This window comes from Culex pipiens, chromosome 1, assembly GCF_016801865.2.
Source record: "Culex pipiens pallens isolate TS chromosome 1, TS_CPP_V2, whole genome shotgun sequence".
Lineage (NCBI taxonomy): Eukaryota > Metazoa > Arthropoda > Insecta > Diptera > Culicidae > Culex > Culex pipiens.
This window is the reverse complement of record NC_068937.1, coordinates 48,462,157-48,529,254: the sequence shown is the minus strand read 5'-3', so window position 1 is coordinate 48,529,254 and position 67,098 is coordinate 48,462,157. Positions and strand designations below refer to the sequence as shown.

Sequence of the window (67,098 nt, the reverse complement as noted above, 5' to 3'; positions counted from 1 at the left end):
TACTGTGTTAACTGCATACGATGTATGGGGAACCTACAGCTACATCGGTGAAGATCCAACTGTTTTCATAGCGGCGAAATAGCCGAGTGGGTTGGGGCTCGGACTTGGTAATCTGAAAATGACTCTCGCCGGATTGGTGTTATTTTTGGGGTGAGCAGACCTGATTTTTTTTCTTCGGTACATGCTTTTTGTGCACACGTTTTCTCATACAATATTACATGCTTTTTCTCACTAAGGTGATGTGCATGCTGTTGCATGCGATTTTACCATCGGATATTTTGCTGTGTATTTGTGACTTCCTGGGCCGACGGTGGCCAACCCACCCGCAGTGGTGCACACGCCTCCTGGGCCTGATTCTTTGGTATGAATTTCAACTATTAATTTCATAATTTTCATTTTTTTTTAATTATTTTTTTTTTCCTACTTTATCCTCTTCTGTGTCCTCCACCAGGATTTGAGTGGAAGGGGACCAATCCGCCGCCCACGCCGGCTGGTCCTTCCACGCAGCCGACAGGTCCCGCAGCAGAGCCATTAGATGATCAACCTGTGCCGATAATGTAACTTTTTAAGATGATTTCGAACATAAATGTAAATCATTTTTTTTAATAATTTATTTATGTCTGAAACATCGATATTTCAAATAATTTAGTTTTTTTTAAAGTGTGGCTAAGCTGCTAACAAAAGTTGATGACAAAGTCTTCTTTGTCTTAATCTTTGTCTTCAGGACTTTAATTCTGATGAGGTCCAGAAAGAACTAAAAACGAAAGGTGTTGCACGTTACGCCCAAGTAACAATTTTTTCCAGGAGTTCTACAAGAGCTCTTCAAGATAGCTACAGCATAGCAGTTTGGACCGCGGTAGGATAAAACTCTCTTCAAGTACTCTTCCAAACTCCTGAAGAAGTTTTGAAGAGAATTTTATCCTACCGCGGTCCAAACTGCTATGCTGTAGCTATCTTGAAGAGCTCTTGTAGAACTCTTGGAAAAAATGTTACTTGGGCGTGACGATTCCCATTTAGTTTGAAGTTCCTGTCCGTGTTAGGGAAGGCAGCTGCAACGCAACAAGTAAGTGTTGCGTGGAAGTATAGGGACGTGGCGTTACATCGTGCTGCCACCTGATTTTTTTAAGCGCAAGAGTGTAAAAGTGCTGAGTCATCGTCTAAAAATAGACGGCGTCCTATCTCGCCCAGCAAAATGAAGTCGATAAAGTAGTCGGTTTCGATGAGAAAAAGGTGCAGTGGTAATCCTACAGGCATAACCATCATGACGAAGAACTTCGGACACAAAAGTAAATGAATTTTTTATAGTTATTAATATTTGCGTTTCTTGGCCACAAAATCAATCACGAAAGAGTTATTTCTTAAGATCTATTTATTTCTGCTCAAAGATGGTCTCATGTTAATTTGACGTTGGATAACGGGGGAAGGTACACTCCTGCTCCCGGAGTCTCCGGCCACTCCAGGTGGCGGCCACTACTGCCGAAATGTCAAATTTCATGTCCAGTATCAAAATCCCTAAAGTTTGATACCCATATTGCCCCAACTCTTATGGTTCCGCAAATGTCCCCTTATCGGAACATCCCCGGGGCCTGCGGCCACTCCATGTGGCGGCCACTACTGCCAAAATGTCAAATTTCATGTCCAGGATCAAAATCCCTAAAGTTTGATACCCATATTGCCTCAACTCTTATGGTTCCGCAAATGTCCCACTATCGGAACATCCCCGAGGCCTGCGGCCACTCCAGGTGGTGGCCACTACTGCCAAAATGTCAAATTTCATGTCCAGTATCAAAATCCCTAAAGTTTGATACCCATATTGCCCCAACTCTTATGGTTCCGCAAATGTCCCCCTATCGGAACATCCCCGGGGCCTGCGGCCACTCCAGGTGGCGGCCACTACTGCCAAAATGTCAAATTTCATGTCCAGTATCAAAATCCCTAAAGTTTGATACCCATATTGCCCCAACTCTTATGGTTCCGCAAATGTCCCCTTATCGGAACATCCCCGGGGCCTGCGGCCACTCCATGTGGCGGCCACTACTGCCAAAATGTCAAATTTCATGTCCAGTATCAAAATCCCTAAAGTTTGATACCCATATTGCCCCAACTCTTATGGTTCCACAAATGTCCCCCTATCGGAACATCCCCGGGGCCTGCGGCCACTCCAGGTGGCGGCCACTACTGCCAAAATGTCAAATTTCATGTCCAGTATCAAAATCCCTAAAGTTTGATACCCATATTGCCCCAACTCTTATGGTTCCGCAAATGTCCCCTTATCGGAACATCCCCGGGACCTGCGGCCACTCCATGTGGCGGCCACTACTGCCAAAATGTCAAATTTCATGTCCAGGATCAAAATCCCTAAAGTTTGATACCCATATTGCCTCAACTCTTATGGTTCCGCAAATGTCCCACTATCGGAACATCCCCGAGGCCTGCGGCCACTCCAGGTGGTGGCCACTACTGCCAAAATGTCAAATTTCATGTCCAGTATCAAAATCCCTAAAGTTTGATACCCATATTGCCCCAACTCTTATGGTTCCGCAAATGTCCCCCTATCGGAACATCCCCGGGGCCTGCGGCCACTCCAGGTGGCGGCCACTACTGCCAAAATGTCAAATTTCATGTCCAGTATCAAAATCCCTAAAGTTTGATACCCATATTGCCCCAACTCTTATGGTTCCGCAAATGTCCCCTTATCGGAACATCCCCGGGGCCTGCGGCCACTCCAGGTGGCGGCCACTACTGCCAAAATGTCAAATTTCATGTCCAGTATCAAAATCCCTTAAGTTTGATACCCATATTGCCCCAACTCTTATGGTTCCGCAAATGTCCCCCTATCGGAACATCCCCGGGGCCTGCGGCCACTCCAGGTGGCGGCCACTACTGCCAAAATGTCAAATTTCATGTCCAGTATCAAAATCCCTAAAGTTTGATACCCATATTGCCCCAACTCTTATGGTTCCGCAAATGTCCCCCTATCGGAACATCCCCGGGGCCTGCGGCCACTCCAGGTGGTGGCCACTACTGCCAAAATGTCAAATTTCATGTCCAGTATCAAAATCCCTAATGTTTGATACCCATATTGCCCCAACTCTTATGGTTCCGCAAATGTCCCCTTATCGGAACATCCCCGGGGCCTGCGGCCACTACTGCCAAAATGTCAAATTTCATGTCCAGTATCAAAATCCCTAAAGTTTGATACCCATATTGCCCCAACTCTTATGGTTCCGCAAATGTCCCCTTATCGGAACATCCCCGGGGCCTGCGGCCACTCCATGTGGCGGCCACTACTGCCAAAATGTCAAATTTCATGTCCAGTATCAAAATCCCTAAAGTTTGATACCCATATTGCCCCAACTCTTATGGTTCCGCAAATGTCCCCCTATCGGAACATCCCCGGGGCCTGCGGCCACTCCAGGTGGCGGCCACTACTGCCAAAATGTCAAATTTCATGTCCAGTATCAAAATCCCTAAAGTTTGATACCCATATTGCCCCAACTCTTATGGTTCCGCAAATGTCCCCTTATCGGAACATCCCCGGGACCTGCGGCCACTCCATGTGGCGGCCACTACTGCCAAAATGTCAAATTTCATGTCCAGGATCAAAATCCCTAAAGTTTGATACCCATATTGCCTCAACTCTTATGGTTCCGCAAATGTCCCACTATCGGAACATCCCCGAGGCCTGCGGCCACTCCAGGTGGTGGCCACTACTGCCAAAATGTCAAATTTCATGTCCAGTATCAAAATCCCTAAAGTTTGATACCCATATTGCCCCAACTCTTATGGTTCCGCAAATGTCCCCCTATCGGAACATCCCCGGGGCCTGCGGCCACTCCAGGTGGCGGCCACTACTGCCAAAATGTCAAATTTCATGTCCAGTATCAAAATCCCTAAAGTTTGATACCCATATTGCCCCAACTCTTATGGTTCCGCAAATGTCCCCTTATCGGAACATCCCCGGGGCCTGCGGCCACTCCAGGTGGCGGCCACTACTGCCAAAATGTCAAATTTCATGTCCAGTATCAAAATCCCTAAAGTTTGATACCCATATTGCCCCAACTCTTATGGTTCCGCAAATGTCCCCCTATCGGAACATCCCCGGGGCCTGCGGCCACTCCAGGTGGCGGCCACTACTGCCAAAATGTCAAATTTCATGTCCAGTATCAAAATCCCTAAAGTTTGATACCCATATTGCCCCAACTCTTATGGTTCCGCAAATGTCCCCTTATCGGAACATCCCCGGGGCCTGCGGCCACTCCATGTGGCGGCCACTACTGCCAAAATGTCAAATTTCATGTCCAGTATCAAAATCCCTAAAGTTTGATACCCATATTGCCCCAACTCTTATGGTTCCGCAAATGTCCCCCTATCGGAACATCCCCGGGGCCTGCGGCCACTCCAGGTGGCGGCCACTACTGCCAAAATGTCAAATTTCATGTCCAGTATCAAAATCCCTAAAGTTTGATACCCATATTGCCCCAACTCTTATGGTTCCGCAAATGTCCCCTTATCGGAACATCCCCGGGACCTGCGGCCACTCCATGTGGCGGCCACTACTGCCAAAATGTCAAATTTCATGTCCAGGATCAAAATCCCTAAAGTTTGATACCCATATTGCCTCAACTCTTATGGTTCCGCAAATGTCCCACTATCGGAACATCCCCGAGGCCTGCGGCCACTCCAGGTGGTGGCCACTACTGCCAAAATGTCAAATTTCATGTCCAGTATCAAAATCCCTAAAGTTTGATACCCATATTGCCCCAACTCTTATGGTTCCGCAAATGTCCCCCTATCGGAACATCCCCGGGGCCTGCGGCCACTCCAGGTGGCGGCCACTACTGCCAAAATGTCAAATTTCATGTCCAGTATCAAAATCCCTAAAGTTTGATACCCATATTGCCCCAACTCTTATGGTTCCGCAAATGTCCCCTTATCGGAACATCCCCGGGGCCTGCGGCCACTCCAGGTGGCGGCCACTACTGCCAAAATGTCAAATTTCATGTCCAGTATCAAAATCCCTTAAGTTTGATACCCATATTGCCCCAACTCTTATGGTTCCGCAAATGTCCCCCTATCGGAACATCCCCGGGGCCTGCGGCCACTCCAGGTGGCGGCCACTACTGCCAAAATGTCAAATTTCATGTCCAGTATCAAAATCCCTAAAGTTTGATACCCATATTGCCCCAACTCTTATGGTTCCGCAAATGTCCCCCTATCGGAACATCCCCGGGGCCTGCGGCCACTCCAGGTGGTGGCCACTACTGCCAAAATGTCAAATTTCATGTCCAGTATCAAAATCCCTAATGTTTGATACCCATATTGCCCCAACTCTTATGGTTCCGCAAATGTCCCCTTATCGGAACATCCCCGGGGCCTGCGGCCACTACTGCCAAAATGTCAAATTTCATGTCCAGTATCAAAATCCCTAAAGTTTGATACCCATATTGCCCCAACTCTTATGGTTCCGCAAATGTCCCCCTATCGGAACATCCCCGGGGCCTGCGGCCACTCCAGGTGGCGGCCACTACTGCCAAAATGTCAAATTTCATGTCCAGTATCAAAATCCCTAAAGTTTGATACCCATATTGCCCCAACTCTTATGGTTCCGCAAATGTCCCCTTATCGGAACATCCCCGGGGCCTGCGGCCACTCCAGGTGGCGGCCACTACTGCCAAAATGTCAAATTTCATGTCCAGGATCAAAATCCCTAAAGTTTGATACCCATATTGCCTCAACTCTTATGGTTCCGCAAATGTCCCACTATCGGAACATCCCCGGGGCCTGCGGCCACTCCAGGTGGCGGCCACTACTGCCAAAATGTCAAATTTCATGTCCAGTATCAAAATCCCTAAAGTTTGATACCCATATTGCCCCAACTCTTATGGTTCCGCAAATGTCCCCTTATCGGAACATCCCCGGGACCTGCGGCCACTCCATGTGGCGGCCACTACTGCCAAAATGTCAAATTTCATGTCCAGGATCAAAATCCCTAAAGTTTGATACCCATATTGCCTCAACTCTTATGGTTCCGCAAATGTCCCACTATCGGAACATCCCCGAGGCCTGCGGCCACTCCAGGTGGTGGCCACTACTGCCAAAATGTCAAATTTCATGTCCAGTATCAAAATCCCTAAAGTTTGATACCCATATTGCCCCAACTCTTATGGTTCCGCAAATGTCCCCCTATCGGAACATCCCCGGGGCCTGCGGCCACTCCAGGTGGCGGCCACTACTGCCAAAATGTCAAATTTCATGTCCAGTATCAAAATCCCTAAAGTTTGATACCCATATTGCCCCAACTCTTATGGTTCCGCAAATGTCCCCTTATCGGAACATCCCCGGGGCCTGCGGCCACTCCAGGTGGCGGCCACTACTGCCAAAATGTCAAATTTCATGTCCAGTATCAAAATCCCTTAAGTTTGATACCCATATTGCCCCAACTCTTATGGTTCCGCAAATGTCCCCCTATCGGAACATCCCCGGGGCCTGCGGCCACTCCAGGTGGCGGCCACTACTGCCAAAATGTCAAATTTCATGTCCAGTATCAAAATCCCTAAAGTTTGATACCCATATTGCCCCAACTCTTATGGTTCCGCAAATGTCCCCCTATCGGAACATCCCCGGGGCCTGCGGCCACTCCAGGTGGTGGCCACTACTGCCAAAATGTCAAATTTCATGTCCAGTATCAAAATCCCTAATGTTTGATACCCATATTGCCCCAACTCTTATGGTTCCGCAAATGTCCCCTTATCGGAACATCCCCGGGGCCTGCGGCCACTACTGCCAAAATGTCAAATTTCATGTCCAGTATCAAAATCCCTAAAGTTTGATACCCATATTGCCCCAACTCTTATGGTTCCGCAAATGTCCCCTTATCGGAACATCCCCGGGGCCTGCGGCCACTCCATGTGGCGGCCACTACTGCCAAAATGTCAAATTTCATGTCCAGTATCAAAATCCCTAAAGTTTGATACCCATATTGCCCCAACTCTTATGGTTCCGCAAATGTCCCCCTATCGGAACATCCCCGGGGCCTGCGGCCACTCCAGGTGGCGGCCACTACTGCCAAAATGTCAAATTTCATGTCCAGTATCAAAATCCCTAAAGTTTGATACCCATATTGCCCCAACTCTTATGGTTCCGCAAATGTCCCCTTATCGGAACATCCCCGGGACCTGCGGCCACTCCATGTGGCGGCCACTACTGCCAAAATGTCAAATTTCATGTCCAGGATCAAAATCCCTAAAGTTTGATACCCATATTGCCTCAACTCTTATGGTTCCGCAAATGTCCCACTATCGGAACATCCCCGAGGCCTGCGGCCACTCCAGGTGGTGGCCACTACTGCCAAAATGTCAAATTTCATGTCCAGTATCAAAATCCCTAAAGTTTGATACCCATATTGCCCCAACTCTTATGGTTCCGCAAATGTCCCCCTATCGGAACATCCCCGGGGCCTGCGGCCACTCCAGGTGGCGGCCACTACTGCCAAAATGTCAAATTTCATGTCCAGTATCAAAATCCCTAAAGTTTGATACCCATATTGCCCCAACTCTTATGGTTCCGCAAATGTCCCCTTATCGGAACATCCCCGGGGCCTGCGGCCACTCCAGGTGGCGGCCACTACTGCCAAAATGTCAAATTTCATGTCCAGTATCAAAATCCCTAAAGTTTGATACCCATATTGCCCCAACTCTTATGGTTCCGCAAATGTCCCCCTATCGGAACATCCCCGGAACCTGCGGCCACTCCAGGTGGCGGCCACTACTGCCAAAATGTCAAATTTCATGTCCAGTATCAAAATCCCTAAAGTTTGATACCCATATTGCCCCAACTCTTATGGTTCCGCAAATGTCCCCTTATCGGAACATCCCCGGGGCCTGCGGCCACTCCATGTGGCGGCCACTACTGCCAAAATGTCAAATTTCATGTCCAGTATCAAAATCCCTAAAGTTTGATACCCATATTGCCCCAACTCTTATGGTTCCGCAAATGTCCCCCTATCGGAACATCCCCGGGGCCTGCGGCCACTCCAGGTGGCGGCCACTACTGCCAAAATGTCAAATTTCATGTCCAGTATCAAAATCCCTAAAGTTTGATACCCATATTGCCCCAACTCTTATGGTTCCGCAAATGTCCCCTTATCGGAACATCCCCGGGACCTGCGGCCACTCCATGTGGCGGCCACTACTGCCAAAATGTCAAATTTCATGTCCAGGATCAAAATCCCTAAAGTTTGATACCCATATTGCCTCAACTCTTATGGTTCCGCAAATGTCCCACTATCGGAACATCCCCGAGGCCTGCGGCCACTCCAGGTGGTGGCCACTACTGCCAAAATGTCAAATTTCATGTCCAGTATCAAAATCCCTAAAGTTTGATACCCATATTGCCCCAACTCTTATGGTTCCGCAAATGTCCCCCTATCGGAACATCCCCGGGGCCTGCGGCCACTCCAGGTGGCGGCCACTACTGCCAAAATGTCAAATTTCATGTCCAGTATCAAAATCCCTAAAGTTTGATACCCATATTGCCCCAACTCTTATGGTTCCGCAAATGTCCCCTTATCGGAACATCCCCGGGGCCTGCGGCCACTCCAGGTGGCGGCCACTACTGCCAAAATGTCAAATTTCATGTCCAGTATCAAAATCCCTTAAGTTTGATACCCATATTGCCCCAACTCTTATGGTTCCGCAAATGTCCCCCTATCGGAACATCCCCGGGGCCTGCGGCCACTCCAGGTGGCGGCCACTACTGCCAAAATGTCAAATTTCATGTCCAGTATCAAAATCCCTAAAGTTTGATACCCATATTGCCCCAACTCTTATGGTTCCGCAAATGTCCCCCTATCGGAACATCCCCGGGGCCTGCGGCCACTCCAGGTGGTGGCCACTACTGCCAAAATGTCAAATTTCATGTCCAGTATCAAAATCCCTAATGTTTGATACCCATATTGCCCCAACTCTTATGGTTCCGCAAATGTCCCCTTATCGGAACATCCCCGGGGCCTGCGGCCACTACTGCCAAAATGTCAAATTTCATGTCCAGTATCAAAATCCCTAAAGTTTGATACCCATATTGCCCCAACTCTTATGGTTCCGCAAATGTCCCCCTATCGGAACATCCCCGGGGCCTGCGGCCACTCCAGGTGGCGGCCACTACTGCCAAAATGTCAAATTTCATGTCCAGTATCAAAATCCCTAAAGTTTGATACCCATATTGCCCCAACTCTTATGGTTCCGCAAATGTCCCCTTATCGGAACATCCCCGGGGCCTGCGGCCACTCCAGGTGGCGGCCACTACTGCCAAAATGTCAAATTTCATGTCCAGTATCAAAATCCCTAAAGTTTGATACCCATATTGCCCCAACTCTTATGGTTCCGCAAATGTCCCCTTATCGGAACATCCCCGGGGCCTGCGGCCACTCCAGGTGGCGGCCACTACTGCCAAAATGTCAAATTTCATGTCCAGTATCAAAATCCCTAAAGTTTGATACCCATATTGCCCCAACTCTTATGGTTTCGCAAATGTCCCCCTATCGGAACACCCCCGGGGCCTCCGGCCAATCCAGGTGGTGGCCATTACTACCGAAATGTCAAATTTGTCAAAGAGAGAGCGAAGGGGTGAGAGCAGCTTTCTGCGTAGCTGTGGATCCCGTCACCCCTCGCGTCCTTCCTTGGTTCCGTCCCGCAAAATCTCCATGGCAACACGATGGACGGAATCTGGCCGCTTCCTCAACCGGGCGCCGGGTGAGAGCAGCTTCCTCGAGCTGTGAAATCCATCACCGGTTTGGGGGAGCGGGGTGAAGGCAGCTCGCCGAGCTGTGAAATCCCTCACCCCTCGCGTCCTTCCTTGGTCCCGTCCCGCAAAATCTCCACGGCAACGTCGTCCGATCGTGGATTTCCTCGTGGCTGGTTTCCTCCTCGGTACCGCATCAGCAACAGCAGGAGCTCCTTCCAGGTCGGCGTCCAAAATTGATTTGCCTTGATTTTGGATCGGCACCTCCTTTTATATCAAATCGTTTTGGCGTTTGGCGAAGCAGCAGCACAAAAGGAATAAATCGCCAAATTGTGTCAAGGCCAAACGCAGGCAAGGCTTTGGGGGCGGAGTCAAGAGATAGAGTGTGCGCGTGTGTGTGTTGTGTGCGTGCTTGCTTGCTGTGTGGAAGCAGTTTTATAATTTTAAACTCAGTTTTTAAGTGCTTTAACTAAATTTCATGGCCATTAATTAGGTATAGTAAGAATGCGTGAAATCTCCCCTTTCGTTTGGTGGGTACCACTTTTACGTGTGTTGAACAGGAGCTGAGATATTAATGTTACAAATCTTGCAGTCGCGTTTAATTTTTCGTTACATTTCGCTCCGCGAAATTTTGGATTGCTACCCTGTATAGAGCCCTAAGACGAAGTTCTTCGTCAAAAGTGGAAAATGTGGTCTGAAAATAGCGACGCCATCCCCCTATTAACACTACGTGCAACAAAAAGTGATTGGAAATAGATTTGGGACCAACTGTGCAAAGTCTTCATTCTAGGCCTATGAAATCTTTAGCAAGAATATTTGTTAAATCTACAAATTAGAACAGGTTGATCTCAACTATGCCCTATTATTTGTCAAGAAATTACGTGAAATTTCTCAGTGGTAGACTACTTTATTTCATAGGTTGAGTTGTTCTCCAAGAACTCTTTGTCAGCGGATTTTGGTTCTGTCTGAAGTTAAGACATGTAAATCTACCATTTGTTTGTTACGGCGACAAACCTGCAGGTCTTGATTACAGGGATTTCTTTGATGTTTAGGACATCCTAACCATCAACAAAGCCTTGCAATATAATACGGATGTGATCAGCGGTCAAAATACAGGAAAGGTGTTTTTTTTTGGCAACCATTAATAAAAATGTATGCAGAAATTTTGTTTCGTAAGTGCGCTCACAACGACAATTTAGTATTTTTGCAAAGCACATATTCCCGTTCCTTGGCTCCAATTGGTGCCCTTCAAGAGACCTTCACACTTTGCCTTATTTTTCCCATCGGTTGACACGATTCCACAAAGTAGTGCCACCTTACACTCGCCACTAAGTTCTGACACCGATCGTGGACCCTTTTTAACGGCGTAACGCCAATATTGCTGCATCACAGATTCGTTTTTGGTCATCCGCTGGACGAGTTCATCCAAACTTTTGAGTGAAAGATCCATCAGTCTGAATTCTTCGGTCATGTTCGATGATAGTTCCCAGTCCGGGACTTTCGAAGAGTCCTTGTTGGCTTTGCCCAGATCGATCGTGTACGTCTCCAGGGTAGATACCGACTGCAAATTCAATGGTTAGATTTAGATCTTAGCATTTAAATCTCAAGACATACAAACTTCCCGGACTCCAGCATCGCCACGTGGTAGTTCGGGTTGTGAAAACTGTGCGGAGTCAGCGATCCTCCGTTCCAGGCCACCCCAATAGGTTCGGTTGGCTTTTGCGAGTCGTAGAACATCGCAAACTCCGTAAGGTGCGAGTGACCGTTGAACTGGGCTGTGATCGTGTTTCGGTAGCGTTCAACGATGCGTTGAAACTGCTGGGACCACGATGGGAGTAGCGAGTAGTGATTGGGCGCGATGTGCGACAGGATGTGAACTTTCTGGTGTTGCTGCTCGGCGCGAGCAAGGGTATCTTGGAGCCATTGGAGTTGGGCATGGTACAAGTTTGGATCCGCTAGGAGCCACCAGTTGTACATGTACGCAACGTTGCTGTTCAGGACAATCAGTCGGAGGCGTTCCTTCGTTGGAATCGAGTAGTAACCTTCGCCGTTTTGGGGCCATTCGATTTCGCGAGGTTTCCGGGTTATTTGACCATTCTTCCACAACTTCTCGATCCAACTTTGATAGTATTTGTAAACCTTTGACTGTCCAGCGTTACTAGAGTCACTACCTGAAGAAAACATTCCAAAGACATCCGTGTCATGATTCCCAATCGCAAACACAATTGGGATGTCCTTGAATATCTCAATAAACAGTCCCAGCACATAGTCCGTGTCCGCCTTCAACGTTTCAAAATCAAGCTCCGTTATGTGATGTCTCACCAGATCTCCGGTCAGGTACACCATTTTGGCATCCGAGTGCTGTTCCGCAATCTTCTTCAAACTTGCCTCCAGCAAAGTCTTCGGAGTGTCGCAATGGTTATAGTTTCCCCAGTAGGTCTCATCCGGTTTACCGGTGTTGCCAACTCGACAGCACCCAAACATCTTCTTGCACTGCTTCACAACCTCTTCGGACTCAACCCCCCCGACGTACTTTGGGTCGTAGTGAATGTCGGTGATGTGGAGTATCTTCGTTGGCCAGGTTTTGTTGTACGCTACCGAAACGGTTGATTTGAAGTTGAAATCGTCGAGTTTTATCGGGTCCACGGAAGCTCCGGTAGGTTCCTGAACACAACCAATTGGACCTAAGGGCAGTGCGCAAATGTCGTGCGACGTGATGTGATCGTTGGTTTTCAAAATTTCGAGTATGGAATCCTGCAGATAAATGGTTTTAGCTAAAACTAGTGAACTCTGCTGAAAATCACTCACAATAAAAATGTTGATAAGGTCAGCACAATACTCCTTTGGGTATTCAGCAAGTCGGCAAAGACCTTGAGTTACTTGTAGTATTCCAGGTTTTAATTGTTGAGGTACTTGTTTCAGTTGTTTAAATGTGCTGATCAGGGTGTGCATCGCCACTCGACAGAGAAGACAGTAGCGAGGCTTAAAAAACGAAATTTATCTGAACAACACACGATTTTCATTCACTCGAAAGTATACCTTCACACATTTCGGAATTTCTGCTAACGTCAGAGCTTCATCTTTATTTTTCAGGCAGTACATGAGTTGCTTCGAATCAGAAGACATTTTTTTCTCATCGAAACTTGCAGCAAAGGCATCGTGGAAATAAGTTTCAGCTTTAGCTGAAAGAAAGAAAAACGGTAAGGTTTTCAAATTGGAATGATTTTACAGATTACCTATGTCTGATATTTCACACGGAGCGGAACCCTTCGCGAACATTATCAGGTTTGTAATGCTCCACCAAATAATGAATACTGCACATCGACAATTGATTTTCATGTTTTTAAGAAATAACTTAGAAAGCTTGCTCTGAACTGCATGATTGTCGGTGGAATCTTGGATTTATATAAAAAATCTCTTTTCTATTTGTGCACTTGGGCAAATATTTGAGTGTACTACCTAGATTTATCATTGATTGAATGCTATGCAACAAATCAAGTTTGATATCATTCAAGTATTCTTTAAAAATATATTTAAAGGTGATTTTCGGTTAATGTCAATCATTAGTTTTGTATGCGCTGAAACTGATGTCAATAAGCTATATTCATGTTTGATAACCTTTAAATTCTTGATCTTTTTTAGCAAAGTCGTGATTTATTAATTTATTTGCTTTTATGTTTAGGACCGGATTTGTTGTTTGTTTGTTTCAAATCATCTGACCCGGTGGTCTCAATGTAGTTTGGTTACTTAAAACTAGTTACAAACATAAATATAGCCAAGTTATCAAAACATACATTTAAACAAAAAATGATTTAACGGCTAGATCTTCTTGTTCTTGATGCACGTTGTTGCGGGTTTTCAGCAGGACGAGATGAACGAGAACGATCTCGGAGTTCAGTTCGAAGGCTTTTCAAAACCGGCTCACAGGTTCGTGGAAGTCGAACAGATGGTAGAACTGTTCTCTGCCATTCTGAAATGTTATCGGAAGGAGCGTGAGGCATTATAACTGGGACTGGAATGAGCTGTATCAGCATGCATGATCCAAGTCTGATGCAAATTATATTTTCCTATAATTTCGCTGCCAGCCATCGAGTAGTGAATTGAAGGAACTCATACACTGTCAAAAGTGATACTATAATTTTGCTATTGAAGCAAAGCACTGCTTTGAAAAGTCAAATTTGTTGTCACAGCATAACAACCCGGTCGGAAATGGCGGACGCATTTCTGGCGTTCGTCTGGGGGCCAGCCATCTGGCAGAATTTCCCCCAGATTTGCCCCAGATTTCTGCCATGATTTCTGGCGAATATGACACAAACCGGTCGTGCACGGTTCAACCGATTGAACCGGTTGATTTTGTTGCCAGACAGCTGGCAGAAATTTTGCCCGATTTTCGCCAGATACGTCTGGCGTTACGCAAAACTTGACTAGAATAAGTGTGCCAACCCTAGTAACATTTTGGGTTTTAAGTAGGCCATAAAAGCCTATTTAGGCCGTATGAGGGTTTTCAGAACCATGATAAAACCTGTAAGTTTAAAAATGTTACTACCCAAGTAACATTTTAAGCTTAATCAAAGCTGTCACAACCGCTATAAAACCTATCAGCCAAAACCAACATTAAAACCACCAAGTCGTAACAGCCTCCCCACAACCCCGATAAACCTCACTTAAAACCCAAAAGGACCTCCGCAAAAGGTTGTTACGGCCTATTTATAAAACCCACATAGGAGTTCAAGGCTTTACAACGAAATCCTAACAACCTCCTTAAAGCCTTGATAAAGCCTTTGTTAAAACCTTGTTAGGAGTTAGGGAAAATGACATTTCATACGTCTTCATGCGTCTTATGACAAACAGATTTTACTCTGGCAAAAAAATGAGTCTTCGTCTTGCCAAATGAAATTATGGAGATGGTTGTCAAAAATGGTGATGATGATATGATAGATATTGGAGGTAATTGAAATAATTTCAAACCTTATTTCTCGAAATTGGTGGCTCAAATTCAGCTGCGGTTAAAATTTTATTGATGATTGCATGGGAGATAGAGCCAAAAAAATCAACTCGCTTCATCAAAAATCATTATTTTGTAATCATAGTTTTTAATGTTAAAAAATATTGTGTTGCAAATCTTTGCAAAAAATGTTCAAATTATGTTTGAATTTCTGTGGCTATGCTAACGATGTCACAAATTCATCATAATTGTGTGTTTTCATCAAATTTATGATTTTTAATTTTTTTCTGCCAAGATGGCGGTCAATCATATTCAATCAGAGCACGCGTTTAGCGCCATATTTATGCACTGCTTTTTGGCCGCGATAAATGCTCTATTAGGAGCTTATGGTTTTAAGTGAGCTTTTTGCATGCCTAATGGCACCTGACAGTTACAACACCCTTGGTTTTAACAAAGCATGCGATAAAACCGTTTGGCATGGCATTGCCATCTGGTTTTTAAGCCTCTATTAAAACTTTCATAAAACCTTATTGAAAGCCAGTCGGCTTTTATTTTCTCCCGGTTTTATGTCCGAGGCATAAAACCTTGTTATAACCTATTAATTAGCTCTTGCTTGTTGGTTGCGGTAAATGCCCAAATAAAACTATTAAGCAATCAAGATGCTACAATAAAACCTTAATAAAACTTGGTGGTGGCTAGTTGGTTTAAAAATGTTACTTGGGTAGGGAAGTGTGTCTGAACTGCACGACAAACGTCCGCCTGCGCCAGACACTAAAATTTACCAGATTATTTTCCGAGTGGGAAGTTCATATCAGTTTAATTTATATGAAGGTACCAGACATTGATAATTAGTCTGGTTGAATAATTTGTACATTTTCCTGTTATTCTGTTCTGTTATTTTTTTACATTTCGTCGCTGTCGTGCTAACTTGTCGCACGTGCATTTTGAGCCAAATTGAACTAAGAATGCCATTTTGTGTAGATCATAATGCCTCACCTTTAGACCTTCACAGAACCCCAAAATTCGATTTCAATCCTGAGATATTCAACAAAAACCGAAAAAAAATCCATGCCTTGAGAGTAACAATCAAAATCCAATGTAATTAAACGGGAATTGTCTCTACAGCAGCATCCGATTGCTTGCCTTGAGAATAAAACTATAGCCCTTAAACACACTATGCCAATGGTCGCAACGCTTGCTTAGAGCGTATCCTAGACCTTTTACCTTCCCAAAAACCGTCCAACTCCAAGCGAAACTTACTTGAGGATACCGTGGAGATTTTCCCTTAATACTCTGAAAAAAGTGGAGCATCAACACTTCCCGTCTTCCAAATCCCCTTCCTTGTCCCTGGTGCGCGGTGGAGATGGGAGCGGCCGGCAATGGACGGCTGTCATGGTGTTGAGAATCTGGTTCAGGTGGAGTTGGTTCTTTTCCCAGTTATCAATTCCTAGGCAACTTGGGCTTAGACAATCATCACTTAACATGGCGAAATCCAGTCTGCAATCCGCTAAAATCACCGTCTCCTAGCGATGCGAAGCGAAGCGAAAAAGCGAAAAAAACTCCATGCATTTTTGTCACTTTTCATATGGGTCATTCCACCTGAAGTGTGCAAGAAAAAATGCAAATTTGAAAATTACCATCTCCGATTCTGCTAAAATTTGGCAGAGCTGTTGAGACTATCAAAACATGCAAAAATCCCGAATTTCATCCAAATCGGACCACCCCCTCCATTTTTGTACCCTCCCAAAAAATCGACTTTTTGGCGATACTACTGGATTCATACACCAGGTAGTAATTATTGATCAACGCGTCCAAGTGCTTCGAGCAGATGCGGCGAGTGTAGCTAATTTAGCTAATCTCAAATACTCAAAACTTTAAAATTCGATATCTCTGGAACAAAACATATTCCTTTCTGTCGATAAGTGATTCCTATGTAAAATTGGCCGGGGAATACGATAGTGAGGTCAAATTTAAAAAATAGATAGGGCTGTTTTGAGATACGGCCATTTAAAGTTTTCAATTGCGCAATACAGGTAGACAAAACATCTTAATCGAAAATTTGATCACGGAAATGGATTCTACGTCCAATTTCCTTCAAAATTGAAGCTAAAACCGACCTTCTAAGATTTGTGGTTCCTGAGCTATCGCCGTTTGAAACTAGGAGGTTCGCTCCAAAATCGCCAAAAAGTCGATTTTTTGGGGAGGTACAAAAATGGAGGGGGTGATCCGATTTGGATGAAATCCGGGATTTTTGCATGTTTTGATAGTCTCAACAGCTCTGCCAAATTTGAGCAGAATCGGATATTGCAATTTTCAAGTGCTGTTCCGCTTCAGATGGAATGACCCATATAAAAATCGGTTTAATATGATCAATCTTCAAACCGTAAGGCAGATTTTGGGGTTTTTGCTGAATGGCACTATTTCGCTACCGCACATGGCAAAAGTTCTAGAACCCATGAGAATTGATTATCTCAAAATCGTATAAAATTATAAAAATAATTCATCTTACAGAGTACCAGGTAGTAATTATTGATCAGCACGACTGAGTGCTTCTAGCATATGCGGCGAATGTAGCTAATTTAGGTAATCTCAAATACTCAAAACTTTAAAATTCGATACCTCTGGAACGAAACATATTCCTTTCTGTCGATAAGAGATTCTTATGTTAAATTGGACGGGGAACACGATGGTGAGGTCAAATTTGAAAAATAAATAGGGCTGTATTGAGATACGGCCATTTCAAGTTTTCAATTGCGCAATACAGGTAGAAAACATATTTTAATCTAAATTTTGATCACGGAAATGGATTCTACGTCCAGTTTACTTCAAAATTAAGTCTAATACCGACCCTCTAAGATTTGTGGTTCAAGAGTTATCGTCGTTTGAAGATAGGGGTTTCGCTCAAAAATCGCCAAAAAGTCGATTTTTTGGGAGGGTACAAAAATGGAGGGGGTGGTCCGATTAGAATGAAATTCGGGATTTTTGCATGTTTTGATAGTCTCAACAGCTCTGCCAAATTTTAGCAGAATCGGAGATGGTAATTTTCAAATGCTGTTCCGCTTCAAATGGAATGACCCATATGAAAGAAGTTTCTATCTTGTCGTGCTATCTTGACACAGCCTGAAAATTAATGTAAGTGCGACAATTGGCCAAAGGGATATCAGGTCAAAACGCGTTTGACACAGGAACGAGCTCGACTACCGTAAACATTTTCAATTATATTTCGGGATTTCGGTAACCAAATTCAACCAAACTTCGGGGCAATGCACAGAATGGTCAACCAAACAAAACGTGTTTGTTATTGTTTACATTACCTGCTATATTGTTTGTTTATTCAAGGTTAAACATTAAAACGTGTTTTATCGGAACGTCAACAAGCGACGTGCCGCAAGTTAGCACGACAGCGTCGATTTTTTTTTGATCTTAGAATAAGAGAAATTACATTTGAGAAATTTCTCATTAATTATTATGCTTGGCAAGATATTTTAACATTCTGCGGTTCTAGAGAGCGTCAGTCTGGCTACGAATTGCATAAAAATCTATCCATTGATCAGCTGATCAATGATGTGAACAATAATCTCATTTTGAATTTTACTCGTCATTTCATCTTATTTTTTTTACACGCGTTCCTCACGCACCAGACCAGTTAGTTTATCAATCGAAATCAAGCAACATGCCATGTGCGCGCCACCGTTCACCATGAGACCATATCGTCTGGCAGGCTCAAAACGTGTTAGTCAATCAAAAACCGTCCGTTATCACTTCACGCGAGAAAGTTTGACAGTAAACACAGCAACTTATTAGCGCAGACCCCTGCGACGGTGGTCAATGTCTAGGTCGAAGAGACATGGGCCTCAACATTTGCCAAATTTAGCCGACAAGAGTTTGTGGCGCGAGTTCAATGACTAAACAAAAACAAAAAGTGATAAATTATTTTCGAAAACGATGTTAGCACCTTTGCCTTAGCCCGCGCGTTCACGCGTCGGCGTCTTCCGATACCCATTTGATAAAGCTGAAAGTGAGACGGAGAGAGTTCCCCCAAAAAAACTGGTTCAGAATGGCCTATATAAGCGCGGGGGTTTACAGCGTTCACTCGAAACTGGACACGGCATTTCTCCAAATGCCAACAGGCCAGGCAGCTGCTGCGTGAATTATTGGATTTAGTCTGTTGACAACTGCGTGCCGAGATGGTCGCGATCGGGAAGATACTCTTTCTGGGAGTGGTGCTGCTGATTGGGGTGACCCATGGGTACCAGGTTAAGCCGAGGAACTACGACAAGATCGTACAGCAACAGATGAAGTTCAACGGTAAGTTAGGCGGAGTTACGTTGGAGTTGTGGTATTGATCACTTGATTTTGCAGAGGAGTTCGAGAAGGAGTTCCTTGTGGAGCATCTGCTGTACACCGAGACGGGCAACATGTCTGTGCGACTTCAGGAGATGTTCGAGTACTTGAAGCACAAGCCGGATATGTTCCGTCAGGAGCTGGACAACCATCCGTTGGAGTACCAAACGACGGAATGTACCGCGTGTCGATCGCTTGTCACCACATACCTGACCTATCGACGCGTGCTGAACTGGGATCGCGATCGTATTGCTGCCCAGGCTGCATCGACCTGCGACTCGCTGGCAATTCTGCTGCCGGAGAACTGCGTCAAGGTTATCGACAAGAACATCGACATTTTCCTGTACATCATCGACAACAGACCGAGCTTGACTGCGCAAACCATTTGCGGAGTGATCTTCCAGTCGGGTGCTTGCGTACTGCAAGATCCCGAATTCCTGAACTGGTCGATCAACGTTGCACCGGGAGGTACTCCGATCACGTCGTCAAAAACCGGTCCCAACCGAGGTCCTAACGACATCAAGATCATCCACCTGACGGATCTGCACTACGATCCGCACTACCGTACGGGGTACAACGCCGTCTGCGGAGAACCATGCTGCTGCCGTGAAGAACAGGGCATTCCAGAAAATCCGGCAGAAGGTGCTGGAGAGTGGGGAGACTACCGAGACTGTGACTCACCGTGGAAGGCAGTTGAGGATGCCGTTCAGGAAGCTGGTCGTCGTCATCCAGATGCGGCGTACGTGTACCATACCGGAGATATTATTGATCATGGAGTCTGGATGACAACGATCCCTGGAAACGTTCGGTCCATCACAAGAACTATGGAGCTGTTGAAGCAGGTGTTCCCCAACAAGCCGGTATACAACGTGCTGGGTAACCACGAGATCACCCCGACAAACGTGTTCGCTCCAAGTCACATCACTCGACCGGACTTTTCCGCAAGCTGGGTTTACGATCTGGTAGCCGATCAGTGGTCCACGTGGCTACCAGCTGCGACCAGACCAACGATTCAACACGGAGGTTACTACACCGCTCTGGTTCGGCCAGGCTTCCGCGTGATTGGCTTGAATAACAACGATGCGTACACCTTCAACTGGTGGATTCTGTACGATCCTGCTTACCTGCGAAGTCAACTCCAGTGGCTGCACGATACCCTGCTGCAAGCTGAACAAGCCGGCGAAAAGGTCCACATCCTGGCCCATATCCCAATCGGCGCAGGCACCAGTTTCGCTCCCTGGTCTCGCCAGTACCGTCGTATCCTGGACCGCTTCTGGAACACCGTGCAGGCCCACTTCCATGGTCACACCCACGCCGACGAGTTCAACGTGTTCTACTCACAGGCCAACCCGCAGCACGCGATCAACGTAGCGTTCAACGGCGGCGGTACCGTTCCATTCAGCAATTTCAACCCCAACTACATCGTGTACTACGTGAACCCGCAGACATTTGTAAGTCGCGATCGTGCGCTTCAACTCGATCACCCCCATTCAAACCTTCTTTCCCCTTTCCAGGAAGTGACCGACTTTGAGTCCTACTTCTTCAGCCTGTCCGAGGCGAACCGCAACCCGCTCCGGAACCCGCTGTGGCAGCCGCTGTATTCGTTCAACCGTGACTTCAACATCCCCAACAGCTCGCCAGCGTCGCTGGACGCTCTGGCCCGCCGCTTCGGATCGAACCCCGCCGAGCTGCACCGCTACTGGCAGCACAAGGTCAAGTTCGGCGATCCCTTCATCGAGGAGGGTTGCGACGGTGCGTGCCTGATGAACCACCTGTGCGAAATCGTGACCAACACCGCCAACGACGACACCAAGTGCAACGAAATTATCGCTCTGTTCCGCGAGATCGACGATGATAAGTGGAATTTCGAGCAATAAAAACGAATGCAGTTTTATTTTTAAATTCTGTTATTAGTTGTTACATTCGCGGGGGGGTACACTTGTGAAGAAGACATCCGAACATGACCCAACCCACCACACAGTTTGTCTCGCGATTTTCGTTGATTGATGGTATGTAGTGATAAGCGTTACACATTAGCTGATAACGGCGGGAACATCTTCAATTGGCTCGTATAAAAGTTGCCAATCGGCATTGAATGCCGGTAGTCTGTGGTATTGCTGCCACTAGCGCGCAGGTTTGTCCGAGATGAAACTAGTGTTGACCGTCGTGGTACTGGTGGGGGCATTGGCCTCCACCTGCAGTGGGTACCAGGTAAAGCCCAAGAATTACAGCGCAACAGTTGAACAACTTCAGCACGAATACGGTTAGTACGTCCTCAAAACACTCTTCAGAGCTTCAAGTACCGGGTCGTAAATTGTTTTCATTCCTTTGTCAGCACGTGCCGAGAAGGAGTTCGAGCGGGAGTTCCGCATCTGGAAGCACACGGGAGTGAAGACACCTCGCTTCCGGGAGATGCTCGATTCCTGGAAGATTCCGCGCGAGGAACGTGGCATGGAGCTGGAGGATCTGCCGATCCAGCGGGAGGGTCAGATTTGTCTGCTGTGCCGGTCGGTCGTGGGACAGCTGATGCAGCAACGGCAAAATGGGGCCACCCGGGATGATCTGTTTGGAACGGCGTACGAGCTGTGTACGACGCTGCAGATTCAGGAACCGGACGTTTGCTACGGCGTGATTGAGATCAATATTGACTTCTTTATCTATATCTTCGATAACCGACCATCGCTGGGTTCGGACTCGGTTTGCGCTGTGATCTTCCAGTCGTCGGCGTGCATCTTGTCGGATCCGGAGTTTTTGGATTGGTCCGTGAATGTGGACGCTAGTGGTCGACCCGTTACGGTAAGTTGGAGAAGCTTTAAGATCGATAGGATAAAGTGAATATCAAATCATCCACAGGAATCCAAACATTTTCCGAGCGCGCGCGGTCCCAACGATATCAAGATCGTTCAGATTTCCGATCTGCACTACGATCCCAAGTATCAAATGGGTTACAACGCCGTATGCAACCGGCCGGCATGCTGCCGTAACGATCAAGGTATTCCGGAAGACCCATCGGAGCAGGCAGGTCGCTGGGGAGATTACCGGGACTGTGACTCCCCCTGGGATGCCATCGAGGATGTGATCGATCACGTCGCGGAATTTCACCCGGACGCGGCATACATCTATCACACTGGGGACATGATTGATCACGGCGTTTGGGAGACATCGATTGGGCATAACATTGGAGCTATGAATCGTATCTACAGCAAGTTGATCCGCACCTTCCCGGATACGCCAGTTTTGAACATTCTCGGCAACCATGAGGCACATCCGACGAACGTTTTCGCTCCAACCATCAACGTCCGGCCGGACTTTTCGATGGACTGGCTGTACCGCTTCTCGGCGGATCTCTGGGGTCACTGGTTGCCTCAATCTACGCGGCACACCATCCAGCAGGGTGGTTTCTATACCTATCTGATCCGCCCGGGTCTTCGGGTAGTCGCATTGAACAACCAGGACTGTTACACCTTCAACTGGTGGATCCTCTGGAGGCCGGACTATCTCGCGAACCAGATGCAGTGGCTGCACGACGTTCTGCTCGTGGCGGAACGTAACAACGAGAAGGTTCACATCCTAGCTCACATCCCGTACGCATCGTCCGGATCGACGTTCCGCATTTGTCAGCGCGAGTTCCGTCGGATTTTGGAACGCTTCCACGACACTATTAGTGCTCAGTTCCATGGACACACGCATCGTGATGAGTTCAACGTGTTTTACTCTCGCGAGTCGCCAGAACATGCGATTAACGTGGCCTGGAACGGAGGCAGCACGACCGCGTTCAGCGATATCAACCCGAACTACATCGTGTACTACGTGGATCCGGAGACTTATGTGAGTAGTTAACTTCTTCAGGTTGATTTCAGTATTCAATATCATGCAATTCCAGCAAGTAACCGACTTCGAGTCGTACATCTTCAACCTGACGGACGCTAACCTGACGCCGGATCGACGTCCGGATTGGTTCAAGCTGTACTCGTTTGCCGAGGAGTTTGACATGCACAACCTGAGTCCGGCGGAAGCGGATCGAATGGTCAAGCGGCTGGGAACGCCCGCTGGGCGCGATGAACTCTACCGGTACTGGCAGTTCAAGGTCAAGCTGGGCGATCCCTCGCTGGAAGCGGGTTGCGACGAGAACTGCCTGCTGAACCACCTGTGCCAGGTTGTGGTCAGCGAAATGGGTGACGATGTGAAGTGTGACGAGCTTCGGGAAACGTTCTTCGATTGATAGTGTCAATAAAGCGATGAGATTTATGTTTGCGAGTGTTTTGCAATGTAGAGAACGTCAACAGGGTAGCAGTTGAACAAACAGAGTTTATCTAGGTGAAAGGGTTATAAAAATCCAGGGAGGATCTGTAAGTGAAGTGGTGCACTTCAGAATGAGGCTCGTGAAAGTGATAGGTCTTGTAGTGGTAGGTTTAAGCTTGTTGGTTGGTGCAAGCCAACAGATAAGCGTGAATGTGGGCACCGAAGAAGTTGACTTTTTCAACAACTTTTTGTCGCTGTTGATGCGAGGTACAGTGGGACAAAACTACGCAAAAGTAATCGATAAGCTGCTGCAAAATGAGACGTTGGTCCTTGCGGATATCGTGGAGACTTCTAATGTCGGTAGTTTGAGTTACACATAAAGTCTGGTGACGTAAAACAGTCTCTTCCAGGCGAAGCTGTGTCTCTCGTGTCGACTAGTGTTCTACACCTTGATCAAAATGACTCGAAGAAGAGACATTCCTAAAGCTACCGTTGAGGTCGTTGGAAGAACGCTGTGTCGGCTGTCGGGTCGCCCGATACATGTCTGCAATGGTATCGCTAGGATTAACATTGTAGGTACCTGGAGACTCTGAGGTAAACTATACTAAGTATCGTGCATTGTAGGACTCCCTCACTCACATCATCCAAGCTCGGCAAGATCTTACCGCCGACGACTTTTGCCGTCAAACGTTGGAGGACGTTGGATGTAGCGATCGGAAGGGATCTGATACTATCAGACAGCAGGTCGCGATAAGCCCAAAATCAAAAGAATACAAGATTTCAGGTAAGATCGGCAAACCCATGAAGATCCTTCACCTTGGAGACATTCACATGGATCAGGAGTACGTTATTGGTGCGGAAAGTGATTGTGATTCCGGAGCTTGCTGTCGGTACATCGACCCGTTCAGGGTGCGCAACAACAAGTGGGGTGACTTGGGACATTGCGACCAACCGGCGTTCGCCTTTCAGCACGCTCTCGAGCAGATGGCTGCGAAGCACAAGGACATTGATGTGATCTATATGACCGGGAACATTATTCATCATCACGCGTGGGAATTGACGAAGAGTTACGTCACGAGAGATATTAGGAAGGCCGCTGCGGTGGTTCGGGCCAAGTTGGCTTTCAAAGAGGTTCCTGTGATCTTGGCGTTGGGACTGCACGACACTCATACCTGGGGAAAGTTTTCTCCAGCGGAAGCTGGAGATGTTGGCCATGAGTACCTTTACAAAGATTTCGAGGATGTCCTTAAGACCAAGTTCTACGTACGCCCAGGACTTGAATTCCCGACAAACCATGAGGGATATTACAGCGTAAAATTACGAGAAGGTCTCAGGGTGATCGTTCTGAACAACAACATTGCCAACATCTACAACTGGTGGCTCCTGCACCCGACAAACACATTCTACTTCCGCCAACTGCAATATCTGTACGACACACTCGAAAAAGCCGAACTCAACGGTGAGCGTGTGCACATTATGGCTCACCTCCCTCCGCGAAGTGAGCTCCTGCTGGCCGATTGGACCGCTCAGTATAGGAAAATTGTGAACCGCTTCGCGCACGTAATCGTAGCGGAGTTCAACGGGAACACCCACTTGGACGAGTTTAGGCTGTCGTACAGGGGTAAGGAAGCGATTGGGGTAGCGTGGAACGCAGGGTCGCTGGCAGCTTACAGCGGAGTTAATCCGAGCTATCGAGTTTATGAAGTGGACCCAAAGTCATATGTAAGTTTAGGGAGAGTATCTAATGGAGTGGATAACGATCGATTTCCAATTTTCAGGCTGTGGAAAATCACCAAACATATTTCTTCGACCTTGAAGAGACCAATAGGAAGAACCAGAAACCATCCTGGAAGCTAGAGTATGATATGAAAGCTGCATATAATCTGCAAGATCTAACGCCTTCTTCGTTACATGATTTATTTACAAAACTAAGCAAGGATGATGATCTATTTAAGAAATATCACTCATATCAGTTTCGAGGAGTTGGCCAAAATTGTAGTGAAGAGTGTCGCAGGGAAACCCTTTGCAATATTGTTGGAAATGAACATTGTAAAACATTGATTTCCAAATAAATGCCATTGATTCGAATGCAAAATCGAATCTGTTAATAATCGTAAGATTAGTCACGTGATGTGACTAGACGTAATACTAGGATGCTAAACATTGCTAGCTTTATCAGCAAGCGTTTATTGACTCAAGTGATCAAATGGTGTTCGTTTGTTTTCCTTAGTAAAATTGATAATTACACCACTCTACAAATGCATTTGATTGATTAGAATACATTTGGGAAATATTTTTTTCAAATGCTTGTAACACCTCCGTGTACGCACGAGAGCAAGCAGCAGTCAAGTGCCCTGTGCTCTACCGTTTTTTCGAAATTTTTCGCCGTAGTTGATAGTAATTACCCGCGAGTTTGCTTCTCCAGCATGCCAAAGGCCGGCCGCGGCCGTGGCAGTTCGAGTGCGGCCTCGAAAAACCCGCGAAGTTCGTCTACCGGCCGTGTGCAAAAAGGTAAACAAACAAACGCCGTGTCGGCCGCCATCGCGCAGGGGAGCGTGGGCGCAGATGGAATCGACAAAAAGTATCTACATCCCGGATACGTTCCGAGATCACCAGTGCGAACCCGTTCCGGTACTTCCGGTGCCACGACCAGTGGCACATCAACATCCGCCAACATCCCCATCAGGAACGAGTTCCAGATGCTGAGTGACGACGAAGAAAACAACAACACCGACGGTAGCAGCACTACCGACAACGACGACGATGACGGGCGTGCACGGAAGAAAGTGCCGACGCCAAAAAAGAACAATTCTCCAAAGGAACGTAGACCACCTCCAATTTTTGTTTTGGACACGTTGGCGGACGATGTTGACGAGTTGCTGGAAGGCCTCGGATATTGTCTGAAAATCGGTAAGTCGTCAGTGCAAGTTTACACATTTGACGAAAAGAACTTCGACCTAGTTGTGGAGAAATTGAAGCGTCAAAACTTCAAGTTTTACACATTCGACCCTGTGCAGAAGACTGCCGTTAAGGTCGTTTTGCAGGGGTACCAAGACCGCCCGATCTCCGACCTCAAGAAGGACCTCTCGGGTGCTGGAATAACGCCGCGTGACATAAAAGTGCTCTCGCGGAAGACTACAGTCACAGGTACACACACACTATACCTGTTGTACTTCGACCGCGGCACCGTCAAAATTCAAGACCTGCGGTGAACTAAGGCGTTGGACGGGTTTTGGGTAAACTGGCAGTTTTACTCAAAGAACCCGTCGGACGCAGCACAATGCCACCGTTTCCAGAAATTCGGCCACGGCTCGCGGAACTGCAACCTCCCGCCCCGCTGTGTGAAGTGCGGTGAATCACACCTCTCTGAGGCGTGTGCACTGCCGTGCAAAGCGGACTTGGGGGACAAGGCAGAGCAAACGTAGGCGCGCATCAAGTGCGCCAACTGCGGAGGTAACCATACCAGCAACTACCGTGGATGCAGCGCACGGAAAAACTACCTCGAGGAGCAGGAAAAGAGGAAGAAGAAAGCAGCAGCGTCCCACCCTCCTCAACGAAGTACGAGCGAAACCGTGCCGGCAGCTGGTCATCGTACGGTTCCAGCGGATAACTCATCGTTCCCTCCTGGATGGGGGCGATCGTTCGCCAGCGTGGTCGCTGCCGGCAGTGGCAATACGGCCCAGCAAGAAGTTACCGGAGAAGATCTCTTTACCCTGCCAGAGTTCTTTGCTCTCGCAGGGGAGATGATGACGCGGTTTCGGACCTGCCGTAACAAGGCGGAACAATTCCTGGCCCTTGGGGAGCTGATGATCAAGCACATCTATAAAGGATAAAAAACTGTGATCTAGTTTTAAGCTTTTTCTATTTCTATCCCCTTTCCCTTGCAATTTTATTTTTATTTATTTTTTTCTTACTCTTGGTGACACCTTTATTTACAAGCAATAACTGTTCCAAAATGGATTATGATGTAACGCACAGCTGTAAGGAACTCCAAAACTCTGTTATGTACCTCAAAAGAACTTATTGTATCTTGATTATTCACCAATAAAACCGAATTGAATTGAATTGAACAAATGCTTGTAAAAGGAATAGCAGAAGTTTTAATAAAACTAAAAATAAACAGAAATGTTCACACAAAGGTGTTCTACTCGCTGGTGTACTTGGTTTTAGTAAATTTCTAGGAAAACTCCAGATTATCCAGCATCATTCAAACACGATCGCTTATTATGCTTAAAATGGGTATATTTCCCCTAGAATTCTCTTTTTTGATTGATTTCAAAAAGGGACCATCCATAAACCAGGAGGGCGGAGGGGTTCAGCGATTGTCTACGCTCCACACAAAAAAGTGTTTTTTTTTTCACCAATAACAAATTTCATTTTATGACTATAATATTTATAAATTTATTATTTTATGTCAATATTAAAATTGGATGAATCTAGAAATGATAATCTTCCCAAGATTAATGAAATATTAATGTGCAGCATTTCCCCACGAAAACAGCATGACTTGGAAAAAAAAAGTTCTCCGGTCCAGCTCAAAATTTTTCTGGGAGTTCCTTGGCAGAAATAGTTAGACCCGTATTTTTTTGTTTGGCTATTAGTATGACGTACGTCGTGTTAGGGTGGTCCGAAAAATTGCCATTTTTGCCGATTTTTGCAAAAACCACAATTTTCAAAAAAAAAAAAATCATAGCTCCGCACCATTTCAACCGTTTTTTGCTGTCTTGGGCGCAAACAAAAGGTGCTTTCAAGGAAAAATAGTTAAAAGTTGCAACTAACTAGCCTCACATTTTGAAAGGTCAAATAAAAACATAAAATGCTCTTTTGAAGGTCACGGGACCAAAAAGTCTTTGTCTGAAAATATTTTTTATCAGATTCCTCGGAAAATTTTACAAAACATATCAAAAAATTGTGAATTAATGTTTTTAATAATCCAAGATATTTTTTTTTTAGAAACTCAAAATTCAAATTTTATTTTTTTTATTTTAAAAAGTTAGATGATGTCTCTGTTTTTACATAAAACAATATTTTTAGTATTTAAATCCAAATTATCAAGCTAATTTGTAGTTTGACTTTATTTATAGGCGCCTTTTTCTTGTTTAAATATTTACTTAGGATTTTTTTTAACTAACTTGAACATATTGTTCAAACATCGATTTCGGCACTGAATACCTACAATACAATAAACTTTGTTCGGAATTGGGAATGGAAAGCATGAACTCTGATCATTGTTGTCACTTTTCTTATGAAAGATGTTTCAATCTTGACACTCCCTTAAAATTGATTTAAGTGCGAAAACTGGCCAAAGCCGACTAAATTAAACATTTGTAATTATAACTTGGGTCTCCAGCAATCAAATTCAACCAAACTTCGCGACAATGCACAGGATGGTCAGCCAAACAAAACGCGTTTTTTTTATTGTTTACATTGCGTGCTCTGTTTTTTGTTTACTCAAACATCAAAATGCATTTTTCTCGTCAAAAAGCGACGTGCGACAAAATAGAACGACAGCGTCGATATGTCCTTGAAATCGATCTCTCGCATAAATGAACAATAGAAATAATTACAACAGTTTCCGAAACTAAATGACTAATAAACGAAGTTTACCAGTATCACAAGGACAAGTAGGTACGATAAGTATTTTAATTTATTTGAAATTTTGAATAATAAACAAATTTAAACAATAAGAATATACATTAAAAAAATCATTTCTTCAACAGGGGAGAACACATTCTACTGGCACTACGTTTTTCGGCACGAGCAAGACAATAATAACTCCGTAACTTCGCGATTGATCGTTGAACGAAGTAGCAGAAGAAACAAGGGGAAAACTGAATCGCAATCCTGACATTACATAAACTCGAAGATTATCTTCTTGGTATTGCCTTGTTACTGAATGAGAAGTAGACAGTAGATTGGTTTGTTGAGATTAAACATGTTGTTTGTATTGATGATCAATACTTTATGGATGACATCCGGAGTCGAAGTTGCTTCAAAGGCTACCCCCGACTTCGCAGGTCTGGAGACACCAAAGTAAGATCGAAAATACAATTGTTTGTAAACATTTTATTCGAGTGATTGCAGTTTTTATCAGTCAAACTCATGTAACATGGCCAACCTTATCAATGAGCAATGCAACATGAGACTGATACAAAATTATGCAATTATTTTTAGCGCAAAAAACAACTATCAGCAACATTTTTCTTGTCCTGATAACAAAGCTCATTCAATGCTCTAAGTTGTCTACATCTAGGCTATTTCCACGTTCAGCAAAAGCTAACCACTAAAAGCGGTTTTAATCAGAACCGCCACCATCACGATCCAAACTCCAAGCTGCACTTTCAACCCTTGAACCCCGTTCAGCGCCTTGCTAATCCACTTCTCGTGATGAACGACGTCCATGTAGACGCCGGGGAAGTTCGGATGGGCACAGCCGGCTCCGAAGCTCACAATTCCCGCCACCCGATTCTGGCAGATCAACGCCCCGCCGGAATCTCCCTGGCAGGCGTCCCGACCTGGCGCGGCCGCACACATCATTCCCTTCGCCAGCGTTCCCTGGTAGGCGGCGTTGCAGTGCTCGAAACTAACAACCTCCAGGTTGACCCGCTGCAGCGTCGGACTGACCTTGGTGCTGTCCGCGGCCGTAACGCCCCAGCCTGCAAGCGAGCACAGTTGACCGGCTGCGGGCGCAGCCGAGGCACGTTTCGTTGGGTAGAGTGTGGCAGTTTTGACAAAATCTGAGGTTACTCGTACCAGGGCTAGGTCGTTGGCCAGCGTGGCCGGGCTGTACTTGTCGTGGACGGAGATGGTGCGGGCTTGTCGCACCTGACGCGTTGGAGCGCCCATTTTTGGCAGGATGTTCAGGTCGTCGGCCATGGCTTGGATCTGTTCAGGAAGGGATTGGATTTATTGAATTAGTGACTACCGCCTCAAGTTTATTTTTGGCTTCACTCACCATCGAAACACTCATCGGCACGCCCCTCCTATCGGTAACGCAGTGCGCCGCGGTCAGCACGTGCTGCATGGTCAGCAGGGTGCCGCCACAAAAGTGGGCCCCATTCGTGACCAACTGCAGCGAAACCTTTGACGGAAACTCGCCGATCGTGGCCGGGGTTCCGCCGACGATCCGCGGGAACCAAATGGGCTTCCCTTCGGCGTCAAAGTGCGGATGTTTGTACAGCGGAATTCCCGCTTCCAGCGGAGACGGTGGTGATGGGGTCGTGGCCAACGGCGGCAGGGCTTCCATCGGAGACGGCGGTGGTGGAGTTGTGGCCAACGGTGGCAGGGAACTCACGGAATCGAACGGCATCGGCAGCGTTACGTTGGTGGAGTTGTTCAGCCATGGTGGGGACGCCAGCGGCGGTTGATGTTGCTGGTGCACGACCACGTGGGTGATGTGCGTTACGTAGGTCACATTGGTGGCATTCTGTCCCAAAGCGGGAACAACTGCAAAGAATTTGAAACAAGTCACGTGACACTTTCAAAACTCGGATTGCATTAAATGCAAAGGCTTACTAAGTGAAAGCAAACACAACAACGCAGAGCTGACCAAGAGTGCCATTTTGAGTGGACTCGATGTCGAACGGCAACTGATGTGATGGGACTAGAGAGAGACATCTTGGAAACCTCAGCCCCGGCAAAGGGATTTTGAAATCGATACGGCGCGATTCTTATCAAATTCGAAAGCCCACAAGCTTCTTGATAAGGAGTGGTGTGGCCGGCATTTAGTTGCTGGTTTTGTTGTGATTTTAGATATCAGGTGTTACCAGCCGTTATGGAGAAAAGAAGTACCATTTTTTTGAGTTGCAAACAAGTTGCAAACGCCTTTTGGTATGTCGACCATTTAGTACTTTTCGAGAAATCGAATTTTTGAAGTTTGGTGGGAAATATTTCCAAAACTATGAACGTTTTAAAGCAATCGGTTCATATTCTTTTTATTGCTAAACAAACGCTCCAAATTTCAACTAATTTGGATACACCAGTAAATAAATGTAGTTAAAAACAAAAAAGCGAATTGCAAATATCACATTTGTGCATTGATAGTGATCACAAGTGTGCACATAATTCTCATTTAAATTGAAATAAGCTTAAATTAATAGTTTTTCTGACTTTTTCAGTATATTTTCAATATTAACAGATGGATTTGCTTTTGAAAAATTTGTATCAAAATGTATCATATTGTGGAACATAAGCGAACTTCCAAAATCGGCTTTTAGCTTCTTGTAAGGTTTGTTGAGTTTAACAAAACCAGGGCTGCGGAGTCGGGTCATATTTCAAACGACTCCGACTCCGACTCCGACTCCGGCTTTCTCAGATTAGCCGACTCCGACTCCGACTCCGGCTCCGGCTTTCAACAAATGGTTGGCTCCGACTCCGACTCCGACTCCGGCCTACAAACTCTAGCCGACTCCGACTCCGACTCCGACTCCGACTCCAGCTTTCAACAAATGGATGGCTCCGACTCCGACTCCACATATTTTTAAATGTTCCAAAAGTTATTTAACTATTATTAGTTAATTATTTTTAAAACATTGATAAATAGGATTATTTAAATACTCTCTAAGCGTCATGTTTTTCTCAAGAAAAATAAGTTAAGTAAAAGTAAAGTAAAGTAAATAAACGGAAAAAAGTTTCTAGGTTACAAGTTTTATACGTTATGGAAACAGAAATCAAAAAATATCTTCAGTTTTAGAGGCATTTTGAGAAATAAAGTTTTGTAAGTAAATTTGGATTTATTTGCTTAACCTCAAATTTGAAAATATTTTTTTCAAAGCTAATAAATTTAAATATTAAATTGTTATTTTTGAATGAATAACTAAAAAAACCTGGCCTTAATGATCTATTGTACATTAAAATTCAATTTGCTCACTTTCAGGCTGACATTTGTAAAAAGCACAGTGACAGGCACCTTGTTCTTAAATGACAATTTTAAACGAAACATTTTTTTGTTTTTTTTTTTAAGACGTACATGGACATCACGCCATGGCTGAAGGAGATAAACTTAATCCACCTATGTGGTTGGAGCCTTCCTCACAACAATGGCTGTACACAAGTTTCATCTATTTTATAGATCCGGCTTCCAAAAAGTACATCGATATCACTTAAGAGGCCATATCTCGAGGCAGGGTTGCCAGATCTTCAATGTTTTGGACTCGTTGGAAAGGTCTTTTGATAACCTAACCAACAATAGGTCGGATGGTGGATCCGGACAAAGTTTACATACATTTAAGTGAGATCCGGCTTCAAAAAAGTACATCAATATCACTTAAGAGGCCATATCTCGAGACAGGGTTGCCAAATCTTCAATGTTTAAGACTCGTTGGAACGGTATTTTGGTAACCTAACCAACAATGGGTCGGTTGGTGGATCCGGACAAAGTTTACATACATTTAAGTGAGATCCAAATATATGTGAAAACACATTTTTATACATAACTTTTGAACTACTTATCGAAACTTCATTCTGTATAAAACTCGATCTATGGGACCCTAAACCAAGTCGAATGCAACAAGTTCGGGTCAAATCGGTTCAGCCAGTGCCGAGAAACATGAGCTAGTTTGTTGGTCACATACATACATACACACACATACACACACACATACACACAGACATTTGTTCAGTTTTCGTTTCTGAGTCGATATGTTTACATGAAGGTGGGTCTACGACGTTTTTATACGAAGTTCATTTTTAGAGCAGGATTATAGCCTTACCTCAGTGAGGAAGGCAAAACAAATATCCACATTTAAAATATTTTCTAAATTACAAATATTTCATTTAGTTAAGGTACATTGTACATTGATATGCAATAATTATTACCTTCCGTCATATTGGCGTGGGACAAACAGTATGAGAAAATTCTTACCAGTTGATATTATTTTGATTTTGTTTTTTTAATAATATTCGAAAAATAAATTAAAATCCTATGTTTTGTTCTACACTTTTTTTATTAGTTCATTTTTGTACTGAATTCTTGAGATTTGTTCAACGATAATTTGCAACGATATCAAAATAGTTTACCTAAAATCAACAACAACATCGACAATCAATGATTATTTCAAAATTTGTTGCAACTTGTTTTGATATTTTTTGTCAGTTTCAATTATTTTAAATGCAACACTTTGATTTTCTTGTACTCAGTTATAAACAAAATGCGCATGTTGAGTTCCAAGTAAGAGGTTGTTATTATCGTTGATTATTTGTTACAAAAGTTAAACTGTCAGTGACTTTTTTCGATTTGCAAAAACAATGATTACTATTTATAATCTTTTTATGTACCTCGTAATTTTTTCCTCAAAAATTATTTAACTTAAAACTTCCAAGACATATGCTATCGGGGTAAAAGATGACTGTGTGTGTACTTTTTTCAGAAATAACTGGATGAAATTTGGTCAAATTTGAATTGAAAAGGCACATAAATATAGACAAAAGGAAGCATTCAAGAATTGATAAATCAATTAAAAATAAAAGATGTTTGGTAAATTAAGCTGTTCTAAAGGAAATACTGAACAATTAAAAAACATATTTTTTGATAAATTTAAGATAGTTCCGGCTCCGACTCCGACTCCGGGTTATCAGAAATCTTCGGCTCCGACTCCGACTCCGACTCCTGCTCTTAAAATTTAGCCGACTCCGGCTCCGACTCCGACTCCAGCTGTTCGAGTTTTGACGACTCCGACTTCGACTCCGACTCCAGGTCCCCAAAAAGACCCGACTCCACCGACTCCGGCTCCGACTCCGACCCATCCCCTACCGGTCAGTGTTCCCAGTGAGTAGATTTACTCTTTGAAGAGATCTGGCTCATCACCTTCCGCTTACAAGGCGAAACACATAACCTCACGGCCCCGGTAGATCGGGAATAAACAAAAACGAGAGCACGCAATGTAAACAATAACAATGTGCATCGTCCTGAAGTTTGGTTGAATTTGGTAGCTGGAGTTCTAAATTATAACTGAAAATGTTTACGGTAATCGAGCTCGTTCCTGTGTCAAACTTATTCTGACCTGAAATCCCTTTGGCCAATTATCGCACTCACATCAATTTTCAGGCTGAGTCAAGATAGCACGACAAGATTGAAACTTCCCAAATTTAGTTTTCGGCTTATCAGTCCCAGTAGCAAGTAGAACGATTTTTTTTTATGCCCGACGTTTCGATAAATATATTTGTTTCGCTTTGTGTAATTCATGTATGTTTTAATTTAATCATGTATTATGTCTTGTTTGCAGAACCCTTGAAAATGATATTATATATATCGAAACGTCGGGCATAAAAAACAAAGTTTCGATAAGCTGAAAACTAAATTTGAGAATTGATCCACCAGTCGATAGCACAACTTCTTTCATATGAAAAGTGACAACAATGCACGGAGTTTTTCGGTTATTATTGAATATCTCTGGATTGAAATCAAATTTTGGGGATCTGTGAAGGTCAAAAGGTGAGGCATTGTGAGCTGAACGAAATGGCTTTCTTTACTCAATTTGGCCCAAAATGCTCGTACGAAAAGTTAGCACGACAGCGACGAACTATGGTCCCCTTGGAACAAGCTGTCAAGTAATATAGCTTCTTCTTTGTGAACAACGACATCACAAAATTTAAATTTTAGGATCCAATTAAGTGACACTTGAAAAAAAATATTTCAACGATCGAAATTTCTTTCATAGTTTTGGAAATATTAGTTCTCAGAAACTATTTTTCCAATTATAAAAGTCCTGAAAAAAGAATTGTATGATATTTTATCAGCCATCAAATTTTTTTTGTGGTTTGCTTTTCTTTCAAGTAAGTATTTTTAAAATGCTAAAACCAAAAGAAATCTAAAATATACACCGTCGATTGCTGTGAATCGGGACTTAAGTCTGATCAAGGACAACTGATTTTCAAGTAATAAGACAAAACCAATGAAAATCAATACACTTTGTTTATTTTATTCATATAGTCTTAAATCGTGTTAACTATAACCTTAAACATCCAACGGTGACCACCCGGCCGGCGGCACATCGGTCCTCACCAGCTGCTGCTCGATCCACCCGTTGAAGAACCGAATCTGCGTAAACGTCGGCGGGTTGTTCGCCGTGCCACAGTTGAGCCCAAACGACAGCAGCCCGGTCAAATCCCCGTCGCAGTACAGTCCCGAGCCGATGTTTCCGGTGCAGGGTGCGGGCCCGGTGGCGGCCGCCACTAGGTTCCCGGCGCAGATCATACTTTCCGTAACGGGGGACAGGTGGCGCACAAAGTTGCACTGGTCGCGGTCGTTGATGACAGTTGGGATGGATCGCTGCTGGACGTCAACTACCTGGCCAGCGGCCGCCGTTTGACCCCAGCCAACCATGTGACAGGTGAAGCCATTTCCGACGATCCTGGTGCGGCGGAAGGCGGGCTCGATTTCGTTGCTTGGCAGGGGGAGCGGTTCCTGGAGCTGAGAAGGGAAGTTTGGATTAGAGCGGGGAAGGACTTGAAAAAGTCTTGAACTTACTCGAATCACGGCGATGTCATTCTCGTACGTGTGTGCCTTGAAGTTCGGATGGACGTAGATCACCGACGCAAGTCGGGTTTCCCGCGTTGGAGACACTGGGTTCAGCATGATGTCCCCGGTGTGAACCCGAACCAGCCGCGGGTTGTACAGGTGGAAGGTTCCGTTGAGGACGCACTGAGCCAGCGTCACTACGTGACGCTCGTCAATGACAGCCGCACCGCAGATCGGCCGGCCAATGGTTCGGATGAAGGCAACGGCAGGGAAAGCTCCTTGGACCGTTGGCGTGCCACCGATCATAAACTGTTCCGGTTCCTCATCCGGGATGACGAAGGAGGATGCGGATGCTAGCAGAAAGAATAGCAGGAGCAGACTTTTCGTCACGAGTTTAGCCATCTTGTCGTATCGAACGTTCAACCACACTAACCAAGTCATGGACTCAGCCTGCAATACGCCATCAGCGATAGCGACCGAAATCGGTAATCCGCCTGGATAAAGATAGGAATTCGAGGGCAACAATTCGTCATACATCAGTTTTGATAAAATGGGTGTTTATTGAATCATTCGTTAAATTTTCACGAAACACGATTGACGATCTGCTGATCGATCCAGCGATTGAAGAAGCGCACCTGTGTAAACACCGGAGGATCATTCGCAATGCCACAGTTGACCCCAAAGGAAAGCAGTCCGGTCAGCTCCTCGTCACAGTAAAGCGGCGATCCCAGGTTTCCACTACAGGGTGCGTTAGCATTCTGGTAAAGGTTTCCACCACAGATCATGCTTTCGCGGACATTACCAGCGTGGATGTTGATCTCGTTGCACAGGTCTCGATCCAGAATCTCAACATTAAGGAATCGTTGATCCAGCGTTGACGATCCCAGTGGGGTCTGAAATGGTGCCCTTCTTACCTCACATCTACTCTATCAGGATTACAAGATGTACTTACCCCACGCTGCAAACCCCACCCGGGCATCTCGCAGTACGCTCCATTCGGTACGATCCGACTTCTCCGCCGTACAACATCTACCGTATTGGCAGGCAAATGGAACGGTCTATCAACCCGTACCAGTGCCAGATCATTCCGGTGGTTGTGCACGGTATAATTCGGATGCACGATCACTTCCAGCGCATCGCGCGTCTGTCGATCGTACGACGCCGGAACGATGTTAATGTCCCCGGCGATAACCTCAATCTCGGTGGTGTTCAACCGGCGCAGCTTCTCAACATCGTAGACGCACTGGGCAAGCGTTAGCACAAACTCCGGGTGGATTACGGCCGCTCCACAATATCGGAGGGCGGATGTGCTGAGGAAGGCTGCCGACGGAAAGGTTCCCCAGGGTGAGGTCGAACCTCCTACGAGGATGGGTTCCAGGAGCTTGGCATTGAGCGCCATTGGGAGGACTAGCAGCACCGCCGTGAAGAACTTCATGATTGATCAGGTGGTCGGAAGAGACTGGTGATAGCTTCGCAGACACCAATAAGGTAGCGCATCGATCACTATCTTATCGGCGAAACGGTAGTCGTCGATGAACGGGCTTGTTGGACACTACCTGTCGGAAACTATTGACGCATCCATCATCGTTGGGACAAATTCAATTAAGGTGAACATGCCGACTGTTTGCTCTAGTTTTGGAGAACCATTTACCATTAAGTAAATACCTGGGAAACATGGGTAAATCAGAGCTGCTTATCAGGATTCTTATCAAGAGCTAGAATCCTTTAAGCTGGAAAACCTTTAGATTTCTGATGGCGTCAAAACATGACAAAAGGATGCGCAATACATTTCTCTACAGGAATGTGACTAACAAATTTCTTCTGCCCTACGAGGAACATTTCTCAACCTCACCCAGTAGTTGTACCAACTTGCCAAACACGTCAATGGGTCGTATATCTTTGCTACGATAAAGAACTTCTAAGTCCAGAGCTAAAAACGGTTTGTTATCAGTGCTGAGCGGTTGACCAGTGCACGGTCCAAAGTATCCGTCAGTGTCGAACCGACCACGAAGATGGCGACAACCGAGCGAATTCTCCGAATCACGTGGCTGATTGCAGGTATGGAGTGTTTTCCCCTCAAGATATAATTCCACGTGTACTAATCTCCAGCTTCTCCAACAGCCCTGGTTCTGCCCTCAGCTATTCAAGCAGCGGACATCAACCCCTTCCTGGCAGGAGGAACTCCCTCCCCGATCGGAGCGCATCCGGCCCACATCGGAATCAACATCGGCCAGAATGTGTTCTGCGGTGGAACGATCCTCAACCAGAACCACATCCTAACGTCCGGCAGCTGCGTCCTGGATGGCCAGAACAACCTGCGAGCCGCCGGCGAGTTCCTGCTTCGGATCGGAGTCATCACGATCGACGCGACCACGCCCTGGATGGGCGTCATCCGGGTGTTTGTCCACCCCCACTACAACCCGTTCACGTTCGAGAATGACATCGCGATCCTGCGCACCAACGGCGACATGACCTTCCCGGTGGTGGCTACCCCGCACATGGCCCCAGCCGAACTGATTGACCGGATCGTACCGGAAAACGCCGCCTGCGAGGTCGTCGGCTGGAATTGGCTGCCCGGGACGCCCAGCATGAACCTGCAGCAGCTCGGCGTGACGGTGTACCCGCGGACCGCCTGCCAGACCATGTTCCAGGGAATGATCCGGGACTCGATGATGTGCGCGGCGGCTGCCCAGGCCAACCAGGGCATGTGCGTTGCGAACCGCGGAGGTGGGCTGTACTGCAACGGTCGGCTCACCGGGGTGGCCTCGTTTGGGTTCGGATGTGCGGCCAACAGTACGGCGACGGTGTTCACCCAGGTGCGCTACCACCGGCAGTGGATACAGCAGCAGTTTGGGCGGGCGGACAATCCGGGACCGGGGCCGACGCCGATGCCGGGAGTTGATGGGTAAGGGGTGGATGGGATTTGATTGGGGTTTAATTAATAGTTTATTTTTATTTCAGTGCAACTTCGCTCAAGCAATCCGCCGTTGCGTTCCTGTTGGCAGCCATGATGGTTATTCTTTTGAGATAGTTTCATAAAGTTATGTTTAATAAAAATAAAGGAAACCATTTTTTGTGAGTTTTTATAATCCTTATTGAGCGTCATCTTCGTTATGAATAATTTGTAAAGAAAGAATACTGAGGATACAAGATGAAACAACTCTCTAGAAATGACAGTTTAATCCTGAGATATTCGACAAAAATCGATTCATCTCTACGTTTTCACCCTTTCAGAAGGAACTTTCTGAATAGCAGCCAGCTGTAGGAAACTTTCTCAGCTTTTCGAACATTTCATTTCCAACTTTTTTTCCAAGTGTTCAAAGAGCCAATGAAGTTGCATTTCCAACTTTGTATAAAAATGTTTATTCGTTGTCTTGTTTTTGATTCTTGAGCATAAGTATGACTCTTAAACTAATCTAAAGTGATCTAGAAGTTTTAAATCCAAGTTGGCGGCCAAAACAGCGGTGATGAATTATTGAAAAAGTGTATTTTTTAAATTTAATGGCAATCAACCAGTCTAAACTGGGGTCGCAGAACTCGATTCTGATGTTTAAAGTAAGAAAATAAGAAAAAATGAAAAAAAAATTGTTCATGATTCGATTATTCGAAATTTAATACAAACCTTCAGATAATCTAAACTTCGGATATTTGAGGCTTCGGATACTCGAGTCTGGACTGTCCAGATTTTTTTTGCTGTTTATGGGATCAGTTTCGCTAAAAAAACAGCTGCCATAATCAATTATGGACTGGATCAACGATTTTTGTCAAATTCAAAATTTTCAAACAATGAAAAAAACAGTATTGGAAGCTGTGACAAACGATAACAGCATGAGCATGAGCATGAGAGACCACCCATGGTTGTCCTTCTCCGGCGCTGAACAGGACCGTGATATTCAGCTTAACCGATCGTACGCTTCAACAATCTGATGATGTTTCTCTTATCAACAGCATGCATGAATGCTCATCAAAACTAGAACTGCCGCAGATAGGTAACAGTCGTTGACCACCAACGGCGCCCGCCATGTCAGTTTGTAGATCTCGAGGGGGTGGGACGGGAATGTAAGTTAGCACAGGCTGCTACCAAGGCTGGGTTCTATACGATATCCACACCCCCGCGTGTGCCGGAAAAGTACTTCTACTTTATATTTTGTTAGTAGGGAAGGGTAATGGTCAGGATTCATCATAGAAGATGATGATGTGACCCAAATAATCGTTAAGTTTTGTTTAATGGGGTGATGTATTATTCCCAAGGCAAGCAATTGGATGCTGCTGTTGAAGCTGTGACAAACGATAACACGAAAAATACCTGGAAAGTCTGATGCTTTTACATTTTATATTTATATTTTTCAGAGAGTGAAACTATGTTGGAAAATTTTCAAAAATAATTCCGTTTGTTTCGACAAGTTTGCAAACAAATCGAGCCAAACATTTCATTAAGGCACAAAACCAAAAAGTAAACATTCGCGATTATTCCACTATTCCATTCATTAGTGCACTCTGTACATGCCCTCTAAGAATCAGATTGATAACAAACAATTTCCGATTGAAAAAATCAAAAACACATAAGGGCACAATGTTCACTTCAAACAAAAAAAGGTTCAAATGTGCCCTTTTTTCTTCATTAGTTTTTCATAGTTGAGTAACTTATTGTGTTTTAAAGTGAACATTGTTCCTCGTTATTTCAAACTAAACAAAAGGGCCCATATATATAATTAAAAAGAAAAATACTGTGACATCGCTTTAGTGCCCTTCTAGTTCTCTTCGAAATTGCATTGAGGAGGGACCAGTTGGAAAGTTAAAGGAGCCTATTAAAGAGATTTTTTTTTAAATTATGAGTTTTATTGCAAAAATCTACATAAATTAAGCATTGCAGAAGTTTTCTCGAATCGCGTTTTTTTTTGTTTTGTGCCCTAATGAAATGTTGGGCTGGAAATTCACTGGTAGGCTAATTAAAAAATTAGAAATGCGATGGGAAATCATTTTTTTTGTTAATTTGAGATTTAATCAGCTGCAACTGCAAAAAACTATCGATCAAAACTGATTGTTTTGAATTGCTGTCATTGAGTTGTACAAATCTGACTTTTTACCATTCATTATGAGTGTACTGAAACTAAATCTCGAAATTATGTTCGATTGAATCAAAACTCGAGAACAATTTTTGTGCATATAAGCCATATTTGCTGTTCGAGTTTAATCGAACTCGTTTTCGGGAGTTAGACTTAGAATAGGGTTGAGTAGTCATTCATGAGGCACTTTTGGTTTATAACATTCAATGATTTCTTTCATCAGCATTCAATAATGAACTTTTTGTTGCATTTTCTTTGTATTAGTATGAGACCGATCCGACCTCTAGAGTCAGAGTTATTAAACTGTCTCATTGTGGTCGCACTTGGCCGGAACAATGGGAAAAGTGGGTAACAATGAGACACTCTACTTCTGGAGCTTTTTTTTTAAAAAAAGGTCCAATAAACCAAATTTTCAGTTTTTGCTTTTTGGGTGTTTTTTAATACCCCTGACTCAAGGCGGTTTCAAAAACACCCAAAAAGCAAAAACTGGAAATTTGGTTTATTGGACCTTTTCAAAAAAAAAAAGAAAAAAATTTCAGACTTCAATACTTTTCTAGCAAATCTGTACCCTACAGCGGTTTATTTTTGAATTTGTGATTATCAGTAAATTCATTTTAAACATCTTAGCGTGTAAAACAATATGGTTTAATCAATCATGATGGGTTCGACTTTCATCAAGTTGTGATTAGAAACATATTCTCTAATCAGGACTGTTTCTACGAACTAATTATCATTCCATTCAGTCGGTTTATGAAATTACAGATTCTAATTTATGATAACTGGACCCAGTCATACATTGTTATAACTCAAACCTATATATTTATCATCAATTTGTCAAGAGTTCAGTGTGTCTGAAGATTTAAATCAAGATGTACACACAAATTTTGAGTATAGTAATTTGCTTGACCCTGACCGTCTCAGTATCAGCAGCCCCCTCTCGATCGGAAATCGGAGAAGCATTACAATTTACGGCAGGCCTATTCAACGATGACATTACGGTGCTTGGACAATATCCTTCTTACGTATTTATCAAAACCGCGGCTTTGCCGCGTTGTGGAAGAGCGGTTGTCGATGAAAGCCACATCATAACATTAGCCCAGTGTGTTCTTGACGGTAACTTCCGCGTCTACAATCCCCGGTTGGTGGAAGTAATTGCTGGAGACTTGTTGTGGTTTCCTGCCTCGGCGACCCGTCGAACCCGATTGGCTTCGGCGATTTACGTTCACCCCAACTGCACTGCGCACACCTTGGAGAACGACATTGCTGTGATTCGGGTATGATTAACCATCGTTAAAGTATCCTAATCGTAAAGTTTTCGTTTTCAAATTCTACACGGAGAAAAAAGAGTTCCCAAAATCGTGAACAAGCGTTCATGAAAATGGGAACCACGAACAAAGTGTTCAAATTTCATGGTACGTTTTTCAAAATCGTACCATGGGATTTGAACACTTTGTTCGAGGTTCCTAATTTCATGAACGCTTTTTCACGATTTTGGGAACTCTTTTTTCTCCGTGTAGTTACAAGAACCGTTCAAGCTTCCCAGTAACGAAATTCATCCGACAATTCGCAGAACACGTATCGTTGGAATCGATCACGTTTGTGAAAGCGTAGGGTGGGGCTTCGAGGGTGGCGTCTCGCTACAAGCTGCCTTACAAATGATAATAAGCGATCGAGATTATTGCAGTTTTGTGCGGCATCTTAAAACGGTGGCGGAAAGCATGGTTTGCGCGGATAATTTGCGCCCAGGACAGTCGATTTGTGCGGGAAACATCGGTATGGTTTTGTACTGTGATGGAGAAGCGACCGGACTACTTTCTTTTGGGATGAACTGTGGAGCACCAAACGACCCTCCAACCTATATGCAGATTCGTTACTTCAACAAATGGATCGACCAACAGCTGGTGAGGACGGATGTTCCACCAATTGGGTTGTCTCCACTGGATTACTAAACTTAAGATTAGTTTCCAATAAAGGTTGAACGTCACCCTGCAAATTAAATACGGTGTCAGAGCGACAGACATAATTGTAATCGTCTTGATACTCGATATCTTGGCGTGGTGTAAATATGTTACTGCTTACCACAGTTTTGGTCGGAGATTCCATAATCCATGAGCTAGATCTAACTGATTCCACGAACTTCAGTTTTTAATCAGCGATAGCTAAACTAAACAAATACAAGGTAGCGACTCAAACCTTCATGTTTAATCCCTTCATTCTAATTACTTTTAACTTATCGAGTCTAGACTTAGTCTTGCTCTAAGAAGTCAGTGCGTTTCCCACTCCGTTGCGTCAAGATGTGCGTGCTACTTCGATCAGCCTGGTTCAGCTGCCTTCTTCTGATCCTCTACGTATCGGCAGCACGCTCTTCACCAGAACTACCAGAAGACACAGCTGAATTTGCTGGAGAACCCTTCAACGATCGGTCCCTTCGTACGTGTTCATCCGAACCGAGACTCGTCAACGGTGCGGCGGGGCCGTGATTGACGAAAGTCACATCGTGACGTTGGCACAGTGCGTGCTGGATGGAAACTTCCACGTGTTTAACCCAAGGCTGGTTCGAGTATTCGCCGGAGATCTGCTGTGGTTTCCCGCATCCGCGACTCGTCAAATGCGACTGGCTTCGGTGATCTACGTCCACCCGAACTTTAAGGCGCACACGCTGGAGAACGATATCGCCGTGTGTTCGGACCAGCAGGTACGGACAACTGAATTTTCAAAGCAGCTTTCTAGTGTAGCAGCTTAAAACTAAAATAGTTCAATTTATTTAGCATTTAGAATATCAAATTTTAGGTTACAAATTCACTTACATGAACAGTTTTCCTCCTACGCCTGTTTCTCACTGTAAGTGCTAATGTTCGCTGTTGGGCATTAGTTTGCCACTAATAAATACAAATTTCGAATTAGTTTTAAAATAAAGTGAATAGCCAATCATACTCACAGGCTCAATTATTCAATTATACGGTAAATTGACCTGCTTTCGTGACCAGTACACGTCTCACGTGGTGGATAAGTAAAGCTATGAACAAGATTGTCCGTTCGACGCAGTGGTGAACGCAGAACGCTGTGCCAGTTCGATTTTTCCATCAACTGTCAGTCGAACAATCTGCAGGGGTTGCTTTGTTCAATGGTCGATGACTGGCAGGCTATGATGACAGGCGCAAAATTTTGCGTTTGCGTTCAGGCCTGACGGACAATCTTGTTCTTACCTTAAGAGCTAGTTTTGGAGAACAAATAAATCAAAATCGGCCCTAAACCGGCAATAAGCGAGACCTACTACTAATCCGAAGTTATACAATCAATTATATACCCGAAATTTGCTTAACTTTTTGAGAAAAACGAAATATTATAAAAATCTTTAGAACACGCCTTATTTGTTCAAGAGCTGGACTGTTTTTATCCCTATTCTCTCGGTTTACATGATTATTCGTTGCGGACCGCCTTTCCGGCCACCGAGTTCTTATTATGCGTTCCCTTTTGCCTGTCGTGTTTCACGTGCTGCGCTAGGATGGTTCATCGCGGTGCCAACACCGTGATTAGGGTGAGTTTGAGGTCGGTTGAGTGCCAGTCAACCCTCTGGCACCACTGTAAAGTCTAGAACGTTTGACAGTCACCAAAACCTCGAAGAGCCCACGTAGTAGTATTAGTGAAGAGCCCACGTTGTTTATCGTGGGCTCTTCACTAATACTGCTGCGTGGGCTCTGTGAGTGTAGCAGTATTGGTGTTGTCTGTTTGTTTACACCAAATCTTCAAGAAACATCACTTTTTGTGTGTGCAAATCTGTTACGAAAAAAGATGAGAACTGTTGCTTCCGATTGACCGGGAAGATTTGCCGGGTAGTACTGGACCGGGGACTGGCCAAGTCCCGCTGTAGATCCTTCCGAACAACTCGCTGCAATCTCCGGCAGGGATTAACCGACCAAGTGCAGAAACATCCGTGATTCCGGTGATTGTGGCGGAGCTGGTCTTTCCGAGCATCCTTCGATAACCTTCTCCGAGGACTGGACTGAAACGAAGGAATCGCGTGCTTGTGTAGAATCCGACCTTTTGTGGAATCACAAGAAGTTCATCGCGAAGTGGTTCGAACAAATCTGAACTTCTAACTTGCAAAACTATCTTTATCGCAATTTTGCGGGACATTTATCCATAGTCTCTGGCAAAAAGGGTCCTTCGAGAACTTGTGTTTGGAAATCCGTCCCGTGTCGTTATTTTTCATGGAAATCATTTCAACATTATAAAATTTTGCCTTTTTTACCACGCGGTTTGTTTATTTTCAAATTTTGACAGCAAATGCGTTCTTCATCTTCTTTGTTGTCTTCATGTTCGCGTCGAACATTTAGGTTTCATAAACATGGCCGTCGTGACAGAGGGCTGGTGCCAGTGCTTAACTAATTGTTATGGTATTTCTAGCTTCAAGAGCCGTTCAACCTCCCAAGCAATCATATTGAGCAAGCCTTCCGAAGGACTCGAATCGTCGGCAACGATCACGTTTGTCAGAGCGTTGGATGGAGAACTGTAGATGGCGTATCCCTACAAGCTACTATACCGATGCCGATACGCGATCGTGATGTTTGCAACCATGTCCGTTACCTTGAACCCGTTACGGAAAGAATGATTTGTGCCGGTAATCTGTTGGCGCAGGGAGTTGCTCCATGCCCCGGGAACATCGGTTCCGTCTTGTTTTGTGACGGAGAAGCAACTGGTCTGCTTTCTTTCGGTATGAACTGCGTTACAGCAAACGATCCTCCGACCTTCACGCAAATCCGCTACTTCAACAACTGGATCGATCAACAGCTGACAAGGACAGATGTCCCTCTCATGAATTGGTCCCCACTAGATGTCTAAGTAAAAGACGAGCTTGTCAATAAAGATTTATTCGAACTCAACCATTTCCTTCAAACATTTACATCGGAATCGGCGCCCAGCCCGGTGGTGGACTGTCGGTACGCGTAAACTGCGTATCGATCCACTGGCGGTACTGTCTGACGTCGATGTAGACACCGGGTTGGTTCGCGGCTCCACAGGCCAGCCCAAAGGAAAGCACTCCGGTCAGCTGCCCATTGCAGAACAGTCCTCCTCCGATGTTACCCTGGCAAACGGTGTTCGCATTGGCCGGGATGGATCCAGCGCAGATCATCGTGCTCAGCACGCGGTTGTTGTGCACGTTGGCGACATTACACTGGGCCGGGGCGAGCGTTGGAACCTGGATCATTCGCTGAGCGGGGTTCAGCGGAGCGTTAGCAGCATTAGTGGGGGCTCCCCAGCCGATGTACTGACACTGCGTGTTGTCGGCGAGGACGCGGGTGTTGATTACTGCCGGCTCGATTGTGTTGTGGAACTCCGGGAAGGGGGTGTTGACGCGCATCACGGCAAGGTCGTTGTTTCCGCTGAGGCGGTTGTAGTTGGGGTGCACAAAGAGGTGCGTTACGGAGCGAACTTCACGGCGGATTGAGGTTGGAACCAGGTTTACATCGCCGGCGATGACTCGCAGCCAGAAGGGGTTGATCAGGGTGAAGGTCGTGGGGTGCATGACGCACCAGGCCGCGGTCAGCACATGCTGCAGGTTGATAATGGTTCCGCCGCAGTGCAGGTTGTACGGGGAGTCGATGCTCACGACGGACGGGTGCTGTCCGGGGAGCGTTAGAGTTCCACCGGCCAAACGTCCCGCGGGAGCTTCTTCGCTGGCGAAGGCCACTGTAAGAAGAGAACGTCGTAACTTGAGATCTCAGGTGACTCATAGGAAAAACTTACCTGTGGCCAACGCAAGCAATGCAAACACAAACAGCTTCATGATTCCTGAGTGTAACCGATTTGGTCCGAGGACAATCCAGTACTGACTTCAGCAGCAAGTCACTTGTAGTTCAAAGCTTCTGAGCCGCTCCACTTATCTTATCGTCAATTGAACAGCGCGCACTGATTTGGAGAAAGAACCCCCGAAACTGGGCTTCCTGTGGCTTCCGATAACAGCTGGCTTTGCAGGAATCGAGCCAAGCATCGATTCAGTCACCTAGCGTTCGTCAACATGAAGTCCACGCTTGCGGTTTTGCTACTTGGTAGGTACTCCCGCAAAACTGTTTCGTAACTCCCGCTAACCCAATTCTTCCCATAGTTTTTGCCGTAGCCACTCAAGGCTACCAACTACCCGGGGACGATGAGTACGACACGTTTGAGCCGTTCATCTCCGGTGGTGCGAACGCCGTCCTCGGCCAGTTTCCCTCCGTCGTCGCCGTAGGCGTCCCAGCACCCCCCAACAACGCCTTCTGCGGTGGAGTCATCCTGAACGTCAACCACGTCCTTACAGCGGCCCGCTGTATGCTCACCGCGCAGAACACCCTGCACTTCCCGAACCAGGTCGGCATCATGGCCGGTATGCTGCAGCTGAACTTTGCCGCTGCGAGGATCCCGGCCGCCGCTATCTACGTCCACCCGGCGTACAACCCGTTCACGTTCGAGAACAACATCGCCGTGATCCGCACCGCACAGAACTTCTTCCCGCCGGAAGTGGCTCTGCCGAACGTGGCATTTGCCCAGCTGGCACTGGACATTCCGTTTGACGGTGAAGGTTGTCAGGTTGCGGGCTGGAACAACGCCACGGCGTCCCCTATTCAGCAGTTCATCAACGTTCCCGTGCTCAACCGAGATACCTGCAACGGGCTGGCTGTCCACCTGGGTCGCATTCGGGAGTCGATGATCTGCGTGGGCGTTACGGCTGCGAATCCAAGCGTTTGCGCTAGCAATTCGGGAACGCCACTGTTCTGTAACGGACGGGTGGCTGGGATACTGAGCACCGGATTTGGGTGTGGAACGGCGAACAATCCGGGCGTTTACTCGCAGATTAGGTTCTTCCAGGGCTGGATCGAGCAGCAGTTCCAGCGGCAGGATATTCCGCAGGGGGGTACTTCGCCGATTCCGATTTGGTAAAAAAAAAGTAATACAATGAGATTTTTCGAATATCAATTTCAGACATTTTTTGTTGAAGAGATATCACAATGTACGGGAAATGTACCCATTTTCGTCAGATTAAGCTTTTCGACCTTTTTCACGTCACTTTTGCAGTTTGTCACTATTCAAAAAACATTTTCAGATTCACCAACAACAGAGGGTTGCGTGCTAACATTTATTTCAAGAGTTCTTTTTTTAAAGGACCTATTGACTATTGTCTTTCATATTTTTATAGGATCTATTTAAAAATAAAACCTCTAAATTTGAGCTGTTCATTACTTTAAAATAGACAAAAACATTCAAAGTTCTGATTAGCCGATAACAGAAATGAACCGTTTGAGGGTATATCTTCCCTACACTTTAAATTCTGCTATTAAATTTTAAATCATGGGTTTTACTAACTAATTATATGTAGCTAGCCCGTTTAGTGTAGCAATAAAATGATTTTATATCACCTTAGAATTGTTGACATTATTTCGGTTAAAGTTCCTTAGTTATTCTTTCATTGAACATATGCATACATTTTGATTTTTAAATTTGTATTACAACGCAAACAAGTTTCAATTTAAAAAAAAACGAACTGATTTGATCTAGATAACACTAAGATAAATTTGATGTTATTAACAATTATTACCAATTAAAATGTTTTCAATCGAACAAAATGGTTTGACATTTTGAAAACTTTTGACAATTTGAAAATAATTTTAAGCATTTTAAACGGCTGTTTCAAGTGTTGTAATATTTTTGCTAAGCTTCATGATTTTTAGATCAGAATAAAAAAATGAATTAAGCTTTACACTTACTTATTTTTTGCTGCCCTGTTTGAAAAATGTCGCACGTCGTACGAGTTGTCGCACGGTTTTGATTTTACCGTTTCGATATCGATTGGTCGAAAGGACGACAAACGGACGACGAACACTCGACATGCTCGACATAGTTTTTTCGATCGATTTTCCTTCAATTCGACGTCGATTATCGTCGACGCAAACAGTTTGACAGTTCTCTTCAGTTGATCATGTTCGGACTTGATTGCAACCGAATCGAACCAGCTGTCGTTACTTTTGGTATTTGGTTTAGGAGCTGATAAGATTTTGGACGATTTTCGACGGATAATAGGTAAGTTTAGTTCTAGATTGTGATATTTTTGCTGCCAAAATGTTCCGGCCGGTGTGCGCGAGTGACCGAATCAAAGTGTCTTCCTTGGTGTCTTCTATTCCAGATTTCGGTCTTCGTGGCGGTGAAGGAGGACGGAAAATTTGGCGGGTCATTCCGGAAGACAGGACGGGAAGGAACCGGTTTGCGATCGAGGTAGCGGTTGGTGTTTGGTGTTTTACTTTCCGCGGGAGGTTGCGGCACATACCTGATGAAACTGGTGAGTCATGTTTTAGAAACGAAGTGTGTTTTTGTATTGTATTAAATTCAAAACCTCAAAACATCAAAATTGTTATCTAATCGACGTGTTTACCCAATAATTCAAAACTAAAGAAAAATCTAAATTACTAGAATTTAAAAAATATTCATCACTCAACTGTAAAATTCTAAAGTTTTTCATTCTTAATTTTCAAACTCTAGTATTTCAAAGTTATAGAATGCAAAAATTCGAATACTAAAAATTTCTTTAAATTCATGGAATCTAAAAAAAATCTAAATGTCGTTCGTCATATTTAGAATTAGAGTTTAGAATTCAAAAATTCTAAAAATTATGAGTTTAAAATTCTAAAAATTCTAATATAAATAAATAAATAAATAAATTACAATCAAATTTTGTTTTATAGTTTTATATTTTTAAATTCGAAAAAATCTATTAATTATAAAATTAGAAATTTTCAAAAGTCTAAAAATTCTAGAATTCTAAAGATTTTAAGACTTCTTAAAACTCCAGAAATCTTTGAATAACTTTAAGAACTATTAACTTTTGCAGTATTTTAAGGATTATACAATGTTAATTTTTTTGAAATTTGGTCTGTCAAATATTAGAAATTTTAAAAATAACGCGAACTGCATTGGATGATTTATGAATTTCAGATTTTAAAACTTTAGAATTTTAGAATTTTAGAATTTTAGAATTTTAGAATTTTAGAATTTTAGAATTTTAGAATTTTAGAATTTTAGAATTTTAGAATTTTAGAATTTTAGAATTTTAGAATTTTAGAATTTTAGAATTTTAGAATTTTAGAATTTTAGAATTTTAGAATTTTAGAATTTTAGAATTTTAGAATTTTAGAATTTTAGAATTTTAGAATTTTAGAATTTTAGAATTTTAGAATTTTAGAATTTTAGAATTTTAGAATTTTAGAATTTTAGAATTTTAGAATTTTAGAATTTTAGAATTTTAGAATTTTAGAGTTTTAGAATTTTAGAATTTTAGAATTTTAGAATTTTAGAATTTTAGAATTTTAGAATTTTAGAATTTTAGAATTTTAGAATTTTAGAATTTTAGAATTTTAGAATTTTAGAATTTTAGAATTTTAGAATTTTAGAATTTTAGAATTTTAGAATTTTAGAATTTTAGAATTTTAGAATTTTAGAATTTTAGAATTTTAGAATTTTAGAATTTTAGAATTTTAGAATTTTAGAATTTTAGAATTTTAGAATTTTAGAATTTTAGAATTTTAGAATTTGGAAATTTTTGATTAGATTATTTTCATTACATTTTTAATGTTTTGATATTTGTTAACTTTAAGAAGTTTTTGAATATTTTGAAAATTCGTAATATTTGATATTTTCTAAAATTTTAACATTCTGTAATCCTTAAAAATTAATGTTTTATAGTTCCATTGGGTGTGGGGTGTGAGATTGGGTCATACAAATTTCAGCATTTTTGTTTGACCCAATCTCACCTCTGATGACAGAATGTTACCTCTGATGACGGTTCATAAAATATTTCAAAGAATTTTGAATTTCAAAAAAATTGAAATCTTGAAATTCAAGCATAAGAACATGAATTTTTTTAGCATTTTTAAATTTCTTGAAATTTTCAAACACGTTTTATGCATTTTTAAATTTTAAGATACATTCATTTTTTTTTATAGATGTTTAAACTTTTGAAAAGTCATGCAATTTTTATTTTTTAAGGATTTTTTTAAAATTTAGTATCTTGAAATTTTCATGTTATTATTATTCAAATCTGAATTTTATTTATAAATGCTTGCCAATTTATGATTGACGCATCTTTTTTTCAGGCAACAAACGTATTCCAATCAGATCCTGCCGTCCACGTGTGGTCCCGCGTTGCATCCGTAGAACCCACGGAAGCAGCCACGTTGTTTCGTACGCATACTCCACAAACCCACATTGTCTCGTATTCCGGTGCAGCCATGCCAAATATACAGATAAATCTGTATTATACAGATTTTTTTATCGCAAAAATCACAAAAATCTGTATATACAGATTTTTTAAAAATGATTTAATTTAAAAATTTCAATAATTTAGCAATTGAATTATGCTTTAATATGATTAAAAAGCTTAAATCTGTTGTGAAAAGTCTAAAAAATCTTCCATGGCTTCGAATTTAACATGATACAGATAAAATACAGATTTATTTTTAAGAAAATACAGATTTCCCATAAAATAATCTGGTAACGTTGCTCCGGTGGCCATCAATCCGTCGGAGATCCAAGATTGGCTTCGCATCCCTGTACAACTTTGATCAGCTCGTCGGGGATCAAAAGTCCAGCATGACCAAAATGCTGCCAGGAGAACACCAATCCAAGCCCGAAGCTGCGGTCAAGGAAAATCAAGGAATTTTGAGAAGAATCTGCGATCCGAAAGTTTAATTGAGTTAAAAAGCTAATATTATTGTGAAATTTTGTGCGTCTGAATAAAAAAAATAAATAAAAACAAAACCACATTTTTTTAACTACAACATAACCTAAAAATTAGAATTGACAGCACACGACAATGGCACGACATCCTAAATAACAAAACCGTGCGACGTCGGTCGAATGTCGTACGACAATGTCGTACAATTTCGATTATCGATCGCACGACAAATACGACATTTTGGTGCAAAAACGTATGACATTTGCGCGACAGTCGCACGACATTGTCGTGCGACATCGTACGAATGCACGGACGACAAACGACGGACGTCCGACGGACTTTTCAGTCAGGGTGTCCTCATCTCGAAGTCACTATCTATAGACTATGATGTTTAGTAAAGTACTTCAAAATATATGCTAAAAAAATGATTTTGGTGGAAGTCCGGAAGATTGTATAAAGGGTCGTTCACACTACATTTTGAAAAAGGTATTTGGAAGACCTTTCCAACGCGTCCAAAAGATTGAAAATCTGACAACCCTATCAAAAGTTATGATCACTTAAGTTCTTTTTTTTTTTTAAGCCAGACCTATGATTATTTGGATGCGTTATCAAAAGACCTTTCAAGCAAGTCCAAAAGATTGAAGATATGAAAACCCTATCATAAGTTATGATCATTGTGGTGTTAATTATACACTTTTTTGAAGCCGGATATCGAGTATTTGGATGAAAATTATGTCAGTAGATGATGACAAAGGTCCTTATTGAATTCTTGGAAATCAGAAGACAGCATAAAGCTCGAATTAAAAAAACAAACTTGCTCACATTTCATCTCATAATATTTATTCGATTAACCAACAACTTCCCTCTTTACAAATGTCCCGGCGTCCAGTTCGGCGGCAGCCCATCGGTCCGCCCAAACTGCTGATCGATCCACCGGTTGTAGTTACGCACCTGCGTAAACACCGGCGGATTGTTCGCCACGCCACAGTTGACCCCGAACGACAGAATTCCCACCAACTCGCGGTTGCAGAACAGTCCGGTTCCCAGATTTCCGTTGCAAGGCGCTGCATTGTTCGACGCGGCAGTGTTGCCAGCGCAGATCATTCCGTCGCGAACGCGGCCTGCGTGCATCGTCGCCTGGTTGCACAGGTCACGATCGTTGACGTTCATCGGCAGGAAGCGTTGAAGGACGTTCACGGGAGCGTTAGCAGCGTTAGAAGCCGCTCCCCAGCCGGCGAATTGGCACTGCTCGCCTGGAGGGGTTACTCGGGTTCGGCGACGGGCCCAGTTTAGGGTGTTGGACGGAGTTTCGAAGGGACGGTCGAGGCGCAGGACGGCCAGGTCATGTTCACGGGTGAACACGTTAAACTCCGGGTGGACAAAGATTTGCGAGACTCGGCGAGTTTGACGGCGGGCTCCAACCGGGGCCAGCGCCACATCTCCGGCCACGATGGTCAGCCAGTAGGGATCAATGAGGCGGTTCTGGTTGTTCAAGACACACTGGGCCGAGGTTAGCACGTGGGATGGATGCAGGATTACTCCTCCGCAGTGCAGATGAAACGGAGTGTTGATGGAGATCGTTGCCGGGAACTGTCCCCAGACGGCGTTAGTTCCGCCGATCAACCGGGCATCCGGAACCAGCTCACCACTGGCAAGACCTGCAAAAAATCAATTGTAAACATAACCCCAAAATTCGTTCAACTCAGCTTCCAAACGTACCGAAAACGGCCAAAACTGCAAGTATCAACCTCATTCTGCGATGTTCCTCCAACGAAACTCGAAAATCAACTAACCTTCCCACCAGTAATCGCTCCACCGCTTTTGAAAACCCAAAATCACGGCGGTTATCTTAACAGCAAGGATTACCGAAGCCGAACCCGATAAGGATGGTCCAATTTTTTTTCCTGGAATTCGAAGCCACAGGATGTTGATGATGCACACGAGACGCCGATTTCGTAATCGATTTCTTCTTTGATGGATCATATGTTATCGATTTGGGTGAAGTCCCCCGCGCTCGAGATATCGGTGGCGGATTGGGGAACAATGCTAATGATGGAATGGCTGCAAAATCTCGCAAATTTTGGCGAGGAAATGAGGTTGTGATGAAATCGCGATTGACGGTGAACGGTTGTAAATTAGAATGCAATTTTAATCACGGGTTAGGTAATGGATTAAGTGTAATTTAGCAGATTGCAAATTTGATTCAATAACAAGATAAAAGTGGTGAAATTTGTGGCTAGAATTCGCAAATTGTGATTTGTGAAATAAGTGGAATCCACTAAAATCCAAAAGGGCAAAAATCCGGATTTTCTGATTTTTCTTTTCAAAGGGCCGTAACTTTGATTGTTTTTAGACAGTTTTTAATGACATCTCCAGTAAAGGTCTTAAATCAGGTCTAGGTTTGAGTGGTTACTGAGTTTGAACCTGACTATTCCGGATTTAAAAGTACCTTAACGAAAATCAAAGTAGTGGCCATTCAAATCTAGAACTGACCCCATTTCCTACACAACAGAGTGTCTTATTGGAAAAGTCCTTGATATATCTTCAACCAAGTAGACGGAACAATTGAAAATTGGAAAACAACTTTAGGCTCGTCACTTTTAAAGGGCAATTGTCCAGAATTACTGCCATCGATTTTGTTTTGTAATTTTTTTATTTGCCTATAATTTTGTTGGGACCTTCCCTATGAACAAAGAAGTCATTTTTCAGAACTGGTTCGTCAATACAAGTTTTTTCAACATTTTTTTTTAAGTAGTTTCCGCTTTTTTGTGAACCCTTTTATTTTTTGTTAATATCAAACTATCAGACTCGATTATACGAAACAAATATTTTGTTGATAAATTCATCAATTTCACACGATTGAATGTGATTGAAAATAAAAAAAGAATTGATGAAAAATCCTTTTGCAAAATACATAAAAATACCTTTTTTCATTTCCTTTACACTTGTGAAATCAAAATTGATTGACCAGACCGTGGTACATAAAATTTTTACAAAAATATTGCATTAATATTAAATGTCGAATGTGTAAAAAATAATCTAAAATTTTTAAAACTAATCGATATCTTAGCAAGTATTGGTCCGATTTTCAAGTTTTAAAAATTTAACTATTGTGAAATTGTGATATATTTAAAGGCCATGTTTTGAACCCCAAAGCCGAAAACACCTAAAAAAAATCATAAACTGCTTCGCTAACTGCTCTGTAGACCGTTGCCAATTTTATTTCTAGTAATAGTTAGAGCAAAAAAAAAATGTTGACTAAAATTTAAATTTTCTTTGTAAAACCTTATATAAATGGATTGTTAATCGATTTTGTACTTAAACCAAATAAATATTTTTCAATTTTTGTACAAATTTTGTTTTGATCGCAGAAGCAAAAGTTCGGGATTTTTTTTTTACTTGGATTCATTGATACAAATAATTGATAGAAGCATAATTGTAAATATATGTTTAGCATTTTGTGACACTTTTTGTTTCGAAATTTTGAAGATCAGGCTAGAAATTTGAAATTTAGTTCGTTTTTATTTAAGGGTACACAGCAACCAAGGAAGTTGTTGTCTTCTTATTCTAGAATTGTTAAACTTACGAACCCAATCCTGAAATAATTTGGCTATAAAAATTGACAAATTTTGCTATAAATCTTTATGAAAATAGTAACTAAGGGGATGAATATCAAAAAGTCTGTAACAAAATCTGGGTGCAAAAGCTCTTGTTGATGTGCACCGTTAAAGTCAAAACTGAAATGGCGCAGAGTTATATTTAAAAATGAGCTTTTTCACATAAATCGCACGGAGAGACTGTGCCCAGAAATTTTAACAATTAAAATTGTTGATTTTACTTTCGTAAATTTTAACAAAAATGTACTTGTCACTGCCAATTTTCAGTTAAATTAACCAAAATTCAGCAGTAATTTAATAACCTGTTTGTTGAAAATGCTAGAGGCAAAAAGCTAACAGACTAATTATGAAACGAGAGGATGTGAAAGGTGAAAATTACACTATTTGAAAGGTGAAAATTACACTAATGTTGAAGTGGCAAATCAAAGTGTTGCAACTGGGAGGTGGAATTGGTGAGTAGGTTTGTTGATGATTTCTTTGCAGGTGATAAACTATGAAAAGCAAGAGGACGACCTTCGCTATGAGGACCTCTAATGCGAGTGAGTTGAACACGTTATAAGAATGTTTGATGGAAAGAGAGGGCAGTAGAAGGGAGATGCGGGCCAACTTTTCACGGATAGAGCAGCCCGGGCAAATTTAACAAAATTTTGGTTAATCCAAGTTAGTATGGGTTTATCTTTGCACAATAATTTATCTTATGTGATTCTTATTAGAAAACTGAATCATTAAAAAGCTTCGTGCTTACGCAGATAAAATCTTAATGAACCATTCTTTTTTTCAGAATCATCAATTATAAAATACATAGAACTGGGTACACAGAACAACATAAAAAGTAGAGATGAAGTAAAATATCAAAAAATAAAAATGTATAAAATATAAAAGAAGATAATTATTATATTAAAAGTTTTGTTGCAATATACGACTGCTCAATAAACTGGTAAGTAAAACTCAAAATATTTTTTTCAGGAATCGGAAGACGTTTGAATAAATTGAATCAAATGCAGTGAAAGTGTGTAGCCAAAAGTAATTGTTAAATTAATGCAAGCTTGGGAAGTAGCATTATTGATTTTTCTTCTTTTCTCATTATAATTACATTTATTAACGTTCCTTTTTTCAGTTTAAAGCCGAAATTAAAAAATTTGAATTAAATTATTAATAAATTTCACATGTCTATTTACAGCAAAAGGTTCACTTTGGTGAAAATTATGTGTCCCACCACAAGAAAAATAACTAAACCTGAGACCGTTGTAGATGATGATGACTTATCGGATGATTTCACAGTGATGGTAAGTGAATGCAACACTTAATTTTATACAGCATAATAAAAATAGCTTAGCTTAGCTTAGAACTTGGTGAAAATTTTGCACGATTTCTATTTTTCAGGAATTCATGTTAAATTAAACATCTTTTTTAAATTTGTTCAACAAAACTTGTAATATGCTTTTTTATTATTTTTTTGTTTAATGCAACGTAATTTTTTAAAACATTAATCAAACTTTATATTTTTTATAACAACAGTTAAAAAAAGTTTTGTTTTGATGCTTTTTAACAGTATTTTACAACTCAATGCAAAAAAAAAACACAAATTAGTACAAAACGCTAATTTTTTAGGCAGAATAAATGCGAACATAAAAACAACCAGCATTAATTTGTGAGGCATTATTACAAAATTTACTGCAAATTCAATAAAAATATTGCTAACAACAGCTAATTATTGACTACATGTACGAATATTTTTCTGTATTCAAGTAAGACATTAGTTAAAATATAGCTCGAAGTTCGGCCCAGCCTATAACGTTAGATAATTAAAGAAAATATATATCAACACTTACATAAATTATGTCTAATTAAGAAATGTTTTGTTATAAACCACTAATAATTTGCTGCATGCAAAAATATTTCGGTTGATACAACGAAAAAAAATTGTTGAAAAATAGTTGAAAAATATGTCCCAGCCAGTTTTTAACAGAATATTCCACAATATTTCAGCTGAAAACAAGAAATTTTTAGTTAATTTTCTGAAAAAAATATTCTAGCAGTCGACTGCTAGAATTTTTTTCGGCCATTTAACCAACAAAAATGGCAATTCCAACAATTTTTTTAGTTAATTTTAGTTACTGGTGGTCAGCAATTTCGGGTTAACAAAATCAACAATCGATTGTTGAAAAAAAGCTGTGTAAAAAATTAACCCATACTTTTAGTTAAATTAGCCAAGATTTTCTTAGATTTGCCCCGGCCGGTCTCTCCGTGCGTCATTTATTGGCCTACCCTGACATGGCGTAACTCACCCTAATGACCAAAAATGGGTCTTATAGTTTCGACGAAGTAACCCCTATAGACCAATTTTGGGCACGATCAGACTTCTATTTAAATTTTTAAATCGTGTTGTTTTCTGTAAACAATCAAATGATTTCCATCAATTGAGCTATTCATTACTTGATTTCAGATAAAAACGCTCTCGAGATACTGTAAACGAACCGCAACGACGCAACATTAGGTGCCCGATGAAAATGCATGCCTTACCCTTTCTTCCTGCGTTCGACTCAAATGCTTGTAAAAGTATGGATAGTTGTAATATTACTGTAAAAATACATACAAATAAGTTCAAAAACGGTTTAAATGCCATGCGACTCCATAGAACGAAATCCTCTTAATCATGAAATGGAGACGCATCATTGTTCAATCATAGTAATGAAATCGCCAACTAGATTTTTCTTGCATGCAATTTTGCAACCTACCCACTAAGCTTTTAGCTCTTCCAAGTTTCCTCATAAATTTGTTTTTATCTGTGAAAGCTCTAGTTAAAAGCCCCCCCACTTTTGCTGCTTCGTTGTTCTTTGGTCGGAAATTCCTTATCTTTTTACAACCACCCTCTGACGATGAGGTATTGAACCGTTTTACGTTAAAACATCGAACCATCCAGGTCTTCAGTTATCTCCGCAGAGAAGGGGCACGTTTCCGCTAATCTTCGCATTTATTGAATTATGCGATTGGATTGTTTTGGGATATTCCACGCGCAAATCTTTGATCTGGCGTAGCTCAGCTCAATTCTTCTCGAAATTTCCCCAAGATGCTGATATCAAGCACCTGCGGTATTTTTTGAAGAGATTCACAATTTTCAACACGAGGCAGTTAACACCGGAGGAAGCTGCTCCTCCAGGATGCTCACCTGGCTTGGAGTGGTCAAATATTTGCCCCATCTTTGTTTGCGCTCGGTTTATTGTGCTCGTGAGCGCGCGTACGTTTTGTGACGGCCGAACTGTCACCCTGTGTTATCACACACTGATAAAACCAAACGGGTTGTCACTGGGAAAAAGGTAGGTGACTGACGAGAGTTGGAGTGATTAGACGCGTTGAATGACGAAGATCAACGCCATTTATCAGTTGGCAAACAAGAATGTCACTTTTTACGGTGTTTTCAAATTCTTTATTGTTGCAAAAATATGGAAACGCAAAAAATCGTTGGTAACAGAGCGGAACAGTGATAACAATGGGGGAGAAGTTTTTATCTCTTGCAGATATTTTTTGCGTAAATATTTTCGTGCGAAATATTACAAACAACAATCATGCTTCCGGCAAATAACTGCTCATACGTGTTGTTCTGAAAAATGTTGCAAAAAATTCGTCAGGAGCTGAATGCTTCGTTATCACGTGCGTGGAAACAGTACATTAGGCAAAATTATTTTTTTTGCACCATGCGTCTCCTTAAAAGTAATGAGAAAATTCTACTTCCATGGAAACGCATGGAGTTTAAAATTTATTTGAAGTTTACGAGGTAACATTGGGATAGATCGCTACCGACTTTCCCCGATACCTTTTAGAATCTCGTGAAACTTTTTCCTAGGGATCACTTAAGCCTTCGTTCACGAATCCGAGGTCCATTTTTCGACATGGCGTGACGGAGGGGTGGTACGACCCTTTGAATTTCTGATCATTCAAATTATTCCTTGTTTGCAATAATTAGCACCTTAAATTGATGATGATCTGGACATTTGGTCCTAAAGAGACTTTCACGAAAAGTTAGATGCCCGATTTGAAAGATTACAAAAAAAAAGAAATACAAATAATGTTTTCAACCTTCTGAAATTTTTCGTTACTCAACTATAGCAGATTTGAAAAGTACATTGAACTTCTCTTCTAACTGAAAATTCAACGATTTTTTAAAAGTTGAGTTACGAAAAATGACCGATTTGGAACAAATCTGTGTTTGTATTTTTGTTGATGGAGCAAACCTTGTTTTCGGAAGTCAAATCGGGTGATATTTAAGTCTCTTCGACACCATATTTCCAAATCATAGCCATTTCAGGCTGCAAAATATTAAAAACAAGTTTAAAAAAAATAATAAAAGGAATTGATCTATATAAACATTTAATTTGCTTAATATCAATCAAGTCGAATCACAATTTAAAGTGCATTTAGGCCAATGCAAAAAAAAAAATAAAAAAATATAATAACAAGCCTTTTTTTTCAACATTTGACTAAAAAAAAGTGCGGGGGGGGGGGGTGCGTTGTTCGTTAGATTTTTTTTAATATTTGTAACAGCCTTAACTAAGTATGTTATTATGTTATTTTTTATTACATTCAGAATAAATTTGCGGTAAGGCCTTCGCAAATATTAAAAAAAAAAAAATCGAACTACTTTAGCATGTTTGGGCTCATTTATCAATATTTTGAATTTTCGTGAAATTTTAATGTACAGTACCGCATAAAGTTTTTTGTCATGAATAAAAAAATTTCATCAGTAATTCGCCAACCTAGCTATTGCGAGCTTTATGCTCGGCTAGAGTACGGTCAACCAAGCTATGCTAAGCTAAGCTAAGCTAATAAAAAAAAATCATCAGTAACTTTTAATATTCTAAAAACTAATGACTTCAAAACAAGGTGGTTACTAAAATGCATTACAAAAAACTCTTTTTGCAATTCCGTCGTGAAACTACTAACTTTTCCTGTCATTCTTGAACGACGAAATAGCCTACTTTTCTGTACCAAAAATAACAGAATCGAATAGCAACACTTTTCAAAATAAATGCTGAAAAGTTCTACTTTTCAGCACTGAAATGGGTGCTGAAAAGTTGAACTTTTCAGCACTTGTTTCGAAAAGTAACACTTTTCAACATTTTTTTGATTTAAACGATTTATTGACAAAATACATGAAAATTCGACTTAAAATTTCACTCAATGGGTGTTTTTCGAAATTGCAAAAAATGTTGTATGGAACTCGTTGCAAAACTTGATTTTTTCAGCACTCGTCGTATTTATCCAACTCGGTGAACCTCGTTGGATAAATGTTCGACTCGTGCTGAAAAAATCCTCTTTTTGCAACTTGTTGCATAAACTACTATTTTTCAACAAAATTTTATGTTTTTGTAATTTTTATTTACCTCCCCCCATCGAATTTGGTCAGAGTTGAGGGCCATAGAATACAAAAAATATTCTTAGGAAAATTAACATTGCTCAATAACTCAAAATTCATTATAATTAATTTTTTTTTCATTTGTTAAAATATAAATTTCTATTGTTTTTGGAACTAGTTTGGAAAAATGAATAATTTTTTTTCCACAGTCTGTCGGAGCGAGCAAAGGATTTCGTTGGGTCGTACCAAGCCGGTTTTGTGGAGGGGAAATCGACGACGGACCAAATCTTTTTGCTACGCCAAATCCTCCAAAAATGTCGCGAGTACCAGATCCCGACGCACCACCTGTTCATCGATTTCAAAGCCGCGTACGACTCGGTCGATCGCGAAGAGCTATGGAAGATCATGTACGAGAACGGCTTTCCCGGGAAGCTGATCAGACTAGTGAAATCAACGATGGACGGGGCGCGGTGCAGCGTGAAGATTTCGGGAGCGATGTCCGACCCGATCGAATCGCGCAAGGGACTGCGACAAGGCGACGGTATCTCCGGCCTCTGTTTCAACATTGGGCTTGAAGGTGTTATGAGGCGGGCGGGCTTCAACATGCGGGGCACGATTATCAACCGATCCAGCCAGTTCATCTGCTATGCCGACGACATGGACATTGTCGGCAGAACGTTCGAGGAGGTGGCCAGGCGGTACACCGAATTGAAGCGGGAAGCGGATAAGGTTGGATTGAAGGTGAATGTTGCGAAGACGAAGTATCTGCTGGCAGGAGGAACCGAGTCCCTTAGGACTCGCATAGGACCGAGCGTGACGATCGACGGCGACGAGTTCGAGGTTGTGAAGGAGTTTGTGTACCTCGGATCGTTGGTTACGTCGGACAACAACTGCAGCAGAGAAATTCGGAGGCGCATCATCACTGGTAGTCGTGCCTACTACGGACTCCACAAGACCTTACGGTCTGGTCACCTTTCCCGGCGTACAAAGTGTACCATGTACGAAACGCTGATAAGACCCGTCGTCCTCTACGGGCACGAGACGTGGACGATGCTCGAGGAGGACCTGCAAGCGCTTGAAGTTTTCGAGCGACGAGTGCTTAGGACGATCTTTGGCGGCGTGCGTGAGAACACCGTATGGAGGAGAAGGATGAACCACGAGCTGGCGCAACTCTACGGCAAGCCAAGTATTCGGAAGGTCGCCAAGGCTGGCCGAATCCGGTGGGCCGGACACGTCGCAAGAATGCCGGACGCGCTGGATGCGCGCCAACCGAACCAGACTATCAATCCGGTGAAGTTGGTGTTTAATTCGGAGCCGGCTGGAACGCGGCGGAGGGGGGCGCAACGTGCACGGTGGTTGAACCAAGTGGAGGAAGATCTGGAAAGTGTGGGAGTTCCGCAGCGGAATTGGAGAGTAGCAGCCCAGGACCGAGTCCAGTGGCAGCGCATCTGGAGACAGCTCATGACCCGGAGGTTGTACGAGCAGTAAAACAACAGACTATTAAATTTGTTCTACTGAAAATTATAAATATGAAGCAATTTTTGCATTCTGTTTCATCATTACTTAGAACTTTTATAATTTTTTTTTATAAAAATTACGGCAGTCTTCCAACCGAAACTAATTTTCATTAAGAAAATCATTACATTTTTAATGCATAACACATTATATTTGTCGAAGTTTTTGTAATTCTAGTTAACTAAAAAAATACTCATTGTCTCATTGTCAATATTTCCCCGGTTTATGTAATTACAATTGGGTGCGCGATTGTCCACGCTCCATACAAAACATATTTTATTTGTATGGAAATTGTCTACGAGGGGGGGGGGGGGGGGGTTTGGAATTTCTAAAATAAAGTGTTGATGTGGTCCCAATAAAGATTTTTTTTTTTGCTTACCCTATTTCAATAATAGAGAATTTGAGTATTTTAATAAAGTTCAGGCAAAACATCACTAAAAGCAGTTTTTACATTTATTGATAATTCAAGATAAAATATAACACATTGCAAAATGATTAACAAATATGTTATTTATATGTATTATTCTACTTTCAAAGAAGTCTCTTTAAAATAATGTGGAATAAATAAAACTATCTGCATTTAGTTTAATATTCTAATGAATAATATCTTCAAAAAAAAGTTGTAGTTCTGATATGAAATACTTTTCATTTCTAAACTGCTTTTAGAATGCTCGTTAAAATCTTTTAAAATGTTTGAATCAAAAAAATAAAGCTTTAATCCACTGAGTAGCGATTTATCAATTGAATTTTTAAAATTTCGCGACTTTCACGTTATTTCCTAAATTTCACGGCCAGGGGTGGATTACGCGGCTTCCGTGAAATCGCGAAAAATCACTAGCCCTACTTATAACCATTATTTTTGTTTTTTTATTTGTCAAAAATGTTGTAAAAAATGTAATTAAAATTATTATCTTTCATGTTTTGAAAATATGGGTTAGAATATTTGTTATGACATTTCAATGAAACTTTTTAGACATGTTATCCTAGGCCAATATAAGCCATTTTTGTGTATATGGAGCCAATAGTACTCGAAAATAACATTTGAGAAGGACGTATTTAAATATTTTTGTATTTTGCAATTTAAAAATCACTGTATCTCGAAGCCATTGCATCGTATCAAAAAGTGGTCAAAGACAAACTTGTAGGAAATTTGACGGGCTTTCCGAAAAAAATACACGGAATGAAAAAAACACTCCCCTTTTATAAGATTTTTTGATTTTCAAGTTTATAAGTCAAATTTGAAGGTGAGCCCACGATTTTTTTTCGTTCAAAATTTTTGTGAAAATAGCCTAAGATGTTACAAAAAGACTCACGAAAAATGCAGGATGGAGCAACTTACCTAAAAAAATACAAAAATCATTTACTGAAACTGTTTTTTTGAAAAGTGCTCTAAACGTCAAAATTTGCAAAAGTCGAATACGGGAATCGATTCTCCAGACAATTTTCATAAAAGTCTCCATATTGACCATTGTCCTAAGTCCAATCCTTGTGAAGTTACAGCGGTTTTAAAAATAAAAATGTTGAAAAAATAGGTTTTTTGATGGTTTTTGGTAATTTCTTTATGACAGACTTGATTTTTCAGTTTCGAAAATATTTTTACCGGAAAGCTCGTCCAATTTCCCATAAGTTTGTGTTTGACCACATTTCAATTGGATGTATGGGCTTACAGATAAACGCTAATTACATTGCTCATAACTAAAAACATAATATTTTTTCAGTGTAGTATGGTACCCTGGATAGTAAATTAGCTTATATTATATATTCCATTGGACACAACTCCAAATGCCAGATTGACACATCCATCTTTTTCGGAATAAAAATTCCAACAAACTGCTTCTTGAATGGTTTGGATATCAGATACTTCCTCCTTCCTCACTCTCTGACCGACACAATTGAGACGAAAAAATTTACAGATGGAAATAATAATAATTTAAGTCAAACTATGGAAATGGACCAAACACGAAGTGTGAATGTGTGTGTTTAAGTGCACAGCAAAAAATCCGATGGTAAAATCGCATGCAAAAGCATGCACATCACCTTCGTCAAAATAAACACTTAATATTACACACTGCATGTACAATTTTTGCAAACACAAAAAAAGTTGCAACCGACGGGATTCAAACCCAGCACCAACAGTAAGGGCTGGCGCTTTAGCCCACTCAGCCATCAGACCGATGAAACGCTGTAAGGATAAACGCAAATATCAGCTTGACATTTCGGTCAAGTAGGTTTCCCATACTGATGGGCTACATATCACATAAAATTGCATAAAACAATGCAATATTTATTTTACACCCAAGCCTTTTACACGCAGCTGGATTACTACTTTTTTAGCTGTGTGTGAACAAAATGTCTGACTGTCTATCATGTCATTGTAAATATTAGGAACAAGCAGGATGGATTGCTTGATTACACTTCGTCTTTGGCCAATTTAAAATGTTATGCTTGACTCATACTTACAAATCAATCACAAAGAAAAAAAATATTTGCAATGTTCATCAAGGAATGGTTACAGCTTTTGTATCAAAAAATGTGTAATATTACAACAGGAACTGGTAAATTTTTATCAACTTTTGGTGAATTTTCAACAGGTTCACATTTTTAAACATTTTTTAAGGTTACTCAAAAAAACTTATGTGGTTGGTACCTTCCTCACCACTTTCTGAAATGTTTCACATAAATAAAAGATCTGGGAATAATTTTCATCTGAATTAATAATTCTTTCGAAGGAACATCATAACATGAGAAAGGGTTGCCAAATTAAATGTTTTGAACTCATTAGGAAGGTTTCTAGGTAACCTGACCAACAATGGGTCGAATGGCGGATTCAGACAAAGTTTACAAACAAGTAAGTGATATTCGGCTTCAAAAAAAGAAATAAATATCACTTAACATGGTGACATTTGGTACGATTTCAGGTCATTTATCTAACATCCAGATATATGCGAAAATACATTTTTATACATAACTTTTGAACTTCTTATCGAAACTTGAATTTCATTGAAACTCGATCTTTGGGACCCTAAACCAAGTCGAATGCGACTGGTTTGACCAAAATCAGTTTAGCCAGTGCTGGAAAACTGAGTGACATTATTGGTAACACACATTTTACAGACGGCAATATTCAACCATCCAAATTTTTAACCTTCCAAAATTCAACTTGTTTAATTCGGCTTCAGGGACTTTGGTCATTGAAATAACTGATAAAGATTTGTATGATTCCAGAAGTTTTGCAATATACTTTACGTAATATAAAAGTGGTATTGCCATTACATTTCCGGTTCCGATACTTCCACTTACTAGACAAAAGTCAAGTGCATTCCTATAAATATGACTTGGAAAGACGAAACAAGATCTGAGTACACTGATTCATGGTAATAACAGTAGATAGTAGTACAAGGTTAGTTTAAATATTTTGCTACAGATAGCACTCCATTTGGAGTAGGTGGTATCGACCGCACTTTAGATACGGCAAGGTCGTTTGATCTTCGGTCGTTACGTCAACTGTCACACTTTTCTCAGAATCACACAACTCACGTGAAACTATCCTCAAACAATGAAATGTCAGACTAATAATTCAAATTCCAAACATTTTATAACAAAGTGATGTCTCTGTTTTGCGTATCTATCAGAGTGTGTTTAACGTAAAAAACCACTCCAGACACGATTTCCTCTTCTCGATTATGGAAATCATAAAAAAAGAAAACAAAACAAAAGCCCAATAAAATGACTGATCAAACACGTCTGATCAAGAACGGCTGGACGGCTATTGTTCTCATCAGGTTGTAGTCATAGTAGTAGTTCTCCACTGTCAATTTGTTTTCAATTAACGTAATTGTGGCGGCTATCGCCGAGGCACTCAAAGTGTAATAGTCGTCATCAAAGCTGATAACAGCAACAACAGCCTATTATCTATCGTAGTACGGCGATTTCTGTCGGTCGAACTCAGTGAGATTGAAAACTCGCGAGAAAAGTGCCAGTGGAAAATTGGCCGAGAGCTCTCGTGAGCATTTCGAAATTTGAGAGTAGGCGTCAAATGTTGGACTTATACCTGAAAATAAAAAAAATCAAATACAATGATTCAAATTGAATTTTTCAGATATTAAACTTTCAAAGAACATTATTGAATTTCATCTTAACAAATGTTGCGTTCGTCTGGTGGTTCCCAGCTCGCGTGAGTAAGGCGCAATTTTGTGTCGACGAGCCGGTCGAGGAATCTGCTGAGGTGGCCATGCTTGTGAAATGCAACTAAGCGCACTGTGAGGAATGTGATGAGCTAAACAGTTGTAGACAGAGATGACGGTTTGTTTTGGAAATGTGCGCAGATTGAAAAATGATATGTATTGAGGTAGTAATGACACCGGAGAAGTCGAGTTAAAAAAAATAATCAAAAATTGAATTTTAGTTCAGTTTTACATGTAAGTACACAGAAAAAAAGTTGAATTTTGGAATGTTGAAAATTTGGGAGGTTGAATATTACCTCTTTTTGCCTTCCTCACCTTACTGAGGAAAGGCTATAAAATCACTTAGAAAACGAACTTCTTAGTTTTACCTCATAGACCCACCTTCATGTATACATATCGACTCAGAATCAAATTCTGAGCAAATGTCTGTGAGTGTGGTGGGATGTTGATCAAAAAAAATTGCACTGGATTATCTCGGCACTGGCTGAACCGATTTGGACCGTTTTGGTCTCATTCGATCCGTCTTGGGGTCCCATAAGTCGTTATTGAAAATTATAAAGTTTAGTTAAGTACTTCAAAAGTTATGCTAAAAAAACGATTTTAACAAAAGTCCGGAAGATTGTAAAAAGGGTGGTTTTTGTTAGAAAACCCGTCATGCTATACATTTTTAGAAAGGTAATAAAGAGACCTTTCCAACGCGTCAAAAACATCCAAGATCTGATAACCCTATCAAAAGTTATAAGCACTTAAGTGTTATTTATGCATTTTTTGGACGCCGGATCTCAGAAATTTTGATGAAAACGTTGTCCGGATCTCTCATGCGACCTATCGTTGGATAGGTAATCAAAAGACCTTTCCAACGCGTTCAAGACATTGAAGATGAAGAAGACCCTATCAAAAGTTATAAGCATTTAAGTGTTATTTATGAACCG

The 67,098-nt window shown here is 42.4% G+C and overlaps 13 protein-coding genes across 13 annotated transcripts; 7 read left to right on the top strand and 6 right to left on the bottom strand.

Moving 5' to 3' along the window:
• Window positions 1-10,882: 10,882 nt before the first annotated feature.
• Window positions 10,883-13,090, bottom strand: LOC120416410 (sphingomyelin phosphodiesterase-like). Its single transcript, XM_039578161.2, has 4 exons — window positions 12,978-13,090; window positions 12,781-12,923; window positions 11,356-12,723; window positions 10,883-11,302 (listed from the first exon to the last, which is right to left on the bottom strand). The coding sequence occupies exons 1-4, from the start codon at window positions 13,078-13,080 to the stop codon at window positions 10,937-10,939; spliced, it is 1,980 nt and encodes a 659-aa protein (XP_039434095.1). The 5' UTR covers window positions 13,081-13,090; the 3' UTR covers window positions 10,883-10,936.
• Window positions 13,091-18,775: 5,685 nt separating this feature from the next.
• LOC120416411 (sphingomyelin phosphodiesterase-like) lies at window positions 18,776-20,934 on the top strand. Its single transcript, XM_039578163.2, has 3 exons — window positions 18,776-18,994; window positions 19,049-20,481; window positions 20,545-20,934. Exons 1-3 carry the CDS (start codon window positions 18,874-18,876, stop codon window positions 20,905-20,907), a joined length of 1,917 nt encoding a protein of 638 aa, XP_039434097.1. The 5' UTR covers window positions 18,776-18,873; the 3' UTR covers window positions 20,908-20,934.
• A 181-nt stretch (window positions 20,935-21,115) lies between these two features.
• Window positions 21,116-23,278, top strand: LOC120416412 (sphingomyelin phosphodiesterase-like). Its single transcript, XM_039578164.2, has 4 exons — window positions 21,116-21,293; window positions 21,366-21,826; window positions 21,884-22,858; window positions 22,914-23,278. The coding sequence occupies exons 1-4, from the start codon at window positions 21,176-21,178 to the stop codon at window positions 23,250-23,252; spliced, it is 1,893 nt and encodes a 630-aa protein (XP_039434098.1). The 5' UTR covers window positions 21,116-21,175; the 3' UTR covers window positions 23,253-23,278.
• A 69-nt stretch (window positions 23,279-23,347) lies between these two features.
• Window positions 23,348-25,501, top strand: LOC120416413 (sphingomyelin phosphodiesterase 1-like). The gene is made up of 4 exons (XM_039578165.2): window positions 23,348-23,628; window positions 23,683-23,844; window positions 23,897-24,994; window positions 25,051-25,501. Exons 1-4 carry the CDS (start codon window positions 23,404-23,406, stop codon window positions 25,342-25,344), a joined length of 1,779 nt encoding a protein of 592 aa, XP_039434099.1. The 5' UTR covers window positions 23,348-23,403; the 3' UTR covers window positions 25,345-25,501.
• Window positions 25,502-29,318: 3,817 nt separating this feature from the next.
• LOC120416445 (trypsin beta-like) lies at window positions 29,319-30,904 on the bottom strand. The gene is made up of 3 exons (XM_039578199.1): window positions 30,788-30,904; window positions 30,228-30,718; window positions 29,319-30,157 (listed from the first exon to the last, which is right to left on the bottom strand). The coding sequence occupies exons 1-3, from the start codon at window positions 30,831-30,833 to the stop codon at window positions 29,549-29,551; spliced, it is 1,146 nt and encodes a 381-aa protein (XP_039434133.1). The 5' UTR covers window positions 30,834-30,904; the 3' UTR covers window positions 29,319-29,548.
• A 4,260-nt stretch (window positions 30,905-35,164) lies between these two features.
• On the bottom strand, window positions 35,165-36,171 carry LOC120416429 (cationic trypsin-3-like). Its single transcript, XM_039578182.2, has 2 exons — window positions 35,739-36,171; window positions 35,165-35,681 (listed from the first exon to the last, which is right to left on the bottom strand). Exons 1-2 carry the CDS (start codon window positions 36,168-36,170, stop codon window positions 35,226-35,228), a joined length of 888 nt encoding a protein of 295 aa, XP_039434116.2. The 5' UTR covers window position 36,171; the 3' UTR covers window positions 35,165-35,225.
• A 24-nt stretch (window positions 36,172-36,195) lies between these two features.
• On the bottom strand, window positions 36,196-37,298 carry LOC120416430 (trypsin-2-like). Its single transcript, XM_039578183.2, has 2 exons — window positions 36,682-37,298; window positions 36,196-36,622 (listed from the first exon to the last, which is right to left on the bottom strand). The coding sequence occupies exons 1-2, from the start codon at window positions 37,162-37,164 to the stop codon at window positions 36,311-36,313; spliced, it is 795 nt and encodes a 264-aa protein (XP_039434117.1). The 5' UTR covers window positions 37,165-37,298; the 3' UTR covers window positions 36,196-36,310.
• A 296-nt stretch (window positions 37,299-37,594) lies between these two features.
• Window positions 37,595-38,800, top strand: LOC120416418 (trypsin-2-like). Its single transcript, XM_052710034.1, has 3 exons — window positions 37,595-37,787; window positions 37,851-38,634; window positions 38,691-38,800. The coding sequence occupies exons 1-3, from the start codon at window positions 37,742-37,744 to the stop codon at window positions 38,758-38,760; spliced, it is 900 nt and encodes a 299-aa protein (XP_052565994.1). The 5' UTR covers window positions 37,595-37,741; the 3' UTR covers window positions 38,761-38,800.
• Window positions 38,801-41,664: 2,864 nt separating this feature from the next.
• LOC120416420 (trypsin-2-like) lies at window positions 41,665-42,744 on the top strand. Its single transcript, XM_039578170.1, has 2 exons — window positions 41,665-42,069; window positions 42,313-42,744. Exons 1-2 carry the CDS (start codon window positions 41,665-41,667, stop codon window positions 42,742-42,744), a joined length of 837 nt encoding a protein of 278 aa, XP_039434104.1.
• Window positions 42,745-43,199: 455 nt separating this feature from the next.
• LOC120416421 (trypsin-2-like) lies at window positions 43,200-45,672 on the top strand (the record flags this gene model as incomplete). Its single annotated transcript, XM_039578171.2, has 3 exons — window positions 43,200-43,472; window positions 44,620-44,628; window positions 45,203-45,672. Coding segments are annotated over 3 exons (717 nt in total), but the record flags the coding sequence as incomplete, so codon positions are not given.
• LOC120416392 (trypsin alpha-3-like) lies at window positions 45,651-46,695 on the bottom strand. Its single transcript, XM_039578129.2, has 2 exons — window positions 46,544-46,695; window positions 45,651-46,486 (listed from the first exon to the last, which is right to left on the bottom strand). Exons 1-2 carry the CDS (start codon window positions 46,581-46,583, stop codon window positions 45,696-45,698), a joined length of 831 nt encoding a protein of 276 aa, XP_039434063.1. The 5' UTR covers window positions 46,584-46,695; the 3' UTR covers window positions 45,651-45,695.
• Window positions 46,696-46,710: 15 nt separating this feature from the next.
• On the top strand, window positions 46,711-47,749 carry LOC120416391 (trypsin alpha-3-like). The gene is made up of 2 exons (XM_039578128.2): window positions 46,711-46,845; window positions 46,902-47,749. The coding sequence occupies exons 1-2, from the start codon at window positions 46,815-46,817 to the stop codon at window positions 47,711-47,713; spliced, it is 843 nt and encodes a 280-aa protein (XP_039434062.1). The 5' UTR covers window positions 46,711-46,814; the 3' UTR covers window positions 47,714-47,749.
• Window positions 47,750-52,315: 4,566 nt separating this feature from the next.
• LOC120416434 (transmembrane protease serine 11D-like) lies at window positions 52,316-53,369 on the bottom strand. Its single transcript, XM_039578188.2, has 2 exons — window positions 53,217-53,369; window positions 52,316-53,155 (listed from the first exon to the last, which is right to left on the bottom strand). The coding sequence occupies exons 1-2, from the start codon at window positions 53,248-53,250 to the stop codon at window positions 52,365-52,367; spliced, it is 825 nt and encodes a 274-aa protein (XP_039434122.1). The 5' UTR covers window positions 53,251-53,369; the 3' UTR covers window positions 52,316-52,364.
• Between the last annotated feature and the right edge of the window lie 13,729 nt (window positions 53,370-67,098).

What these genes read in the sequence shown, in the direction of transcription:
- LOC120416420 (XM_039578170.1), top strand. Translation starts at nt 41,665, where the DNA reads ATGTACACACAAATTTTGAGTATAGTAATTTGCTTGACCCTGACCGTC. An exon ending in ACGACATTGCTGTGATTCGG is followed by an intron (nt 42,070 to 42,312) that starts GTATGATTAACC and finishes TTCTCCGTGTAG; the next exon opens with TTACAAGAACCGTTCAAGCT.
- LOC120416434 (XM_039578188.2), bottom strand. Translation starts at nt 53,250, where the DNA reads ATGAGGTTGATACTTGCAGTTTTGGCCGTTTTCG. An exon ending in TGCAGTTTTGGCCGTTTTCG is followed by an intron (nt 53,156 to 53,216) that starts GTACGTTTGGAA and finishes GATTTTTTGCAG; the next exon opens with GTCTTGCCAGTGGTGAGCTG.
- LOC120416429 (XM_039578182.2), bottom strand. Translation starts at nt 36,170, where the DNA reads ATGACTTGGTTAGTGTGGTTGAACGTTCGATACGACAAGATGGCTAAA. An exon ending in ATGACATCGCCGTGATTCGA is followed by an intron (nt 35,682 to 35,738) that starts GTAAGTTCAAGA and finishes TTCCCTTCTCAG; the next exon opens with CTCCAGGAACCGCTCCCCCT.
- LOC120416413 (XM_039578165.2), top strand. Translation starts at nt 23,404, where the DNA reads ATGAGGCTCGTGAAAGTGATAGGTCTTGTAGTGGTAGGTTTAAGCTTG. An exon ending in GTATCGCTAGGATTAACATT is followed by an intron (nt 23,845 to 23,896) that starts GTAGGTACCTGG and finishes CGTGCATTGTAG; the next exon opens with GACTCCCTCACTCACATCAT. An exon ending in AAGTGGACCCAAAGTCATAT is followed by an intron (nt 24,995 to 25,050) that starts GTAAGTTTAGGG and finishes TCCAATTTTCAG; the next exon opens with GCTGTGGAAAATCACCAAAC.
- LOC120416411 (XM_039578163.2), top strand. Translation starts at nt 18,874, where the DNA reads ATGGTCGCGATCGGGAAGATACTCTTTCTGGGAGTGGTGCTGCTGATT. An exon ending in GCAACAGATGAAGTTCAACG is followed by an intron (nt 18,995 to 19,048) that starts GTAAGTTAGGCG and finishes TTGATTTTGCAG; the next exon opens with AGGAGTTCGAGAAGGAGTTC. An exon ending in ACGTGAACCCGCAGACATTT is followed by an intron (nt 20,482 to 20,544) that starts GTAAGTCGCGAT and finishes TCCCCTTTCCAG; the next exon opens with GAAGTGACCGACTTTGAGTC.
- LOC120416418 (XM_052710034.1), top strand. Translation starts at nt 37,742, where the DNA reads ATGGCGACAACCGAGCGAATTCTCCGAATCACGTGGCTGATTGCAG. An exon ending in AATCACGTGGCTGATTGCAG is followed by an intron (nt 37,788 to 37,850) that starts GTATGGAGTGTT and finishes CTTCTCCAACAG; the next exon opens with CCCTGGTTCTGCCCTCAGCT. An exon ending in CCGATGCCGGGAGTTGATGG is followed by an intron (nt 38,635 to 38,690) that starts GTAAGGGGTGGA and finishes TTTTTATTTCAG; the next exon opens with TGCAACTTCGCTCAAGCAAT.
- LOC120416392 (XM_039578129.2), bottom strand. Translation starts at nt 46,583, where the DNA reads ATGAAGCTGTTTGTGTTTGCATTGCTTGCGTTGGCCACAG. An exon ending in ATTGCTTGCGTTGGCCACAG is followed by an intron (nt 46,487 to 46,543) that starts GTAAGTTTTTCC and finishes CTCTTCTTACAG; the next exon opens with TGGCCTTCGCCAGCGAAGAA.
- LOC120416445 (XM_039578199.1), bottom strand. Translation starts at nt 30,833, where the DNA reads ATGGCACTCTTGGTCAGCTCTGCGTTGTTGTGTTTGCTTTCACTTA. An exon ending in GTTGTGTTTGCTTTCACTTA is followed by an intron (nt 30,719 to 30,787) that starts GTAAGCCTTTGC and finishes AATTCTTTGCAG; the next exon opens with TTGTTCCCGCTTTGGGACAG. An exon ending in TGCCGATGAGTGTTTCGATG is followed by an intron (nt 30,158 to 30,227) that starts GTGAGTGAAGCC and finishes CTTCCTGAACAG; the next exon opens with ATCCAAGCCATGGCCGACGA.
- LOC120416412 (XM_039578164.2), top strand. Translation starts at nt 21,176, where the DNA reads ATGAAACTAGTGTTGACCGTCGTGGTACTGGTGGGGGCATTGGCCTCC. An exon ending in ACAACTTCAGCACGAATACG is followed by an intron (nt 21,294 to 21,365) that starts GTTAGTACGTCC and finishes TTCCTTTGTCAG; the next exon opens with CACGTGCCGAGAAGGAGTTC. An exon ending in CTAGTGGTCGACCCGTTACG is followed by an intron (nt 21,827 to 21,883) that starts GTAAGTTGGAGA and finishes AATCATCCACAG; the next exon opens with GAATCCAAACATTTTCCGAG.
- LOC120416410 (XM_039578161.2), bottom strand. Translation starts at nt 13,080, where the DNA reads ATGAAAATCAATTGTCGATGTGCAGTATTCATTATTTGGTGGAGCATT. An exon ending in AAATTCCGAAATGTGTGAAG is followed by an intron (nt 12,724 to 12,780) that starts GTATACTTTCGA and finishes TCGTTTTTTAAG; the next exon opens with CCTCGCTACTGTCTTCTCTG. An exon ending in TGCTGGAGTCCGGGAAGTTT is followed by an intron (nt 11,303 to 11,355) that starts GTATGTCTTGAG and finishes TTGAATTTGCAG; the next exon opens with TCGGTATCTACCCTGGAGAC.
- LOC120416391 (XM_039578128.2), top strand. Translation starts at nt 46,815, where the DNA reads ATGAAGTCCACGCTTGCGGTTTTGCTACTTG. An exon ending in GCTTGCGGTTTTGCTACTTG is followed by an intron (nt 46,846 to 46,901) that starts GTAGGTACTCCC and finishes TTCTTCCCATAG; the next exon opens with TTTTTGCCGTAGCCACTCAA.
- LOC120416430 (XM_039578183.2), bottom strand. Translation starts at nt 37,164, where the DNA reads ATGAAGTTCTTCACGGCGGTGCTGCTAGTCCTCCCAATGGCGCTCAAT. An exon ending in GGTGGGGTTTGCAGCGTGGG is followed by an intron (nt 36,623 to 36,681) that starts GTAAGTACATCT and finishes GCACCATTTCAG; the next exon opens with ACCCCACTGGGATCGTCAAC.